Below are 72,089 nucleotides of genomic sequence, written 5' to 3'. Positions count from 1 at the left end.
AAATTTGTCAATTTGATCTTTGAATTCCTTAGAGTTTAGTTTGACAACTTTTTCATTTTCCTTTACAACTTGTTTTGAATTCTCTTTTTCAATTTTTGATTTTTCAACCCATTTTCTTTGTGGTTTTTGACGTTGAAACACGTATGAATTCTTTGTTAAGTTGTTTTCAACTGTGCGTTGATTTGCGAAAAAACCTTCATCAGTTGTTTTTGAATTATCCTCCTCAACTAACTTCTTTAATTCTAGTTTGATATTCTCAACATTTCCGGTAGTTACGAAAACTTGATTTGGAAAAATGACATCATCTGTACACTTGAAATTTGGATAAACCACAGTATTCGTTTCAAGGTAATGTTCACCTTTTTCAGTCATTACTTTTTCGAACTTTTGTGTATCACCATACACTTGATCAACCACTATTCGTGGAGTTTCTTCTTCCTTTGAAGATTTCTTTCCCTTCGAAATTTTCTCTTCATCTTCATCATCGCTATCATCAGTTTGACTGTCTTTGAGATCCACAAAGTTCATATCACAAACTTTCAAAGTTGAAGGTATATCAGTTTCTTTCTCAACCATCAAATCCTTAATTTTTTCTTTCCCTTTAAATGTTGATGCAACATTAACAACAGACAACTGGGAACAATCAACATCCTCAAGTTCACTAATTTCACTAATATTGTCAGAATTATCTTCAATATCAGTAAAATTAGATTGAGAATCGGATGTTGAATTCTCAGTCTTTTTCAAAATTTGAATTTGTTCAGATTTAGTCAAAGTATCATTCACTATGTTAACTAATTCATTCGCATCAAGACATTCATCAATTTTGACAATTCCATATTTATATCTATCATCAGGAACTTTGTCAAAATCAACTATTATTTGCTCACAATCATACGAAATATTATCTACCTTAGCTCTTTCGTATGCTAGAAAAGGTAGTAATTTTCTATGTTGATCTTTACTTATTTCACATGAATGATGTAAATCAGTTAATTTTCCATAAAGTCTTTTAGCAAAATTACAATAAATGTTTCTTTGTGCTAGCAAAAGTTTGACTTCACTTGATAAAGTATCCCTATCACACATAATATTTGTTATTTGTAATTCCAAACAATCAATTTTACTTATTTTCATGTCTAATCGCTTTTTGGTCTTTAACAACTCCATTGACAACTTGTTGGCCTTATTGCTAGCAGACACAACAATTGAATCAAAATAAGTAACCGTCTCATCAAAAGATATTAGTTCAGAATCATAAGCATGTGTAGGAATATTAAAAGATTCGAGAATTTTACGTACCTTTGTTGTCATTGGAGATTTGTCTGCTGTCTTGGATACGAAGCATCGTCCTTTCACTTTGAATTCCTTGTCATCTGAGTCCTCCTCCATTTTCGCATACATTTCTCCATGTGTTGGATTCCTCATTTCTTCATCGTCTGATCCGGATGACCAGATTTGATACGTTCCATCTTCATCCTCATGTTCACCTTTTGCAACCAATGACAAGTTTTTGGCTTTCGCACGAACCTCCTCAAGCCTCTCTGCACAATACGCCTCATCTTTAACTTTATTCTTCCTCTCATCCTTCTTCCGAAGCATACAATCATTCGCAAGATGATTAGCTCCATTGCAATAATGACAATCTATACCAGCATCACCTTTCAGCTTTTTCTCGATCTTTCCTTCAGACATTTTCGAATCTTTCTTCTCAATTTTCTTTTTCTCCTCAACAACAGTTTTACTCACCGCACTTCCTTTTACCTCAGCAAGCTTAGTCTTCGGATTGAACGACTTTTTGAAAAACTTCTTAACACGATTATTCGAGTAAAAAGCTATTGCCTCATCATCCGAATTCATGATGAATCCTTCTTCTTCCTCAGAATCACCATTTTCATCTTCTTTCTCAGATATCTTTGACACAAGTGCCAATGGACCTCCCAAATTTAGCTTCGTCTCCTCAGCAATTTCATTTACCTCAGTTTCGTGTGTCTTCAACTGATTGTACAAATCATTGAGAGTTGATGTATCAAAACTTTGCTGATTCTTCACCATCATACTTACGCTTCTCCATTCTTTTCGAAGACCCATCACAAAGATGAGATTAAATTCCATTGAAGTCCTGGTAATTCCATAGCGATTACAACGATAGATTAACTCATTCAATCGATCATAGTAGACTTCAATTGTTTCACCTTCTATTTGTCTGAAATCTTTCAGCTCAACCAAACACTGTTTGACTGAATTGATTTTCGTCTTCTCACTTCCTTGAAACTTATCTTTCAGATTGTTCCAAATCTCCTTTGCAGTTGTACAACTCCTTACATAATTGTACACAACTGGAGGTAAAGCTCCTCGCAATTCTCTCATACACCTCTTCTCCAGTTTCTTCAGACGATCAGTTTGATTATCAACACCAGAACTTGTAGAAGATGATCCAATTGCTTGAACATTCACTGGAACATTGACATTTCCAGTGATACATGACCATAATTCTTCATCAAGACCATTCAGATAATCTTGCATACGATCAGCCCACTGATCATAATAATCAGGGATTAGCATTGGAATTTTGGTTGATGATCCTAACATATGAGAAAACGAGGTCATCGAATTGAGATTGAAACTCGCCATTGTTGTACGGAAGCTGATTTTGAAAATTTTTAAGAAGATTTGGAAATTTGAAAACAAACTAGTTGAATCAAATCGGAATTGCAAGAAGAACACTCGATTCAACAATTCAAATGCAGAATCAAATTACAAACTAAAATCTAGACAAATTTTTTCACGATCAAAAAGTGCGGAAACTTTTGAACCAAAAATTTGATTCAAAAACTTTTGAATGGATGAAAATCAGATCACAGATGTGATTCCTGCTCTGATACCAATTGATGAATCATAGTAAAAATCACTTGAATTCTAGTGAAGAAAATCGAATTATGAGTAAAAACAATGATGAATTCGATTTCTAGAATCCAAAAACTCTCCAAATCACGAAGATCAAAGATCAAAAAATGAATCACCAAATCAAGATTGCCACCATGGATCAATTCTTGATGAAATCAAGAACACCCGCTCTGATACCAATTGATGAATCATAGAATCAAGTATAAAACGAATCAGAGTATGAAATCAATTAAGAATGCGAGATTGAACACCAGAAGTAAATATGATCTTGTTTCAGCTCTATTACGCTTTCGAATGTTTATAGAGTACAAAGACAGGTCTGTAAAAACTCTTATCTAACTCTAGTAAATATCCATATTTATAGGGAACAGAAAGCGTACAAAAAATATAATAAGGCATAGACACTTATGCTTCGAATAAAAGCGCCTTAGTAAAATAGATTACAAAACATTCGAAGAGTTCAAAATACATTTCGACTAATTACAACAATTCGACCCTTACACTCTTCCTCCTGCTGCTCCGGAAATCCCCCGGCTATAGACCCCACAAAACACTTAATCAGAGTCTGATATCTATTCTTAGGGTAAAATGACCATTTTACCCCTGACCAAGTCCAAGTCAAAGTCAAAGTCAAAGTCAACTTCCAGTTGACCTGACTCGCCGAGTTGGGTCGCCAACTCGTCGAGTCCCTATCTCTTCAACTGTCCACATTCACGTCTTTACTCGTCGAGTTTAGCAACGACTCGACGAGTTCTCCTTCTAACTCAACCCCAGATGATCCTTCATCCGAATCGCCGAGCGGTATGAACACTCTTCGAGTTCATCTTCATCCTATGAACACGTCCTGTCCTCGACTCGCCGAGTTGTATGAACAACTCGTCGAGTTCATCTTCAAGAGTTGGGAGATTGCCTTGGACTCGTCGAGTCAGCTCATGCACTCGCCGAGTCCTATGAACTCCAGGACTATGGATTTTCCCAAAACGTTTGGGTCACTCCCCTGGACCCTCTAAACCTTTCTACCACTCAACTGGGTCTCTTGAACCATAACATAAAAGGGAAGTCTAACCTCAGACTCGCCGAGTCCCAAGAACGACTCGCTGAGTCGATACATTCCCAAGTCTATTTCTTCGATTTCAGGTGTACAACTCTTGCCCAAATGATACATCTAGGCCCCTAAACTCGATCTAGCACGTAAAGTTACGAACTTTACGTGCATGCATGGGACTTTGAGCCAAAAAGGCTCTAAAAGAGGCTCTTAGGTTGCATGGGGGATTCCATGGGTGCAAAAGCAGCTCTTTTCTGCCTTGTAACTCCTCCATGGACCTAGATCCGAAGCCTCAACCCCCAACCATGCTTGCAATCGTGGTTGGCTACCAAGAATGGCTTATAAAAGCCCTAAATCTCCCCAAAAATGGATCTAGCAAATGAACAAGCAAGGTATCGACTTTATACCTTCTGGGAACTGCAAATGATGCACAACCTTGAACTCCCTTAGTCTTCTCTTGTTTCCTCAAGCTCTTCCCTTCCTTCTTGCCACCACAAACTACCAAGAATCACCAAAAAGGCCTTTAGATCTTCACAACATGACTAGGATTCTGTATGGAGTGTTCTAGGAGCATAAAGGGGCGATGGAGGCTGCATAAGGTTGTTTAAATAGGGTGCAACCCCTCAGATTAGGGTTTTGTCCAGTCAGAGTCTACTTGTCGAGTCTGGGAGCCGACTCGATGAGTCTGTCATTTAAATCCCGAATCAAATCCGCTTCTACTCGACGAGTTGGGCCTTCAACTCGCCGAGTCCTAGGCCAAAAATGCAAAATGCTTAGGTAGAAATACATACAAGGAACCAGGTGCTACAAATCTCCCCCACTTATTTTAGACTTCGTCCTCGAAGTTTGCTGCTCGTTCCTGGAAAAGCTCTGGGTAATGCTCCATCATCTCCTCCACCGGCTCCCAGGTCCATTCCGAGCCCTTCTGGTGCTGCCACTGCACCTTCACCAGCTCGACCCTCTTGTTCCTCAGATCCTTCGACTTCCGGTCGAGGATCGCTACAGGCCGCTCAATGTAATTCAGGCTGTCATCGACCTGAATATCCTCTAAAGGTACCACTGGCGAATCGTCCACCAAACATTTTCGTAACTGGGAGACGTGAAAAGTGCTATGGATCTGACTGAGTTCGGCCGGCAGGTCCAGCCTATACGCCACCTTGCCCACCCGGGCTATAACCCTGAAGGGTCCAATGTACCTGGGGCCCAAATTTCCCCGCTTCCTGAACCGGATGACGCCCTTCCAAGGCGACACTTTCAGGAGCACCATATCTTCGACCTGGAATTCCAGGTCTGATCTACGCTTGTCGGCATAACTCTTCTGCCGACCCTGAGCAGTCTGGAGCCTGCTCCGAACCTGCTGGATCCTCTCTGTAGTCTTGAGTACTACTGCGGTACTCCCCATGACCCTCTGGCCCACCTTACCCCAACATATCGGGGTCCTGCACTTCCTCCCGTACAACATCTCAAAATGAGGACGGTCGATGCTCGCATGATAGCTATTATTATACAAGAACTCCGCCAATGGAAGGTAGGTATCCCAACTACCTCTGAAATCTAAAACACATGTCCGCAGCATATCCTCTAGCGTCTGGATGGTCCGCTCGCTCTGACCATCCGTCTGCGGGTGAAAGGCGGTGCTAAAATGCAGACGAGTACCCAGCTCGTCATGAAACTTCTTCCAAAACCTGGAAGTGAACCGCACATCCCTGTCAAAAATCATTGAAACTGGCACTCCGTGCCGAGCTACTACTTGGATATAGATGTCGGCCAACTTCTAGACCGAGATGCTCTCCTAGATCGGTATGAAATGGGCACTTTTGGTCAACCGATCCACGATCACCCAAATCGAATCCACTCCCCGTGCAGTCCTGGGAAGCTTGGTGATGAAATCCATGGTAATATATTCCCATTTCCACATGGGAATATCCAACGGCTGCATCTTGCCGTGTGGCCTCTGGTGCTCGGCCTTGACCTTTCTGCAGGTCAAGCACCGCTCCACATACCATGCTACGTCCCGCTTCATGTAGGGCCACCAATAATCAAGACGAAGATCTCTATACATCTTCGTCACTCCGGGATGGATAGAAAATCTGGATTTGTGTGCCTCCTCCATCAGGATCTGGTGCACGCCTCCATGATAAGGGACCCACACCCTATGGTGAAGAGTCAATAATCCTCGGCTATCATAGTCGAAGGAGGAAACCTGACCCACTATACGCTCGCTCTTCCGATGTTCCTCCTTCATAGCCTCCTGCTGAGCCTCCCAGATCCGCTCCAACAGTGGAGTCACCACTGTCATCCTCAGACAGATGTCCCTGATCGACACTGCCTTGCGGCTAAGCGCATCGGCCACGACATTGGCCTTCCCCGGGTGGTAAAGGATCTCGCAATCATAATCCTTTACTACGTCCAACCACCGATGCTGCCTCATGTTCAGGATCGGCTGATCCATGAGGTACCTCAAACTCTTGTGGTCCGTGTAAATGGTACAACGAACACCATAGAGGTAATGACGCCAAATCTTGAGGGCAAAAACAACAGCCTCCAGCTCCAGATCATGCGTCGGGTAATTCACCTCGTGAGGCTTCAGCTGCCTCGAAGCGTAAGCTATAACATGCCCTCTCTGCATCAATACCGTGCCCAACCCTGAGATGGACGCATCACAGTATACCACAAAATCCTCCATGCCCTCTGGCAGGGCTAAGATTGGCGCTTCGCACAATCTCTGTCTCAAGGTCTCAAACGCCGTCTGCTGCTCAGGTCCCCAGCGAAAGACCATGAATCTCCGATAGTAGCCCACCAATCCTAGAAAGCTCCGAATCTCAGATGGAGACCTCGGAACCTCCCACCTCATCACGGCCTCAACCTTGGCCGGATCAACGGATATCCCATCCTGGTTGACAAGGTGCCCAAGAAACTGCACCTCACGCAACCAGAACTCACACTTGGAGAACTTAGCATACAAATTCTCCCTTCTCAAAGTACCCAAAACCTCTCGCAAGTGCTCCTCATGCTGCTCTTGCGTCTTGGAGTAGACCAAGATGTCATCGATGAAAACTATCACGGACCGATCCAACATCGGTCTGCACACGCGGTTCATGAGGTCCATGAACGTGGCAGGAGCATTGGTGAGCCGAAAGGCATCAGCACGAACTCATAGCGGCCATAACGCGTCCGAAACACAGTCTTCTGCACATCCTCCTCTCTGACCCTCATCTGATGGTACCCTGAACGCAAGTCAATCTTGGAGAACCAAAATGCTCCCTGCAGCTGGTCAAAGAGGTCATCAATCCTCGGGAGTGGGTAACGGTTCTTCACTGTTACCTTATTCAGCTCCCTATAATCTATACACATCCGATGCGACCCGTCCTTCTTCTTCACAAACAGAATCGGGGCTCCCCAGGGTGAACTGCTCGGTCTAATGAATCCCTTGTCTAACAGCTCCTGCAGCTGTGTAGACAACTCATGCATCTCAGGAGGAGCCAACCGATACGGTGCCTTGGCTATCGGAGCCGCACCAGGGACTAGTTCAATCCTAAACTCTACCTGTCTCTCCGGAGGTATCTCGGGCAACTCCTCGGGGAATACATCCGCAAATTCTCGTACCACGAGCACATCGCCCACCGTTGCCTTACCCATCTACCGGGTATCCATCACATAGGCAACAAATCCTACGCAACCCTGCTGAAGGTAATGCCTAGCTCTCGCTGCTGAACATAAAGTTGGTCCTCGCTGTGGCCTCTCGCCCTAAATCACCAGCTCTCCCCCACTTGGGGTCCTGATCCGCACCAACTACTGCGCACAGTCAATCACTGCCCCATTGGGGCTTAGCCAATTCATACCGATAATAACCTTGTTCCCCCGCAAATGTATGGGAACCAGATCTACCAGATAACGCTCCTCAAACAATCGCAGGACGCAATCTCGGTAGACTTCTGATGCTCTCACTGACCGGTCGTCCGCGATCTCGACCTCTAGAGGGCAATCCAACATGCCCGACGACTCAGGCAACTTCTTGCTAAGCGCAAGAGAGACAAATGATCGGGTAGCACCCGAATCAAATAATACCTAAACTGGGATACCGTTCACATGGAACGATCCTATACAGAGCACATACATCACATATCCAAATCACAGCGACATAAACAAAAGCATAAGAAAAGATCATACCCGTCACCACATCGGGTGAAGCGCGTGCCTCCTCGGCTGTCAACTGGAATGCTCGGCTCCGCACCACTGGAGCCTCTGACTTGGCCTTCCGGCCATCTGCAACCCACGTTGTCGCTGAAACCGGTGCCACTGCTGACGCTGCTATCAGTCTAGGGCAGTTGGCCTTCTTATGGCCCCTCTGATTGCAATGGAAGCAAATCAGGTCTGACATCTGCACTGTCGGGGCGGGGGCAGTACAATCTCTGCCAAAATGCCCAGTCTTGCCGCACTTATAGCAGCCTGAACCCGGCGCAGTGCGGCAAACCCCCTCATGTGACCGACCGCACTTTCCACAGCGGTCCCGGACCTGCTGGCCCTTCGACCTAGAGTCAAATCCCTTGGGTTTCTTCCCCGAAACCCCCGTGACCTGCACAGTCTCTGCCTTCCTCTTCCCGAGGTGCTCCAGATCGATCTCCCTCTCCCGCGCCCTGGCAATCATGGAGTCGAGGGTCGGACATGCCGAGAAGCTGACATGCTCCCTGATATCGGCTCTCAACATGTCGTGATAGCGGGTCCTCCTCATATCCTCATCTTCTGCATACTGGGGCACCAATAAAGCCCTCTCCTGGAACTTGGCGGTGATCTCTGCCACAGTCTCTGTAGTCTGTCTCATATCCAAAAACTCCCGTGCCAGCTGCTGGAGCTCCACAGCTGGTGCAAACTCGGCCCTGAATCGGGTCACGAAATCTGACCACGTCATAGCCTCGATGGCTGGGGCTCCCAATGTATCACCAATCAACTCCCACCAATCTCTGGCTCGATCTCTCAAACATCCTGCAGCAAAACGGACCTTCGACCCTTCCGGGCAGAAGCTCGTCAACTGCGCAGACTCGATGTCTGCGATCCATCTCCTAGCAGCAATGGGGTCCTTCACCCCGTGATAATCCGGCGCACCGCTCCCTCGGAAGTCCTTGAAGGACAGTGTGCGCGTACCCGTATGGCTAGATGCCATATCACTCCTGAATGCTCGGAGGCGATCCTCCATCAGCTCAACAATCCCTTCCTTGATCGACCCGAAAATGACCGGGGTCGACTCAAGGATGCTTCTCGTGATCTCTGACGCGATGAACTCGCGCAACTCGTCATCAACCTGCTCGGATCATGCACCCGAGCCTGATCCCGATCCTGATCCGGAACCTCCTGCTCCATGTCGCGTGGTCACCATACTGAAAACAAATACATAATTGTAAGGATCATACATACTCTCAGAAGGTCTATCACACTCTCCAAGTTTCTCGGTTCTGTCTCAACCTTCCTTGATTCGAGTACGGATCCTCTGCTTCCAGTAGTACGGGCCCATACTACCTTCCACATCTATCCGTACTTTCCTCAAGGACTGTCCCGACTTCACCAAGTCCCTTAACCAATATCCCTTTCCAACTAGTCTCATCCCAGGCTTTCCTAGGGCACTCTCCGACCTACTCTCCGCCGTCAGCTGCACTAGGAGTCCCTACTTCCCTTCCCTAAATAGCTTTCGAGTACTGCTACATATCCGCTCACTAGTTAGGTAAAGTGAGCCAGGACCCCCTAAGCGCAAAGCAAGCAGCATTCAGGCATTGAGTAACCAATTCAGGCGTAACCTCTACAGGCCATCCTACTGCTGACTAAACAGCCCTAGCATACAACTCATACTACAGGCACATAAGGGATCCTTCCTAGATCCTTAGCCCTAATCTAGCATGCAGTTCTCATCATATAACTTATCATAACAAGTATGGGTATCTTGGGGAAAACGTACTTGAGCTCGGCTGGTCGCACGCATCACACACGTTGTTTTTTTCTCAAAACCCTTTGACTCAGATTTTTAGAAAACCATTTTCTTTGTAAAAATCTTTTAAATCCCTCGGTTTGAGTCCAGACACCCCCGAGGGTGTGTCCGAATCCCTCAAACCAGGGCTCTGATACCAACTTGTAACATCCCAAATTCCAAGCCCAAATTTTTCATTTTTAATTAAGAAATTCCCAATATAGTTTACCAAAACATTTCCCATGCCATAACATTTGCAAACAAAAATATAACAAAGTGTCTGGAAATCATAATATCAAGTAAAAAAAATCAGAGTACAATCCCAGAAAATTCCATGCGGAAATCATGTGTGTGTGTGTGATGCGCTGCTACACCGCCGGCTCCTTCCCCTTAGATGAAGAGGTACCTGAAACCAAAACTAAAACTGTAAGCAGAAAGCTTAGTGAGTTCCCCCATCATACCACATACCATATAATATCGTCGATATCTTTCAACCGGTAGCTTGTCATTGGTATCTTCCAAGCGGTATCTGTCATCGGTATCTTTCAACCGGTAACTGTCATCGGTATCTTTCAACCGATATCTGTCATCGGTATCTTTCAACCAGTAACTGAGGACTATTTCACCCCTACTATTATCACATAGTAACATATCATAATCATACTGCTAGGCATGCATGGGTACTATCTACCCCTTCGGTGTCTTTCAACCGATAACTAGGGGTTGTATCACCCCAGCCATTACTAACACATATGTCATACCATCCTAGCACATAAAGCATATCAGATAACAGCACATCAGATAATTATCACAAAGACAATCATCTAACAAACAAATCCTACTAGTAGGTCGGCATTGTGGCCGTAGACCCACTCCTACTGGAAGGTAACTCACCTCGAACGAGTAGCTGCTGATAATCTGTGCGGGAAATCTCTTCCTGCTACTGCTCTGGAAATCCCTCGGCTATAGACCCCACAAAACACTTAATCAGAGTCTGATATCTATTCTTAGGGTAAAATGACCATTTTACCCCTGACCAAGTCCAAGTCAAAGTCAAAGTCAACTTCCAGTTGACCCGGCTCGCCGAGTTGGGTCGCCAACTCGTCGAGTCCCTATCTCTTCAACTGTCCTCATTCACGTCTTTACTCATCGAGTTTAGCAACGACTCGATGAGTTCTCCTTCTAACTCAACCCCGGATGAACCTTCATCCGACTCGCCGAGCGGTATGAACACTCGTCGAGTTCATCTTCATCCTATGAACACGTCCTGTCCTCGACTCACCGAGTTGTATGAACAACTCGTCGAGTTTATCTTCAAGAGTTGGGAGATTGCCTTGGACTCGCCGAGTCAGCTCATGCACTCGCCGAGTCCTATGAACTCCAGGACTATGGCTTTTCCCAAAACGTTTGGGTCACTCCCCTGGACCCTCTAAACCTTTCTACCACTCAACTGGGTCTCTTGAACCATAATAGAAAAGGGAAGTCTAACCTCGGACTCGCCGAGTCCCAAGAACGACTCGCCGAGTCGATACAGTCCCAAGTCTATTTCTTCGATTTCTGGTGTACAACCCTTGACCAAATGATAGATCTAGGCCCCTAAACTCGATCTAGCACATAAAGTTACAAACTTTACGTGCATGCATGGGACTTTGAGCCAAAAAGGCTCTAAAAGAGGCTCTTAGGTTGCATGGGGGCTTCCATGGGTACAAAAGCAACTCTTTTCTGCCTTGTAACTCCTCCATGGACCTAGATCCGAAGCCTCAACCCCCAACCATGCTTGCAATCATGGTTGGTTACCAAGAATGGCTTATAAAAGCCCTAAATCTCCCCAAAAAGGGATCTAGCAAATGAACAAGCAAGGTATCGGCTTTATACCTTCTGGGAACTACAAATGATGCACAACCTTGAACTCCCTTAGTCTTCTCTTGATTCCTCAAGCTCTTCCCTTCCTTCTTGCCACCACAAACTACCAAGAATCACCAAAAAGGCCTTTAGATCTTTACAACACGACTAAGGTTCTGTATGGAGTGTTCTAGGAGCATAAAGGGGCGATGGAGGCTGCATAAGGTTGTTTAAATAGGGTGCAACCCCTCAGATTAGGGTTTTTTCCAGTCAGAGTCTACTCGTCGAGTCTGGGAGCTGACTCGACGAGTTCGTCATTTAAATCCCGAATCAAATCCGCTTCTACTCGACGAGTTGGGCCTTCAACTCGCCGAGTCCCAGGCCAAAAATGCAAAATGCTTAGGTAGAAATACATACCAGGAACCAGGTGCTACAACTTTGCTCAAGAACGCTATCGGGGAAGGATATGAAAGAAGCAAAAGCAACCATTATTAAAATATTGGGCAAATTAGAAGTGATCTTTCCTCCTATGTTTTTTGACATTATGGTTCATTTAATTTCTCATTTACCTGATGAAGCTATTTGCGGAGGCCCAATATGTTTGAGATGGATGTATCCCTTCAAAAGGTATATCAAAAAACTAAAAAATTATGTTAGAAACAAGGCGAGGCCGGAAGGTTCTATAGCTGAGGGTTATGTTGCTGAAGAGGCATTATCAATTTGTTCGATGTACCTTGATGATTTCGAGACTCGATTCAATCGCCTCGAAAGAAACAAGCATGTTGTCTTAGAATAAACAGAGTTATGGGTGTTTCAGTCTAAGTGTCACCCGGCTAGGACAAAGAAAATGAAACATCTCAGTCTGGAGGAGAGAAAACGTCTACAATGGTTTGTGCTTGATAGTTGTGACGAAGTCAGAAAGTATATTGCGTAAGTGTTCTTATCTTTTAATTCATTGTCTGTTTTTAATTTCTCATTTTTACTAAATCTATATATATATATTTTTTCATAAATGTAGTGAATTCAAATAATTACATCCTGAAAGTGATGAAAAAACCGAATTCCTTAAATGGTTCCTTCACAAGGTCTATGATATGCAAAAACAAACATCTCCAGAGTTTAACAAGGATTTATCGACTCTTTCAGTTGGTGCGCATGCAGATGCCTTTACTTATACCGCTTGCATAGTGAATGGTGTTAGGTTTATGGTACTTATGCGTGACGCCCAACGATCAACACAAAACTCGGGGGTTCTAACCGAGGAAGAGAATAAGTAGAAATATTATGGTCAACTACAAGAGATTATTGAGTTGCATTATCCTCATAAATATTGCATTGTACTTTTTTGTTGCAAGTGGTTCGATACTGTAGGAGTTAAATCTGATAATATTTTCACCACTATCGACCCACAACGTGAATTGAGCAGCGAAGATCAACTCATATTTTCTACGCATGCCAAGCAAGTATTTTACATCCAAGAACCTTCTCTAAGTGACAAAAATGACAACCAACGGTGGGTTTTTGAAAATGTTAATCATAGAAGAATTTGGGATCTACCGATGAACGATGTCGACCATGATCCCATTGAAAATGTCGACATTGATTCGACCGATGTCATTTTTAGTAATGCTTCTTCTAATTTCATTCTTTCAATCAACTTTAGCCGGTACTTTCAAAATTCTCAATAAGTTGAAGATGATATTGAAGTTGGTCCTCCAACGGGTATCATCAATAATGCGTCTGATTGTGAGACTGATTATGATGAGGAGGATTCTGATTATGATAGTGATGTGCCAACAGACACTGAAGTGTCTGAGGGCGAGAATGATTAAAGAATCTTTACATTTGACTAGTAAAATAAGGTTTGTATTTGTTGTAATCATATCATATTATATGTATATATATATATATATATATATATATATATATATATATATATATATATATATATATATATATATATATATATATATATATATATATATATATATATTCATATTGTGTTATAATTTTTCAGGATGTCATTTTTTTTGGATTGCATTGCTCCATCTCATAGCTGTTGTGGTGGGCCATGGAGGTGACGGTGGTGATGAGGCACCACATCCGTTCAGTGGAGGTTTTGGTGATCACCAGATCGATAGTAATTAAGATTTATTGTAATTCATTGTATGTATATACAAAAGTATTTTGACTAATATTTTTTTATGCAGCATTGCCTCCAAAACGAAGAGGCATGGCAGTAAATAAAAAAATGTACATGTTATTTGCAGCAAACGGCAAACGGCCTCTGAAGATAGTATTTGGCATAAATACTCACATGCCAATTGGGGAAGTATATGAATGTTTCATTCAGGAGGTTGGGAGCTATATGTGGCATGACATCGGTTTCGATAATGACACATGGACAGACGTTTCTAAAGCCGAAAGGGTTGGCATGTTCCAATATCTTTCAGTAAATTATTTATAAAGTTATACATTTAATATGTTTAGTTTTGATTTATTTTAAATTTCTCTATTTTTTTTTGTATACATGGTTTGATTTTGGAGCGATTACAAATGATCCCATGGCTCCAGTTTATTGGGTGTCACTGAACAATCAGATATGTGCACGGTATAGAGGCCGCAAAAATATTGCAAAAACTCGTTTGACTAGTTTTGAAGGGGATGTGGAGGAGGCAAGGGCTCAAGCCCCTGCGGGTATGGATCTGCAGCGTTGGAATGCTGCTATTGACCACTACTTAATAGAAAAGTATCAAAAACGATCGGCTGGAAACAAAGAATGTCGGAAGAAGCAAGTAGTTAAAAATCGTTGAGGGACGTGCAACTACGGTAGTGCTTGTTTTAAGAACGTAAGTTACAATAATGGTTATTCAGTTATAACATATTTTTTAATGTTTATTCAAGTATAACATATTTTGTAATGTTAAATAGAATTTGAATAGACTTGAAGCATTTCATCGTGGGCATGTGAATAAAAAAGGGGAATTTGTTGATCCTTTGGTTGAAGACCAATATATAAGTTATTATTACTTAAAAATGAAGTAGATTGTTTTTTTTGTGTTAGGTTTAACGTATATTGACAATCTTTGAGAAATACGGAATGTATTAGTTGCTGAGGTTGCTATAAAGACTCATCACATAGCCGACTCTGGTGGTGATCCAGACACCATTCATTGGGTCGCAATATTTGAGAAGGTGCTGGGTACTCGAAGGGGGCATGTGAGAGGCATTGGGCCTAAGCCTTCTTCATCAGAAGTGCTCCATTCCAATGGCAGTCACATTCACAAGCACCGCAACCAACACAGGTACTTGTTAAATTCTTAAAGAATTTGGTAGCCTTGCTATATTGTTAAGAACTTAATGCATTTATAGTAATTTTTGGTAATTTGGTAGTTTGCTAAATTGTTAAAGACTTAATTGATTTGGTGGTTTAATAGTTTTCTAAATTGTTACCGACTTAATTCATTTGGTGGTTTGATGGTTTGATACTTTGTTAAATTGTTAATGACTTAATGTGCTTGTGACTTAATTGTAGTATGTTGATGTGAATGCTTTTCTTCAAAACCCGGCGTTTGTGACAGCCATTGGAGACATTATCCGTTCGTTTAAAAACCAAGTCAACAACGAGGAAAACAACAATGAGGAAGATGCAGACACATAGTATTTCTTGTTTTATGTTATGGATGATATATTAGATGTTTATTAGATAGTTTATTTGGGATTTATTAGATAGTTTATGTAATGTGGTATATTTGATGTTTTATGTAATGTGGTATGTATTTTTATTAAAGCTGCATTTTATAATATATACAAACTAATATCATAAATAAATTGCTTAAAAAAACATTGGCAGCGATACATTTAGGGACGACATTGACCAACATATATATAATTGAAATATATATGTCCGGGGTATGGGAAATGTCCGGGGGTGGAGGACTTCATGTATAGTATCATAACAACAATTGTAATAGTAATTCAAGCAAACACAACCAACATATATATAATTGAAAAAGTTACATCATTGTATGAATTACATGTTTACGAATCAATTACAATATGTTGACAAAATATGAAATAGTAGACGCCTTAGCGTCCCATCCTCAAAAGCACTTGATTACCTGTTTAATGATTTCCTGAGAATACAAGTTGTTTGAAAAAGTGTCAACACAAAGGTTGGTGAGTTCATAAGCTTTTGTTTGGTATTATTAAAAGCCTTTCGTTTGTAAAAGTGGTATTTGTTTTAGAAAAATCCAATATTTTCCTTAAAATGTATATGTAGTCTTAAATCCACAGACCGAAATGTACAAGTAAGTTTTCTTACTTATAATAAATAATGTAAGTTTAAATCGACGTAAACTCATTTAATTTTAATGAAGTTCCCGTAAATTCCAATATTCATTAATACTTTGTGTGAGTTTATTATAACCTTTTCTTGTAAAAGTAGTGTTCGTTCCAGAAAATCCAATATTTTCCTTAATGTGTAAATGTAGTCTTAAAACCCAAAGACCGAAATGTACAAGTAGTGTTCGTTCCTCATAGTAAAACAATGCAAGTTTAAATCGACATAAACTCGTTTGATTTTTGTGAAATCCCCGTAAATTCTATGTTTGTTAATACCACATGTGAGTTATTATAACCATGCTATGACCTAGTTGGCCTGAAACGACGTTCTTCAGGCGTCGGACATGTTATGACATTTGTCACCCCAGACCTATCGGTCTAACTGTTGCATGCGGTCTAACTGTTGCATGCAGTTTAGGTGTGGGTTTGTCAAACCCAATATAGATCTATACACAAGTATCACGCTCTCCCTCGAGGAGACTCTGGTTATAATACAGGACTTATTTGTAAATTGAATCGAATGTCTCAAAGAAGTCATTAACGAATTTACGTGTAGTGTAATGAAAACTTGGTACCGTATGGCCGTACCTTGCTTAATGAAAATCTTCTTTGTATAAATGTACCCTTTTTAAATGTATGTGTTATGTAATGTATCATAAACTATACCTATTATAGTTTATCAACCAAGGGTAGTACGTAGTAATGTATGCAAACTATATTCAAAATAGTTTATTAAATGTTTGAATATATCGGTTGTACTTTGATTATAATCACTTGTTATTCTTTATATTCAATATGTCCAAATCCATTTGTAAACTGATGTGTGTCTATATATTAAGACAAAATGACATATATTGCAATAACATATAATCACATAAAGATATACACCTTGCTCAACATGTTACAAGGTGAAATGAAATTGACAGCAGCTTTTTGTTGAATACAGTTTCTGTTGCTGTTTTAGAAAATTTATAGAAAAATCATCAAAGCTCCAAATCCAAATCCGCAAATTCTGAGAGTTTGGAATATGAGTCTAGTTTTTTTGTAAATTTTATCATGATTTTTAGTGATCTCTAACAGAGGTGAAAATGTTCATAATCACAGACTGGTCCGGGTTTGCCTCTGAAATGATAGGCGGTTTTGTAAAAATCACCATAAATTGTAGAAAAATCATATGGAGATGTGCAAGTAGTAATTTTAAAGCTACGAGTTTGAACTACTTGCACCTGGAACAGTTTTGAAAACTAAAATATTTAAGTTGACCAAAACAGTCCATGATCGAAGTCCATCTTTTCTGATGTAATCTGATAGAAAAAGTTTAATTGTGTTCTTGATGATTTTACTTGTATTCCCCCCTTAAAACTTAAGAAAACCATGTAAATGTAGGGGTATGAACTCACCCTATGTGGTTTCAGTAGATGAAAGTAAGAGAGAGGAAGTGTTCAACCCAAGAACACTAAGAAGATGTCTTGATGATTCGAGAATCTAACACCGAATAAGATGGAATTTGTGTAAGATATCAATGATTTGAGTAGAATGGAGTGTAATAATTATATGAATGATGAAGATACTTACTAATTGAAGAAAGAAATCCCTGGAGAAAGCCTTGAAGTTCTTGAAGTTGAGAGAAAAGATGAGAGAATTTTGGAGAGTGTTCTTTGGTTGCAAAGTGTAGAATGAAAGAAGTTAATGAGAATGAGGAGAGATGACCAATTCTCCAGCTCTTAGAACGTGGGAAGAGCTGGAGATTGGGTGTAAAGGTCCACTAAGGTGACAAGGGGTAGTGGGAAAGAGTGGCTAATCATAGAGTGAGGTGGTCGTGGTTTGCTTTTGCCATAAATTAAGGAAAAGCAAATATTCCCTCAATAATTAGTTCAACCACTAATTCTTTTAATATATTTTTATAAAAACCCTGGAGATTTATATATTTTGGGGCCTTAGTTTATAAAATAAAGTTTTGGGTGAAAATCCCACGTTAAAATAATGAAAAACGGAGTTAAAACGAAATCGTAGTCGAAAAACCGGTAAAAAGGGGCCGTCTGCGAGACCTCTCGCATGGAGGCCGGATTCGGACCCTCGCATGCGAGGCTGCTGTCTGATGGCTTCGGATTCGGTCTCCTGAGAGGCTTCAGCTACGGTCCTGATGAGAGGCTTCGGATCCGAGGCCTCGGATGAGAGGCTTCGGTCCTGAAGCTTCAGTTCCAGGTCCTTAAGGCTATTTTACCCGTTTTTACCCCGTTTCAAGCGATTTTTGACCCGATTAAGGGTCGATATGACCCAAATGATTACAAAAAGTTAAAGTAACTTTTGGGAGAGATTTGGGAGAGATTTCAAATAGAAAGAGATAGAGTGAAAACGATTTAGAGAGGTTTCATTTGTGATTAATTTGAGTGTCCGGCTTCACAACGCAAGGTTCGTAAACCCCGTTAAACCGTGTTTTAGTGTCGTACACACTCCCGATGAGTGTGCAATAATGTTTTATCGTTTTGGTTCAGTGTTTACTGCATTTGAGACTTAGGAAATTCAACACACGAACTTTCCAAATGATGATTTCTCATTAAAATAGCGAATTGTATAGTGATTACATAACGTAAACCCTAACATACAAGGGTTATTGGAGTTGACCGGTTTGACTTGTTGACTTTGTTTGACTTTGACTTGACTCAATTTTGACGGTTGTCACATCATCCCCCCGTTAGAAGGAATTTCGTCCCGAAATTTGCATTTGACTGGGACATCAAGAGTTTGGGAAAAGATGTGGGTATTTTTGTTTCATCTGATCCTCGCGTTCCCAGGTGAATTCGGGTCCTCGTTTAGCGTTCCAGCGGACCTTCACAATGGGAATACGACTTTGCTTTGTTCTTTTAATCTCTCGATCCATGATTTCTACCGGTTCTTCCACGAAGTGGAGACTCTCGTTGATTTCAATTTCGTCAAGAGGTATCACGAGGGTCTCGTCGGATAGATTCTGTCAATCATATTCTCGGGGTAAAAAGAAATAAAGTTTTATTAGTTACCTATAGCGACGACTTGTCGTCACCACAGGTTTAATCTATTACGATGACTTGTTGTCGCTATAGGTTTTTAACAAGAGCCAACGACATACCTATAACGACACACAAGTCATAATTTGCATGTGTGAAGACTTGGAGTACTTTCTAACTGGTTCATGTGTGAAGACTTGGAGTACTTTCTAACTGGTTCATGTGTGAAGACTTGGAGTACTTTCTAATGAAAACTGTGCTACTGGGGAAATTGGAAACTGGTACGTAGCTTCAAAGTCAAGAATATGCAGTAGGCATGTGATGCATTAAATGCATGAGGCACACAAGTCATAATTTGCAGCAACATATACGTATATGTGTGTGAATTGAAGAAGAAGGTTACGGCTCAAAGGATATATATATTCATTTTCTCTTCATTTGTTAGATACACAATAACCATAACATCATAGACTATATATATTCAATTTCATTTGTAATTTTCACTAGTTTATATTCCGCGAGTGTTACCGAAATCATTTATCAATTTTTCAGAAGTGCTTAACTTGTTTTGTTGCATTCCCAACAATTTGCTATTAATTACTTCTCCCTCACAAATGGATCCACCTGCAGATCATCAAAACCCCATAGATGACCTCGATTGGTTTCAGTACTTTGATCATCAAGATCTTTTCAGGTATATATAAACATCACTCATTACACCATCTTACGCACAGAAAAGTGATTTTGTCGACATTGATCAAAACATGGTTTGGATTTGTAGTGATCAAAAAGAGTCTTTCATCGTGTTGGATTTGATTATCTTGAGTTTTTGGATTTTTGCAGTGGTGACATGCTCAACCATCATGATTACGAGTTGTCGGAAAAATTGCATGAAGTGCTCGATCAGAACGTTTCCACAGTACTTAACAAAGATCAAAACATCATTTCTAGAAATGAGTTTCACGATCTTGATCCGCTTGAAGATATAAGCTTATGGGATTGTTGGGAGGATGGTAATTTACCATTGGTTAGTTTCAGTGAAGACTGTAAATCCGGTGGTGAGGCTACATGTAGTTCTAGTGTTGCCACCACTGATCACGGTGGCCGGAAGGTGGCAAAGAGATTGAGACCACTGCAGTTTGAAGAGATAGAGAAGTACTTTGAGATGCCGATAATCATGGCAGCAAAGTAACTAGGGATAAGTTTAACAGTGTTGAAGAAAAGATGCAGGGAGCTAAACATAAACAGATGGCCTCATAGAAAACTTAAGAGCCTTCAATCCCACATTGAAAATGCCAAGGTAAATTATGATAATAACCTTCTATACATTACCCATGCACTTGGTAACCAAAGTGCTTTTGGTATTTTCTAAAATTTTAATTGTTAGTTTCTTTATAACTAAACATAGGTCCTAGGCATATGCCACATCAAATCAATTGATTTACTAAGATCTCCTGATTTATATTTATATAAACTTAACTCATTGTAAATTTTGTGAACTCACATGAAAAATATATTGCATCTACCTTAAAAAAAATTAGGAGTTGGGATTAAAGGAGGAGATAGAGACGTTAGAAGGGCACAAGAAGATGATGGAGAAATTGCCAGGTATGGAATTGACAGAAAGAACAAAGAAGCTTAGGCAAGCTTGCTTCAAAGCTATTTATAAGAAGAGAGGACTTAACAATCCTTAGCCATTTTGTTATAATTAGTGGATTTTAATCTACATTGTATGTGTTTTTCTCTTGATAGTTTGATACCCTTTTTAGTTTCATTTTATGTATTTGTCTATTGAATTTTAATGCAGAAAATTTTGTATAATTTGGGTATTATAGTTTGTATTATGTATTTAGCCATATTCTAGATTGCCGACACGACTACGCCGACGACTCTATACCAGAGGTCTATATAAATAGACTTATGAATTTAGTAGGAATAACTTGATTATAATCTTGTGATTTGTTCCATGTCTGATCCACTCCTAAGATTCACTTGACATGCCCCCAGTTATGTGTAATTAAAATTTTATTAGACTGTTGATCCTAATGAGTCTACCCTAAGTCCACAACCAAACAAGGAACAGGTCCTAAGGCGGACTCACCATTTCTAGGTCAATCATTTCTTAATTACACATAACTTCGAGGTACATCTAAAGAATCTTAGAGTTACCAGTTGTAAATTGTTTGTAATACCAAGTAGTGAGATTCAATGAAATAAAATACATGCCTATTTCATTGATAAACCTTTTAGTAAATATCCTTTCCATTTATATACACATGTATAATTTCGCACTTTAGTGAACTATTCTTGGTGTTTCTGTTAACGTCTTGGAGACGGAGTTATGGTAGTGGGTAGAAGTAGGTTTTGTACGGGCGTTAAAATTTTACATATCATGTTGCTCGTGCAAGAATAGGGATAGAAGAGATAATTAATAGACGCCTAATCCTATAATTACTTATAGGGGTGATCCTTATTAATTACGTCTATAATCACATAGTGCATATCAGTTATACATAATTTGAGATATAATAGACTTTCGAATAAATGACTCTACTCTAAGTCCACAACCAAACAAGGAACAGGAAGTAGAGCAATAGTCATAGATTCTGAGTCTATAATATCTTTAATTATGTATAACCTTGGCGTATGCACTCAGTTATCATAGGCCTACTAATAGAGGTCTTTAGTTTTCACATAAGTTGGTTATAGTATCACCAAATACTCCTATAGTATTTTTAGGTGTTTAGATTCGATTCTTAAAGTATTCCCTGTAGGGTGTAGTTAGGTTGTTAGATTTGTTGCCCATTATGACTATCCCCCAGTATATGCAAGTCACTCCTCGGACAGATATAGTTGATCAGGCTATATCCTTCCCAGACTTGATTTACATATACCAAGGCATACCCATAATGTACAACTCCTCTTCTTTTACTTTATGTTCTTCTAGTTATGACACTATGTGAGCATGTATGCATGTATTTATACTTTTAATAAGAAACCATTCATTTTCTAAAAGTATATTTATTTGAAAAATGCACAAATCAGAGACTATTAGTCCCAATTGTGTTTATAGTTTGTATATCTTATGTGGTTTGATATACTTAATTCACTATAAACTGTGCTCTGATACCAATCTGTCACACCCCCAAACCAAGGATGGCGGAAATGTCCGGGGGTGGAGGACTTCATGTATAGTATCATAACAACAATTGTAATAGTAATTCAAGCAAACACAACCAACATATATATAATTGAAAAAGTTACATCATTGTATGAATTACATGTTTACGAATCAATTACAATATGTTGACAAAATATGAAATAGTAGACGCCTTAGCGTCCCATCCTCAAAAGCACTTGATTACCTGTTTAATGATTTCCTGAGAATACAAGTTGTTTGAAAAAGTGTCAACACAAAGGTTGGTGAGTTCATAAGCTTTTGTTTGGTATTATTAAAAGCCTTTCGTTTGTAAAAGTGGTATTTGTTTTAGAAAAATCCAATATTTTCCTTAAAATGTATATGTAGTCTTAAATCCACAGACCGAAATGTACAAGTAAGTTTTCTTACTTATAATAAATAATGTAAGTTTAAATCGACGTAAACTCATTTAATTTTAATGAAGTTCCCATAAATTCCAATATTCATTAATACTTTGTGTGAGTTTATTATAACCTTTTCTTGTAAAAGTAGTGTTCGTTCCAGAAAATCCAATATTTTCCTTAATGTGTAAATGTAGTCTTAAAACCCAAAGACCGAAATGTACAAGTAGTGTTCGTTCCTCATAGTAAAACAATGCAAGTTTAAATCGACATAAACTCGTTTGATTTTTGTGAAATCCCCGTAAATTCTATGTTTGTTAATACCACATGTGAGTTATTATAACCATGCTATGACCTAGTTGGCCTGAAACGACGTTCTTCAGGCGTCGGACATGTTATGACATTTGTCACCCCAGACCTATCGGTCTAACTGTTGCATGCGGTCTAACTGTTGCATGCAGTTTAGGTGTGGGTTTGTCAAACCCAATATAGATCTATACACAAGTATCACGCTCTCCCTCGAGGAGACTCTGGTTATAATACAGGACTTATTTGTAAATTGAATCGAATGTCTCAAAGAAGTCATTAACGAATTTACGTGTAGTGTAATGAAAACTTGGTACCGTATGGCCGTACCTTGCTTAATGAAAATCTTCTTTGTATAAATGTACCCTTTTTAAATGTATGTGTTATGTAATGTATCATAAACTATACCTATTATAGTTTATCAACCAAGGGTAGTACGTAGTAATGTATGCAAACTATATTCAAAATAGTTTATTAAATGTTTGAATATATCGGTTGTACTTTGATTATAATCACTTGTTATTCTTTATATTCAATATGTCCAAATCCATTTGTAAACTGATGTGTGTCTATATATTAAGACAAAATGACATATATTGCAATAACATATAATCACATAAAGATATACACCTTGCTCAACATGTTACAAGGTGAAATGAAATTGACAGCAGCTTTTTGTTGAATACAGTTTCTGTTGCTGTTTTAGAAAATTTATAGAAAAATCATCAAAGCTCCAAATCCAAATCCGCAAATTCTGAGAGTTTGGAATATGAGTCTAGTTTGTTTGTAAATTTTATCATGATTTTTAGTGATCTCTAACAGAGGTGAAAATGTTCATAATCACAGACTGGTCCGGGTTTGCCTCTGAAATGATAGGCAGTTTTGTAAAAATCACCATAAATTGTAGAAAAATCATATGGAGATGTGCAAGTAGTCATTTTAAAGCTACGAGTTTGAACTACTTGCACCTGGAACAGTTTTGAAAACTAAAATATTTAAGTTGACCAAAACAGTCCATGATCGAAGTCCATCTTTTCTGATGTAATCTGATAGAAAAAGTTTAATTGTGTTCTTGATGATTTTACTTGTATTCCCCCCTTAAAACTTAAGAAAACCATGTAAATGTAGGGGTATGAACTCACCCTATGTGGTTTCAGTAGATGAAAGTAAGAGAGAGGAAGTGTTCAACCCAAGAACACTAAGAAGATGTCTTGATGATTCGAGAATCTAACACCGAATAAGATGGAATTTGTGTAAGATATCAATGATTTGAGTAGAATGGAGTGTAATAATTATATGAATGATGAAGATACTTACTAATTGAAGAAAGAAATCCCTGGAGAAAGCCTTGAAGTTCTTGAAGTTGAGAGAAAAGATGAGAGAATTTTGGAGAGTGTTCTTTGGTTGCAAAGTGTAGAATGAAAGAAGTTAATGAGAATGAGGAGAGATGACCAATTCTCCAGCTCTTAGAACGTGGGAAGAGCTGGAGATTGGGTGTAAAGGTCCACTAAGGTGACAAGGGGTAGTGGGAAAGAGTGGCTAATCATAGAGTGAGGTGGTCGTGGTTTGCTTTTGCCATAAATTAAGGAAAAGCAAATATTCCCTCAATAATTAGTTCAACCACTAATTCTTTTAATATATTTTTATAAAAACCCTGGAGATTTATATATTTTGGGGCCTTAGTTTATAAAATAAAGTTTTGGGTGAAAATCCCACGTTAAAATAATGAAAAACGGAGTTAAAACGAAATCGTAGTCGAAAAACCGGTAAAAAGGGGCCGTCTGCGAGACCTCTCGCATGGAGGCCGGATTCGGACCCTCGCATGCGAGGCTGCTGTCTGATGGCTTCGGATTCGGTCTCCTGAGAGGCTTCAGCTACGGTCCTGATGAGAGGCTTCGGATCCGAGGCCTCGGATGAGAGGCTTCGGTCCTGAAGCTTCAGTTCCAGGTCCTTAAGGCTATTTTACCCGTTTTTACCCCGTTTCAAGCGATTTTTGACCCGATTAAGGGTCGATATGACCCAAATGATTACAAAAAGTTAAAGTAACTTTTGAGAGAGATTTGGGAGAGATTTGGGAGAGATTTCAAATAGAAAGAGATAGAGTGAAAACGATTTAGAGAGGTTTCGTTTGTGATTAATTTGAGTGTCCGGCTTCACAACGCAAGGTTCGTAAACCCCGTTAAACCGTGTTTTAGTGTCGTACACACTCCCGATGAGTGTGCAATAATGTTTTATCGTTTTGGTTCAGTGTTTACTGCATTTGAGACTTAGGAAATTCAACACACGAACTTTCCAAATGATGATTTCTCATTAAAATAGCGAATTGTATAGTGATTACATAACGTAAACCCTAACATACAAGGGTTATTGGAGTTGACCGGTTTGACTTGTTGCCTTTGTTTGACTTTGACTTGACTCAATTTTGACGGTTGTCACATGGCCGTAATTTTATCCCTTAATAAATATATGGCAATGGCGGTTTGGTGTCCGTACTTGTAAACCATTATTAGATTCTAGTGATAGTCTTGGTGGCTGTAGTATTATTGTTAGCGAACTACATGTCAATGGAAGACTTGGTGTCCGTAATGTTATATGTATCTTTCGTTACTGGAGAGCGGTGGTAGCCTTGATGTCCGTAATACAATCTCTTGAGATATACAAGGCAATATAATACTTTATATGTATAATGCTACAAATGTATATTGTTATTGGAGCATAGTAGTAGCTTTAGTGGTTGTGATATCATCAACTGAGAACTACAAGTCAATGGAAGACTTGGTGTCCTTATTGCTATACGTGTATGTTCTTATTGGAGAGCGATGACAGCCTTGGTGGCTGTAATATCATTTTTTTTAAGTGCAAGTCAATGGTAGCCTTGATGGCTATAATACCATACATGTACATGGTTTTTCGTACTGATAGAATTTGTAGCTATAACACCATGGTGAAGAAGTTATTGGAGTATACTAGTAGCTTGAGTGGTTGTAATATACTATAGGGAGTTAATGGTTGGAATACCATCTTAAATAGCTATATACCTGTTTATTGATGAAATTGTATAATAACACTCAATTCGGCTGTATACTAAGTTAATTGAAAGGCACTGTACAGATTGTATTTATTTATTGATGTGTTGATATATTTAGTTGTGTAACTATTTTGTATCTCGTTATTAAGGTTACACACTAAGCTCTTGTAGATTACTCATTATTTTTGTATGCCTCGTAGGTTCATATAGACATGGTAGAGAAGTACGAAGTTGGTAGCGTCCGAATTGGATCATATTATCATTTATCCATGTATGATCCTTTTAATAAACTCTTGTACTGATTGATTAATAAAAATATACATATGACTGATTTATGATTTAAAAACGAAATAATTTGGGTCTACTATATGTTAAAAAGTTTGGTGTTACAACAAATATGGGAAAAAAGTTTGATTATACAAGAATTTCATTTTCTTTTGAAATTCACCAGAATTTGTTGACATCTTCGCAAGGTCATCGCTGGATGAAACTTGATCCTGATTTAGAGAAAAAAAGTTTGATTGTACAAGAATTTCATTTTCTTTTGGATTTCAACAGGATTTGTTGACATCTTCGCATGGTCATCAAATGGGAAAATACGTAGAATATCATAGTTAGTAATTAGTGTTCTGTAATAAACATCAGACATGATTGATGTTTATAAGTGCTAGGGTTTTATGAAGATGTGTAATACTTGTATCTATCTAGTATAAGGCCTTACTTGTATCCGAGTTCTTTCACGTCTTGAACTGCAATCTGAGCTTCCTAAAATTTCCAAGCGTTTTAGTCTATCAACTACTGAATCCAAGTTTAATTGTGCATCGGTCTAACCATAATTAAACATAGGTGATGAGTCTACGTCTAGTTGTGGTTCGGCCCATGCATAATGAAACTTAGCTAAGGTATTTGACCTAAAACCTTTCGTCATATATGTTTGGGTTGTATATATGTCTTCTCATTGCGGGTCAGAGTCTTATATATAACTCTATATCTTGTGGTTCCTATATTCTCGAGTATTATTAATTTATTGTTTCATACCTTAATGTTAGCTGATAAGGCTCTGGCCAGTCAGGATAGTCAGTGGCCAGGACTATTTTGGCGTATGGTCGTTCTAAAATCAAGCAACCCATGTTACGTGTCTATTCTGTCACCGTTCCCATAAGTAGCCTATCGATAGGTTAATTAATACTGTAATGCTTATGATTTGTAGGTTTATAGGAATAAACCTGAGTATAAAGTGTCATAGGTCTAAAGAATAAACCTAATCATAGAGCGTCGTAGGTTTATAGGAATAAATCTATTTGTAGAGCTTAAGTCCAAGACTATAGTCGTCCTTTGATATGAAAATACTATTTCTCTATAGCCAATAGCTCTGATACCAATCTGTCACACCCACAGCCAGCGGCAAAGACATCAGGCGATGAGACAACATCATGGATTACAATCATTTGCATTCAAAGCACACAAAATAACATAACAACAAAAATATAATTATTGAAAATGTTTTTATATTGCTTCATGTTTAAAGTTACATCAACCAAAATACATAAGTAGGCCTCCAACGGTAGGCAAGTGAAACTAATCTATAGAATACTATGACTCCATGACTTCATTTCATAGTTGAAATCTTCATGCTCTTATTTCCCTGAGAATGCATGCGCTTTGAAATAGTGTCAACGTAATGTTGATGAGTTCACAGGTTTGTGTTTTTTGTATCAAATGTACTTTAATACTAAAAGTATGTCTATGGAAAGTCTATTTTTATACAAAAAGTATGTTTACTGAAAGTGTACTTTTCTACCAAAAGTGTGTTTACTGAACGTGTACTTTTATACCAAAAAGTATGTTTAGTGAACGTGTACTTTATATACAAAAAGTATGTTTACTAGAACGTGTATTTTATATACATAAAGTATGTTTACTTAACATGTACTTTATATACAAAATGTATGTTTACTGATCGAGAATCGAACCCATGTATGTACCATGGTAAGGTAGCATTCTACCCCTAGACCACTGATTCTTTACTTAATCGAAATGTACTTTCTCACTAAAGTATGATTGTTATAGAGTTGATAAGTACTTTTTGAGACCGGAAAGTATTATTTGGATGTATATAGGTAGTTTACTAGCCTACATAATGTATTTTATTATCCTGAGTTCTTATAACTGAGTTCTTAATAAAAAGATATTCCTTGTATGTATATAGGTATTTCAAGTTTCCTATACATATTTTATATTCACTTTGAAGTCCTATAACCGAGCTATAAATGACTGATATGCCTCTCCGGACACTTTATCAAGACATCTAAATAGTAAAGACAATTATTACCCAGTGTGACTCGACCGTCATGGTTGTAGCTAGAAACCGCAGGTGGGGGTGTCAACCCGTATAAATCTATACATAATTCTCTACTCCTTTCGAATTAACGGTTATAAGCTATAGGTCTTTCTAAATTTTTCATACTTAGTTGATGAGAAAAGGCTCTCATGAATTTCTTGATATTGAAGCAATTTGCTGGCCCTAACTAAGTTCAAGGGCAAAGTATTTACAGTATTACACTATTGTCTCATTTTATGATTAGAGGTTCTACACAAAACCCCACTTTATTTGATTGGTGAATAGAGGTTTTACACATAACCCTATTGTATTTGATTTGGTGAATAGAGGTTCTACACATAAAACCACTGCATTTAATTGGAGATTCTACGGTACATTTCTACTATATTTGGTGTTTGGATATAGTTTCTATAGTATAATTCTACTCTATTCATTGTCTAAACTGAGTTTCGATATAATTTTAATAGCATTTATATAAACCTAATACAAATAAAACAGTTTAATAAATGTATTCTCCCCCGAAAATAGTAAAAGATTTAAAATGAGGTCGTGACACTCACATGGTTGTAGCATAATTGAGAAACCAAAGATATTAGAAACATCTTAAAATAGTAGTTTCAAAGTCCAGTGAACAGTGTCTTGTGAATAGTGTTTTGCTAGTGAATAGTGCTCTGCGGTAATTCTGATCGGAAACTGATCAAAATCGTCCAGAAAAAGGATTATGGGGGTGGTGACCGACGACGGTGAGCGGCGGCGCGGCTAGGCGATGGTCGTTGGCGATTGTGATGGTGGACGAGAAAGGGAGATATCTGGTGGGAGGGAGAGAGATGGGAGAGAAAAGGTGCAAGAAAAAAAATGAAAGGAGGACCCCTTTATTTATAGTGATCACATTTCTGATCCAACAGTCTAAAACGAATATGATCCAATGACTTAGATCAAAGCTAGATACTTTGTTCTTATCTAGCCTAGACGACAGGCATTTCGTGAAAAATAAAGTGACAATGTTTTTTTTTAAATCAAATATCAGACGATATCATAATTGAAACAGTTCGATTACTAGTCATTAAGAAATAGCATGACTATCCTAACGAAGCATTTGGAAGTTATTTTTGCGCAATAATTGTTTACAGTTAGCCCCTGAATCAAATACTACATCAAAACCTGATTAGTAATATATAACTAAATTTTCGTTACGAAACCCAGAAATGACCATACAAATCATCCGAAGTTTACTTGGTTAAGAAAACGAACATTGACAGTTTAATCTTATCCACAACAACTCAGGCTATTTTTTAGGCAGAAAAAGTTTGGAATGTGATAAATTCCTAAATTGAATGAGGTTCATAGGAAAATTGTCCGGGGATAAAAATTCATTTCCTAAGATGTCTCGTAATTCATTTGAAGTTCATGTTTTGACACCTAACAGGTGGTGAGCTGTTACCTAGTTGTTCTTTTCTTAAAACGCTCGTATCGTTTGCATACAAACATTGTTTTCGACGTTCTTTACATCCACATTTTCATATTTTCGTGAACTAGGTGATGAGCCTACTAATAATACATAATAATGTCTAATACACATATCTATTTCAATCATATGTACTAACACATTACTTATGTACACTGGAACTGTTCGTTTATCAGGGATTCATATCAATCCAAGATTTAATTGATGTTTTGGATGTATTTCAAAGTATAAAACCCTATAAACATTAAAATGATTTGATTATTTCTCATTAAGTCTATTACAACAGTGATTAGACTAATGATATTTCCGTATTTATACATAATTCTAGGCATTATTTTAATACATTTTAAGCTATAATTTGGTATTATGCATAGATATCTGATACTTATTAAGTTAAACTACATTTTGCAGCCAAAAATGGAAATTCTCGAAGAAAAGGACTGAATCCGAAAAAAGTTGGATACTTGGAGGACTGAAGCTGAAAAAGATACAAAAAGGATGCTGTTGATGGACAACTTGACCCCTCTTTAGTATATTGGCCATATCTCATGACTCATAATTCCGATTGATGATAATCAAAAATTTGCGGAAACTAGATGAAATTTCGGACGACTTTCGTTTTTATATCAAATGTGAATCCTAGTTCTCACGATGTGAGACCTCTTACCTCACGACGTGAGAATAAAAGAATCTCCGAAAACTCCCCGTTTCAGTCTACGAGTTCGTGTGCGACAAGGAATCCCATCCCCACAGCGTGGCATCTATTCCCTATTTCGTGGCAGCCGTAATTTCAGGCAACTATATATATTCGGACATGTAATCGATTTCAGAGGTTGGAGGCCTGAGGGCTGCGATAATTGACGAAGGAAAACCCTTCCAAGAACCCTTGGAAGGTGGAATTCGATTAGAGAACAAAGGATAAAGAGATTGGAGCAAGGATTCTCACATATATATTCGGTTTGCTTAGTTTAATCATGTTTAGCGTAGTTTTCCATTTGTTTATGTGTTTTTCAGCTGTGATTATGGGCTAATAACCCTTGCTTTCGTTTAGATTAGATAAACTCCTAAATACCATGCGTTAATTTCTTATTTTATGGATTTATGAAGTTAGTTTTGCTTTAAATATTGTTTGATAAATCTAAAACTAGCTTGTTAAATTTTCTATCTTTATTACATTACCTCAAGATTGTGTAGTTAAACTATAGTTAATTGAATAAACTTGATTTACCTAGTAAACTATTAATTGCTAGAGCTAGAGATTAGCCATATCCTAGTATAGGTGATAAGTTAATTGCTTAACTATGCTAGAGAGCAATATTTGATCATAATATTTGCTTGATTACTAGACTTAACCAAAGAATAGTAGTTTGTAGATTCTATCATTTAGAGTCCAAATTTATCTATAGAATCAATTTAGTGACCTTAATTCACATGATCATTGGCGGTTAAAGTTAATAAATTGACTTATGCTAGTTAGTCGGATCAAGATGACTAGTAACTTTTAGTTGGCAACTAATGAAGTTAATTCATTGTATTGAAATCAACAATAGGAAAAAGGTGGGATTTGAAGCTAAACGAAAGTATCTTTTATTCTTGAATTAAAATCGTCTTTCTAGGCTTTTACTTTAGTAATTAATTCAGTATTTTAATTAAGTTAATCTAAACTTGCAAAATCAGATAAAACCCCATATTTTAGTTGTTTTTGTTAGTTGCAATTTTAGTAATTGTTTTATTAATTAAATATCGTTCCCTGTGATCGACACCCGACTTACTTTACTATTCTATAATCCGACTAGGTACACTGCCTATAAGTTCATAGTTAGTTAAGTTTTGTTAGGTTATGAATTTAAAACCGGTAGGTATATCTGTGCACATCAAATTTTTGGCGCCGTTATTTTAGTTGAAAATAATTGCTTCTAGTTAATCGATTCTTTTTGTGGGAGAAAAACTCAAAAAGTTATTTTTCTACACTTTTCTTATTTACTGTCCAGGCATCCCACACAATGTGGCAATATCTTACCACGACGTGGGCACTGACAGTTTTATTTTTATTTTTAGTTTTTTAGTTTATTTGATTTTATTTCTTTTTGTTCGTTTTATGCGTGTTTTCTAGTTTTGTTTTAGCAGAGAAAAATGGGGGATATCACGACGATGACAATGGAAGAATACAATCGGCATATGAGGAACGACAACAGATGGGGTCTTGATCCACCAAAAATCCCAACCATGACAAAGTATGAACTTCCATGGCACATTCTTGGCATGCTAAAGGAACTACCTTTTTGGGAAGGAGCACGAGGACACTTATGAGCATAAGAGGAATTGGAGCATATGGGGGTCCTTGATTCAATAGATCAGTAGTCCAATCAGTCAATCGAAGGAAAAGCGAAGGAAGAAAAGAGTTGTGACTATGCCCAATCTCCATGACATGGAGGCAATATTGCCACGTCGTGGGTGATAAAAGAAGACTATGATTTTTCTTTCATTTAGTCGTATCGACCACTTGTCCCTTACCCATCTCGTGCCAATGAAAAATCTGGTGAGGTAAGAACACACAATGATCCTTGAGCGTGATGAATTTGGAGACGCTAAGGAAGAAGACTAGGAGGAATGGGAGGAGCCTTTATCCAAAGTGCAATCGGAAAAAGAAGTAAATCATTCGAAACCTCCGTTTTCAACGCCTATGATTTTTGAGGTGTTTGCTTTTACAAGACATCTAGATCAAATATCGAAGCCAATTGAAGGAAAAGAAGAAGAGAGTGATGAGTCTCATTTTGACAAGAAAAACCCACAAAGGGACAAGGGGAAAGCTAAAGACACGAGAATGAAAAAAGAATCCAAGCGGAAGCATAATGAAGATGTCAACCTGAAAATTCCAGAAAGCTTGAAAAAGGCATTCAACAGAAAGGTTGCCTACAAACGAGCAAGGTTAAAGATGATGGAGAATGGGGAGGTTACACTTCTACTTGATGCAACGTAGAAGGGAAGGAGTCCGATTCAAGACTCCGCAAAAACAAGCGCTTATCAGGAGGCAACCCAATTTGAGTTTGCATTTTCTTTTTATTTTTAGTTCTAATCTCATTTTGTAGTGAAAAAAGTAGTAGATGAGCTAAAGCGAATGATGATACCTTTTTTTCTAGTTCTAATCTCATTTTGTAGTGAAAGAAGCAGTAGATGAGCTAAAGCGAGAAGTCTGGGAGCATTTCACGAAAATCGAGAACCACAACTTTTGATAAGTGTGGGTTGGCTATCGGGTGATGAGAGGAGTTTGAAAGGATTTTACAAAGCAAAAGAAGGATGGGAATGTATCATATGCCAAGGATAAGGATTTCTGTACATTGTGATTAGCTCGGAAAACAACATGTACACCCAGTTTCCACAATGTGGCCATCAACCTCCACGTCGTGGCAAAACTAGAAATCGTGATCTGCATTTTCTTCATACTCACCTCCACGACGTTAGAATATATATCCACATGGTGGTAAACGTCATTGCACTTTTTGAAGATTTTTTATCATACCACCTTTTTGAAGTGGAAGTTTTTCGTCACTTTTATCCGGCATATTTGTGAGCAGCAACATGAGTCCAAGTTTCTAGCCAACGAGTTCAAGATGTTCAAACTTTCCTACCACAATCAGTTTCGATCTTGCCACTACTACCTGAGGGGAGTCTGTTCCTTTTTCTTCCTTTTATTGATTTGTATGTGTATTAATTGTTCTATGCATACAATGAGGGCATCGTATGGAATAAATGTGGGGTAGGGGTCAAAAAAGGATTTTCAAGCATAAACGTAATTAGAAAAATGCTAGAAATTAAAAACTTAATAGGCTTGCAAATATAGTCTAATAAATCTAGTCATTTTTAAAATTTTGATATTATTGCATTTGGTCTAGTTTTCTAGTGTTATGTGGAATGATTCGATGCAAACACTAAGATTTAGTTGAGCCAATATTTTATAGTGTATTTTTGGCTTCCCAGCCTTAGTGAAATCGTGGGACAAAAACACAATCCTATTTAGTTTGAGTGACATAATATGTTTAGCATCGTGTACGAGAAATGTATCCAGGAGAGCTAATGTAGTCATTGCACTTTAAACTAAGACCTTTAACCAATAAAGGTTGAAGTTAAGTTCCTTGCTTAAGCATATGTTTGTTTTTTAGGATTTTTAGTTTTGAGTGAAAGAAAGTGAGTTATGAAAAAGAAAAAAAATAAAAAAAAAATAGAAAAGAATAAAGAGTTGCACAAAGTTTGAGTGAATAAGAGTCTACAAAGCTATGAAGATCAAGAAATATTATGATGAAAAGTTCAAAAAGTTCTAATCATTAAAGACTCAAGATGAAGAAACTCAAGAATAAGGTAAATTGTCAAGTTATTATTGTAATTTTTATTTCTAGGTTATTTTTGCATATGTATGCTTGGGAGCTTAAGCAAAAATATCTTGAGGTTAAGAAAGCTTTTTGGGGGATGGATTCGGAGGGATGCATATAATGAATGTTGCTAAAATATATGAGAAGTGTTTATGAGGATCGTGAGTATTTAGGGTTTGGGAGGTAATTAGGATTTAGACACAAATACATGCATCGAGGTAAGGCAAAATGAGTGGGTTCAATTAGGTTTTTCTTGTGTGTTATTGGTGGGAAAAGTTCTATGTGATGTATTAAAATACAAAGTTTTGCTTGAGGGCAAGCAAAAGACAAGTGTGGGGTATTTTGATATTGTCATATTTATATATATATATATATATATATATATATATATATATATATATTTCTAGGCATTATTTTAATACATTTTATATTATAATTTGGTTAAATGCATAGATATTTGATACTTATTAAGTTAAATTACATTTTGCAGCCAAAAATGGACATTCTCGAAGAAATGAAATGAAAACGAGAAAAGCTGGATACTTGGAGGACCAGAGGTGAAAAAGATACAAAAAGGATGTTGTTGTTGGGCAGCTTTACCTCTCGTCAGTATTTTGGCCATATCTAATTACTCGTAACTCCGATTGACGAGAATTAAAGAGTTTTGGAAACTAGACGAAATTTCAGATGACTTTCGTTTTTGTACCAAAAGCGAATTCCTTGTTCTCACGACATGAGACCTTCGATTTCATGACGTGAGAATAACCAAATCTCCGAAAACTCCCTGTGCCAATCTACGAGTTAATGTGCGACAAGGAATCCCATCCCCACAACGTGGCATCTATTCCCCACGTCGTGGCAGCCATTATTTTAGGCAACAATATATATATATATATATATATATATATATATATATATATATATATATATATATATATATATATATATATATATATATATATATATATATATATATATATATATATATATATATATATATATATATATATATCTGTGTGTGTGTGTGTATGTATTCAAACTTTTAATCGATTTCAGAGGTTGGAGGCATGGGGGTTGCGATATTTGACGAAGGAAAACCCTTCCAAGAAGCCTTCGAAGGTGGAATTCGATTAAAGAGCAAAGGATAAAGAGACTAGAGGAATGATTTACACATATTCATTCATTTTGCTTAGTTTAATCATGTATAGTGTAGTTTCCATTTTTTATGTGTTTTTCAGCTGTGATTACAAGATAATAAACTTGCTTTCGTTTAGATTAGATGAACTCCTAAATACTATGCGTTGATTTTTTATTTTATGGATTTATGAAGTTAGTTTTTCTTTAAATATTGTTTGATAAATCAAAACCTAGTTTTTTAAAGTTTCTATCTTTATTGCCTTACCTACAGATTTTGTAGTTAAACTGCATTTAATTCCATGAACTTGATTTACCTAGTTATTTATGATCATTAAATTTCTATAGCTAGAGATTAGCCATATCCTTGTATAGGTGATAAGTTAGTTCTTAACTATGTTAGAGAGCAATATTTGATCAAACTATTTACTTGATTACTAGACTTGACCGTAGAATAGTAGTCTGTAGATTCTATCATTCAAAGTCCAAATTATCTCTAAAATCAATTTAGTGAATTTAACTCACGTGGTCATTGGCAGTTAAAGTTAATAAACTGACCTATGCTAGTTAGTCGGATCAAGATGACTAGTAACTTTTATTTGGTAACTAATGGTTAATCCATTGTCTTGAAATCAACCATAGGAAAAGGAGGGATTCGAAGCTAAACGAAAGTATCTTTTATTCTTGAATTAGAATAGTCTTTCTAGTTGTTTACTTTAGTAATTAATTGAGTATTTTAATTATGGTAATTTGCACTACTAGAAAAACAGCCTTTTACGACGCGCAATGCGTGTCGTAAAACGCTCAGACGACGCGCAAATGCACGTCAAGGAAGGCCCTGTCATAACGAGAGACGACACGCTTTTGTGCGTCGTCTATAGACGACACGCATTTACGACGCGCATTTATGACACGCATTGCGTATCATTCAAACCCCTGTCAAGAAAGGCCATGTCATAAATGAAGATGACACACATTTTTGCGTATCGTAAATTTAAATGTTTAAAAAAAATATATTTATATATTTATTAATTTTTAAATTAAATTTGCATTTAATGTCTCATAATAGAAATAAAATATCATATCCAAAAAATACAATTCATTGCATAAAATTTAATGTCATACAATTCTATTTCTTACAATATATAAATTTGCATTCATCTAATCTACTGAGTTTCATACAAAAAATCTATTTCATGAGGTTTCTTCCATTTCCTTTATTAGAGGTGAATCCAGGCAGTAAATGCAAATCAGAACCACTTTCTGCTTCTGCTGCAAGCAGTAATATGGAGCATGACCTAAGACACATGAGGCAGTCATCTGCTCGAAAGCTGAATACATATGTTCTCCCAACACTAACATCACAAAAAAACAAATAATAATGACAATAATTTGTGGCATTCATCACCTTTAGTATCCAGCCACAACTCAGGACCAATTCATCCATCAAACACACAATCAGCACTCAGCAAACCCACTCCACTACCCTCTCCAACAGCAAGTCAAATTAAGCATCATCCAAGTGTTAGTGCCAAAAAAATCAAAACATTCATCAATTTTAACGTGTTGGGAGGAGATCAATTAAGTAAAAGGATTGAGAAATTCATACCCACGCTTATCTTAGCAATCTTGGTTTGGAACACCTGCACAATAAAATATAAATCGTCAAAAGACTAAATGACTATCTTACCCTTACATTGAAAAGTCAAAGTGTGGATAGATAGGTTTGTTGGTGGTACCTAAGAAAAGTGCAGAAGGTTTTCCCGGCCGAGACTTGAACTCGGGATGAAACTGGACGCCCACAAAATACGGATGATCACCAAGTTCAACAATCTTTGCAGATTAAAATAAAAAAAATTAACTTAAAACTATTAAAATGCTAGAGTAAATCACTCTTTTAAAACTAACTATATACCTGATTAACTGGAATTCCCTCTTTCTCCTCAATCATTTCCATCATATAACAAATACTGTTCGAGCTTTCCACCTCCAGGCTGATGGTTTTCCATGTCAAAATCTTAACAAAAATCCGCATGTTACCTTCAAAGTCACATCATCTTTCAGGTTCTTTCCAGCATTTTACCCCATTTTACCCCTTACATATTTCATTCAATTTCTACAGGTTATAAAACATCCTCAGCTTAAAAGAAGAAGATCTAGAAGCCAACCACCACCTACATTTGTTGTAGAACCTTCTACACAATCAAATTCATTTGTTGGGACTGAAGAATACATTGCTCCGGTATGAAAAGTACTCAAAGGGCATTTACGTAATTTCACTTATTTATGGAATTTATTTTACCCTTTGAAATTATAATGATATTTCAGGAAATCATAACAGGAGCTGGCCACTCCAGTGCTATTGATTGGTGGGCAGTGGGTAAGCTTATTAATTTTCATGCATTAAAATTTTTCTTTAAAATATACACAGTTTATTTGAATTACCTTCTTTTACCCATTTCAATACTTTAATTAATTTTTTATTATATTCTTTTTATTATTTCAGGTATTTTATTATATGAGATGTTGTATGGTCGTACACCATTTAGAGGAAAGAATAGGCAGAAGACATTTGATGATGCAGTGGAATCCCCTCTATGTCCCGAATCTTTGACTTCACAGTATCAATGTTCTCTGAGCTCTCCACCTCCAGCTTTATGGTCTTCCCTGTCAAAGTCTTAACAAAAACTGGCATAGTATCTCCTCCCACACTCATAACCAGCTCCAATCTAGATCCATTTCGGATGTGATGATCCGCCAAAGTTTTACCATCCTCGAGGATCTTTCCATCAATGATCAAAATCTGTTGATGCCATGGAATCCCCTCTTTCTTCTGAATCTTTGCCTTCACATCACAAATGAAAGGTCATATATGATTCAACAACTGACAATTAGCTATAATCTGTTAAAAAGGGTTAGGTCATATGTGTCTAAATTCCAAATTTTATCCCTGAACCATATTTGTTAGATGAGATAATATGAGATTAAGCTATTAAGATCATATGGGCAACATGGGGAATCAACAACCATGAATAACAAAAGCAGCAACAACCAAAAGGTCACAAACATTTGGAAGAAGAAACTTGAGGTGTGGATTCCTGAATGGTGGCTTCTGATAATAGCAATTAACTCGAATTTAGATACAGTAAGTGTTAAGTCAGAATGACATTGTGAGATTTTGCTGTCAACAACTCAACATCAATGGACAACATGCAGAGACAACAACCATGAATAACAAGGTAACACAGTAGTTAAGAATGAGGTGGCAGCTTCTGATAACGGTAGCTAAGCACAAAGAAGGAGCCACATCAACAACATATGCGATTACAGGCAGTGAGATAAAATGATAGGAACCTACTGAACCTTGAATTAAACAAAAGAAGGAGCCACATCAGCAATAGATGCAATTAAGGCTTACATGATCATACACATATACCATGAACTTGTATTTATCTCTTAAAACAAAGAATTATTGATTAATAAGACATAATAAGAAAAAGAGTAAATTGAAATACACAAGTACCTCTGGTGGAAGACCATTCCAGCTACTAATCCTACTCCCAGGAACATTTGACATAAGATTTGAAGATGCCATGGGACTTGGACTTCATGACGCTGTCTATCAAGCTCATTAAACCCTTGATTTGGCAGCATACTTGAAACCCTCACAATCTCTGAAAAAATAAAAGGATTTGAAGCAATTAGTTAAAAAGTGGTAACATGAAATGATTTAAGTTTCATCTGATTCATACATGAATGAAAATACTTCTTCAATTCAACTTCAATGATGAGGATGAAGAGGGTGACTTGTTCCAGATCTCGTGTAAAAGACATGATTGCCCTTGGGTTTAAGGCAGGAGCAGTTTCAGGGAAGGCAGTAGCTGCCTTTGCCTTTGGGTTGAAGGCAGAGGATGAAGGGTGACTTGTTCCAGATCCAAGCAAGAGAGACTCTACAGTTGCCATATAGCTCGCTTCTACAACTCATACACATAAAATCGTTGTCATATACGAATCCAATCGTTGGGTGATTGAAGGCGACGAGGCTGTGTTTGCTTCTTAGAGAGAGGGAGGGCGAGAAAGTAAACACAAACCTCACAAATTAGAGAGGTTATCGAAGCCAGTAAGGGGAACACCAATGAAAAATCCTAGGGATTATTGAGAGAAAAACTGAGTTTTGTTTGTTTAAAAGCTATCGAAGTATCAAGGAATTTCCAATCCAGGAGAATTCAGAAAGCAGAGAGATAGGTACCTGATTTGACTGGAGAAATTATTGGGAACAAAGGGAAGTCAGTGCATATACGGAGGTGACGACGATAAATCGATTAACTGATAATTTGAGAGAGCAAGAAAAGACCCACTTGCTAGCGATTTGGATGAACGGGTGGCTTAGACGAAGGTATTTGAGGCGGTCGATCAGTTTTAGGAGAGAGACTGTGATTGATATCTATGGTATAGAAGAAGAAGAAGAAGACGACGACTTGACTTTCTTGTTCACAAGATCCTGAAATTAAGTTTTACCTGGTATTTGTTGGAGAGAATCGCTTGAATATGGGGTGAAAGAATCATGAAGGCGAACCTTGGGAGAAGATGGAGGAGTGTAGGAGAATGGGGGAGTGACGAAGCATCGAATGGCTGAAAACCATAGTAAAACTTATAATTCTTAGGGCACGCTATTAGGGAAATAAAGATGACTCAGGGGCAGAAAATGGTGGAGAAAAGAGGATAGCTGCCGTCGTTGACCTCCGTATGGCTGTAGAGCTCCAAAAAGGGAGAAAGATCGACAGCCACACAAGCCTTTTACGGTTTCTTTGGAAGATTATTTTACAAAATACAAAGAAGAAGGAGGAGAGTATCAGGCGGGGTTTTCAATTTTTTTGGGATTTCATTCCCCCACTTGGCAATTAAAAAAATGGAAGAACGCGCGTCCGTGAAAAAAAATTATAAAGCGACAGTTTTACACGACACGCGTTTTTATGATAGGTGCCCTCCGTGTTTTTAATTTTTTTTGTTGGACACTAATTTTAGGGCACGCATAAATGCGTGTCCTCTATCCTTCAAAATTTGGAAAACTGACATTATTTTTTAGGGCACGCACAAATGCGTGTCCTCTATCAGCGCGTGTCATTGTTTACGCGTCGTTAAAGGGCTGTTTTCTAGTAGTGTTGAACTTGAAAAATCATATAAAACCCCCTATTTTAGTTGTTTTTCTTAGTTTAACTTTTAGTAATTGTTTTATTAATTAAATGTTGTTCCCTGTAATCAACAATCAACTTACTTTATTATTCTATAATCCGACTAGGTATACTGCCTATAAGTGCATTAGTTAAGTTTTGTGAGGATATAAATTTAAAAATGGTAGGTATATCTGTACACATCAACTAACATTGTTCGTTTAACGATGACCTAATTTCTATAGTTGTCACATTTAAGTGGCAGGATCAATTTTTGCCAATGTACCTTTGCCAGAAGTATAAGACTTTCCTAAATCTTGTTTTAGAGGAGGAGGAAAAGGAATGTTAACAAGAAAAGTTAGAGATGAATGAGGACGAAGAGAAATTTTGTCATTCACAAATTGCGAGCCCGCGTCTCCCCCTTGGTACGCAAGCAAAGGATTCATAACTCCACTTTGAAGCTTAAAGAAAAACTTATTGGAGATTGTGAGGCTAGTTGCATGTCAGTCAGTTTTGAATTAGTGAGGGAAGTAGTGGTCTTGAGAGAATAAAAGAAAATGAATTCGATTTACTTAGGACTGACTTTTTCAACATAAGTTTGGAGGATCTCAAAATGAGGTTTCATATTTCAGTCTATGTTGAGTGATCCTATTCCCTAAGTTTTGATTCTTCAAGAGATTTTTCAAAAGATAAAAGAGCAGTCATGTGCTCTTCTTGGATGGTTTTAAACGACATATCAAAATTTCCTTTGAGTGTAGTGATAGAAGAAATGACCGTTTTCCTAATTAAGTACAAGTTATTAATATTGATCATCATAAATTGGTCTAGATGATTCTTGTGCTCAAGTCTAAGCCTGGATGTGATAGATGATTCAAACTTCGTAATTTCCGCATTAATATGTTTTTCGACTTTAGTTAGATCAACCTCGAATTTGTTTGCAATAGTTTTTGGAATTTTTGTTATGATAAGATTTTAGAGTCGATGAACCTTATAAGGATAGAACTTTGTGGCAAGGTCTCCAATTAGATCATCATACTCATCATCTTCTGAAGAGTTAACCTCAGCAAATTCTTCAGTGATTGATGGTTCAAGAATGGGAATGTCAATGGAAACAACAAGTAACGTCCCGATTTTCAAAATAAAATATTTATTTTTAAAATAGAATAACCTCCCATTTTCAATAAGTTACATCAAAGTCAAATCCAGTTATTCATACACCATAATTCAAAATCATACTTAAATGGAAAAGAAACACGGAATCACAAATCATAAAACTGATGATGCGTGTGTACAGTCTTACCTTCATAATCTCATGAACTAATAAGGTAACTCAAAAATATTTAACCCACAACTTTAAGCACAAAGAATAGTGAGTTCCCTAAAATACTGTATACAATAATATACATACCACGCATACAAACATGGCCTTCCGCACAAAGCAGGTCGGTCCCATTGGTCTTAAGCACACAGTCGGTTCGCCCTGGTCTTCATCACATAGTTGGTCTGCCCCTTTGGCCTTGAACATAAAGTTGGTATGCCTGGCCTTCAACACAAAGTTGGCCCCCCCTCCCCCCCCCCCCCCCCCCCCGAGTATCTTTTCCTACAACACATAGTTGTACGATCCTCAACTTAACACATATATGTCAACATATATATCAAAAAACTACATAGACAATCTAACACCACATGAAACTAACTAACTAGTCCACCTGCCTAACAATATACCATAGCATAAACACATCCTATCCCACAGAGGATAAATACTCTAATATAAAGTATATTGAGAAAACTAACCTGAGCTAAATAGCCGAAGCTTATCAGCAACCTCAGCTATAGAACAGGTAACACTAGCTAACTAAAGCCAAACTGAGACTAATCCTAAGTCAAATGCTCAATTCAACCCAATTTTGACTAAAAGTCAAATCGGTCAAAGGTAATCCATCCACCAACCATCGCGCTGTGGCCAAACCATTTGACCGCGTTGGGCTCACAAAAGGACAAAACATTTGGGTATCCCTCACTTAAACATGTGCCCATTAGAGAACTGAAAAATTGTGTTGCGTCACCAAAATAACCGTGTCGCATCCCCTCTAATTTAGAAATTCCAAGACGACTTAATCCATTAAATCCAAGATTCCAAATTTTAGATATGAATCCAAATGATGTCCTATTGGATAAAGTTTCCAACTTTATCCATTTCAACATTCCGAACTCACTAGATCTAAAACCCTAGATCCTACGATAAACGATTTGGCAAGCGTATCCTCTAAATGCCCAAATTAGGAAATTAGGTGTTACAATTCTTCCACACTTAAATTCGATTTCGACCTCGATATCTGCCTCGACTAGAATTGTAGAAATAATTCTTACGCACTCCTTCTGAACCCTATGAACCACTCAAAATCAATGATTTCACAAAATGGTTTACGAGACCTCTCAAAACTTAACCAACGTCACCAACACGAACCCAAGCACTTGAAATCACTCAACTACTACCACTACCTTTCTCACCACCAACGGTATGACCAAACTCCAATGAATCCACTCAAAAAAACCGGATACTCCCAATGTTGCAAACACAAACCAAGGCTAACGGTAAACTTCCTAAGACCGAAAATCCATCAGTCTAAAACCCTAGAAGTCTTACACTAAGATTGATGGTCAATCTCCTGATATACCTATCCCCTAGTCCTTATGACCAAAAACATCGCAATACCACGCTGAAACAAGCACTGAAAATCTTCTGACCATAGCGACAAATCTAATCTCCATTTTGGAAGTTTGTCACTATAAAAAACATCAGATAAACACCTGATTATCCGAAAAATAATCATAAACACACTACTCCCACGAGCATAACAATGGATGAACCAAAATCCTCTGCCATCCAAACTTCATCCCAACTCAGGTGCGCAACCACCTGATGGATCATCCAAGAGACCCACTTCAAACTTCATCACTTATACAGAATGATTCTCTTAAAACATACATGGATCCATTGAGAAGAAACTCAACAAGGAGATACTGATAAATAACCATGACTTTTCCAACAAGTCAACATCCTACCAATGCATGACCCAAGCCTGTTGGCTACCGAGCTGCCAATAGAATTCCATACCACTCAAACAACTAACTATGCCAAAATCCTATGGACCAAGACCCAAAGGTTTCATGTACGTAAGTCATATCCATACTGGTTCATGATACATTCTGAAACCTTCTAATCATTGGAATGAAAAGCTCACAATACTACATCATTCAACCACGGGCCTAAAGACTCACAACTAGCACCTCTGTTCGGTCTATAGGCACATGACCATCATCCCACTGACCTGCAAGAACCCATTCAACATCCCCCATCACTTTCCAAACACAACATGAGCCATACAATTGTAAAACACGCAGAGACCTCAACAGTCTAGGTTTCTACCGACATAATGCCATACAAAAACATGGTTGCATGTAGTCAGAAACCCAACTAGATAGTCGAACGCTTGTTCCAACTCGAAAGAAATATATCATATGGGAACCATGCCGTAAGTCCAGACCAAGTGTTCTCAGTCTATCTAGTTCATTCCACATGCAACCTCGACAAAATCTATGAAGAACTACCAAGACTACACACCCCCACGGAGAACATGCAACCAACCACACACCTACTGCATTCCTTCCTCGGTACAACCTTACCCAAAGGGGTAAAGCCCCAACGGATCCAACAACTTGAAAAACCTCAACCGATAACATAAACATTCACCTTAACAAATAGAACAAGATCCTAAACTTTAAAAAGAGCTGAATAGATATTCCTCAATATGTAAATAACCCGATAAAGCTCCCAAATTCGAAGGGAGATTCTAAAATTACCCAGAAATGCTGTCAGAAACTTTATCGGATCGAACCAAAATACCAATCCTACCGACTTGACATCCTAAAACTGGACTCTGCGCAGACCCAAGGTCACATTTGGAAAACTGAACAATGTCACTAATACATTCGAACTTTCTATGTCCAAGGATAGTTGCCCAACCCGAGTCTGCTAGAAACAACAATTCCAAAACCATGAAACGAATGGTGCACACACCAAGGAACCTAATTATATAAGTAACAGAACTTGATGAAAGATTGACACACCAACTGCACCTTCACTGATACAACTTTGTAACCCTTGAACAACCTTAGTAGTTGACAATGAAAGTAGTGATCAAACGATCAAAAATGAACCAAAAAACTACACCAAAGGATCCTACATACTGTTGAACAAGGTACACCGCCCAAGAGGCCCAAACGCTTCCTATCATAATACTTTGCATTACCGAAAGGAACTACTGGCCACAACGAGTTCCTTGACCAACAGATTCCTGCTACAAGGACAGCCCATGTACTCCTTGAGAAGTAAACCTAATGGCAACTCGCTCTGCACCTATGATTTGACAATTTCTTGAACTGTTCCAAAACGATGAAGAATTTCGACAGATCCTTGAGTAACGTGACAAGAAAACTTCCCAACCATGGGCACTATGATGGTAGCCTACTTTCCTTCCCTTATGCAACCATAATCCTAAACCAAAACCTGTTATACTTGAATCGCGTATTCCCCTAACCCATTGTACTGAAACCACAAAATGGAACAATCCGTTGGTCCTCCAATCATAATACTTAGTTCTCCCCCACTTAGGGTTCGAACTACCACCGGTTGACATCTACAAAACAACCAAAACTTCAGATCGGCTCAACTATATACATACCAACCCTGACTCTGGGAGTGCATAACATATAATAAGATGATTCTTCGGATAGTAATCAACCAACCTCACGAAAACTCTGAATCTCATATGGAGCCGTGGAACCTCCCATAGCATCATCGCCCCAAACTTAGAAAAGTCGATCAGGATACCATTTGATTGATAAGGTACCCTATGAACTAAACCTCTCACAATCAAAACTTGCATTTGAAGAAATCACCCACAGCCTCACCATCCTATGAAACTTCAAGAATCCCTTGCAAATGCTCTAACTATATCTCCGACCAACCCAACATAAAAATAGAACTCACTTATCTGTCAACGGTGCCTGGCCATGCACCAGCTCCCTCTTCCTTCATCGGAGTTCTAGTCTAGCCTTTGGAATCTAGTTCTTGATTTAGATCGGAGACACTTGATCTTCACAAAAATGGGTTGGAGATTTCGACTCGAGATGTAGTCTCCACCTCGGCCACCGAACCGAAAGAAAAATCAAATCCCAAACAAGATGGGATGATTCACAATTAACTAAACCTTACTTGCTTGCGATAGAATTTGATACAAAAAATGTCATCCATTTCTTTTATCAATAGGCTGATACGAATCTGATCTATTCTCCCCCAAACACGGGAGGCTTGAAGAATATAAGCCTATCGTAATTATCAATGTCCCAAGCCATTGGTCAGCCACCCAACCAAAGACTGCAATCCTCGAATCGATCATCACAATCACTTCCTACTTGAGTCTTGCAACTCAAACTAGAACAACTTCGAACAACGCCCTCGAGACCCTCGAATCAACCAACAAGAACAGGTCCACACCATTCATATCCAATCTACCATGGTCACTTAGGCCTGAATAACTAACAAACTTTTCCTTTTTCAAAGAAATCATAACAGAAAGATCAATAAAGATAGAAACAAGCACAACTAACCATAGTGCTATACCACATTATCTACCATCAACTAGCTCCTTAGTGACCTTCTTGACTCTTAATGATCCCCGTGCTGATCATGTGCTTCTGGTGGTACGGTACCATACTACCTTCCACACTTATCTGTGTCTCAAAGTTCTAAATTGATACACTCAACCATTGTTAGTTGTAATAACACACACTTATAAGCTCATAAGACCCCCAAACTAACTTCCTAGATTCACGTCCTAGGATTTCCCTTGGCCATGTTCCCGCATCGCCATAAGTCTCTACTAAGTCCACAACCAAAGAAAAAATAATTCTAAGGCTATAGAATCATAGTTATGTACAACTCTAAAGAATACACTAAGCATCTAACAATATCAGTATAAACTTCAAGTAACACATAACAATCAATCCCCTAGGATACAAGGCATCATAAAGATCGGGAAATTCTAGCATGCAATTCCTGAAAAGATCCTTAGCCTATCATCAAGAGATATAAAAAATATGGATATTTTAAGAACCACTTTCTTGTTCAAGCTCCAGCTGCGTGTACACACCGCAACTCTTGTTTTATAGAAAATTTAATTCAAAATGTTTTTGAAAAGTTCTCAGATCCTTAGTTTTAGTTTGGAATCCCACGAGTGTTCATCCAAATCCCTCAAACAATGGATATGATACCAACTTGTTACATCCCAATTTTCAAAATGAAATTTTCATTTATAAATAGAATAAACTCACATTTTCAATAAGATTTTGTTAAGAGCATGTCGCAACGCCTAAAAAATAACTAATATAAATAAGAATACTACTCAAGTCTACTAGCGGTTCGTACAGGAAAGTAGGGTCGAATCCACAGGGACACGTCTCAAGGTCATTGCCTCTCTTGTGTAAGGCACACACTAATTTAATAGAAATTAAAAGGGGGGGGGGGGGGGGGGGGATTTTGTTTATTATTAAAACTAATTTCGATAAAAAATTTATAAGAGAAAACTATTAAAATACTTGAGAAAAATTCAAAAGGTAAAAATAATTTTAGTTTCGCGGTGACTCTCCTAGTCATGCAAATAACTTTCAACACAATTATTGAATTGTGTACTGTTTAAACTAGTATTGAAACTTATTAATAAGTTATAACAATTTTCTTTTACTAAAAAGTTTAATCAAAACAAGCTCTTTGAATTAAACCTTACTTTTTACTGAATTAACCAAATAAGCTATTAATTAATTTAGAAAAGTAGTATTAGACACAGTGTAAAATTCCCAGTAAAGTCCAATACTTCTTACATGCTCGAAAGCGTAAAGACTTGTTTGATCGATTTATATTAGAGTTAAATCCAAACAGAACAAATCTAACATTTTTTACTTTTACTATACGGATCTAAATAATCAGATAAATGGAATGATTCAATAAGAATTAAAGTGGCCAACAGAAACAGAATCAAAACCAAATCTTCAATTAAGCATAAAGCTAATCGAACTTTACACCGAACATAATCAAAAGTCGTGCCTAATGATTACTTGCAGAAAAAGTCGAGTCGTTTGTGAAACTGAAATCTAGGCTTTTAGCCTAACATGGCTAAAAACAAAATACAAGAGATGAAAATAAGATCCATCTGATAAATTTTACAAAACTAATAATACAAATCAAATCATGATTAGCCTCTACTGAAGGGTTATGGGGCTCATTTATAGGCTTATCCGGAATACGAAACATTCTATGATTGCATATCTGGAAAATATGATCACATTTTTTTTATGAAAACGCATCTTAAACCACTTTAATGAATTACAATGCCAAATCTGAACTTTTTGAAACTTCAATGGTAAAATGCAATCGCTGAATTAATAAATGTGATCACATTTTTTGTCTTCATTCTTCTGATTGATTTTTTTGGCAAGTAAAACCTCGAAGCACAAATGCAATCACAGAAACGGGAAATGTGATCACTTTTTTCCTTTTTGTCGTAGTTCGGTCGTAATTCTTCCTTTTAAGCCTTTCCATGACATTGCTCAGCATCCTTCTTCATTCCCAACTCTAATTTGGCTCCAATGCACCATCCAACACGTCCATAAAGTGGCGTATTCTCGTTATGCTCCAATTTTCCTGAAAATCAATATAAAAGTTAGTGCAGGCATTCTAGGAAAATATTGTGAAGTACACAATTTATATAAATATAAGGGAGATAGTTTGGAATTTATAAGAAAATACTGACAAAATCACGCTAAAAGATGCATATAAAATGCGTCTAACAAACCTCCCCAAGCTTAAACCTTATTAGTCCTCGAGTAAGGGAAGGACAGGCATCTGAAACGAATGTGAGGGAAAAGGGTAGTGAGGGAATAACCTAGACGAAACTAACAATCTAAAAGGAAAATCTAACTAACAAGATCAATAGAAGAATAAGAAATAAAACATGCATGAAAAATATAACAAAATGTAAAATAAACCACGATAAGGGGAAAAAATAAACAAGCACTCTATTTTTTTCTCTCTTTTGATTTTTTACGACAAGACTCTACATAGAGGAAGCTCCAATGGAATCATTACCTAGATGACCATCTTGATACCTTCCATGTATCACAGACTCCCAAAGTCAGGAAGACTCGTGACGGTGTAACCCAATAAACTGACCATAACTCTTATTTAAAATTTATACCTTAATTAGCCTTGTGAGTGAAAATAACACAATTTACAATCTCATGTCCTCAAGACTAGATAGGTAAAAACTAGAATCGACGCATCCTTAAGAACCCGGCACAGCCAAATCAACTTTTGCTGAAGCAGTCAACCCTCCCGTACGGGTCAGAGCTCTATGCATCCACTTATTCTGAGAGCGAAAAATATAATATCACACGGTTCTTCTCATGCTAGATTTATCTTCATTGTGGCTCTTGACTTGATTGAACTTGAAATTTGTATCGTTGTCTTCAGCTTGATTTCTTCAATCAAATTTTGCACAATTTTTTTGTGCTAGATAATCACTCGGCTATCGAATTTGACAGTTTGTACCCACGACGAGCTTGGATGTGATGATTTTGCTCACTTATTTAATTCTTAACTGTGTGGATCTGATATAAGGCTCTCTGTTTCCATGAGGGAAATGTGTGTCCATCAAATAGGGTCATTATATGTGGGTTCAGACTTGTCGATCAAGATTCTTTTTAAACATTCATAAGCAAATCATTATGAAGCTATTATTACCGCCCACACAATGCTACAATACGACATTTTTTATTTTATACAACCAAGGTCTCAGATCATGGTGTTTTATGTCCTCTAGTTATGGTAGCTGCTTCTACACTTCCATTATTGATCCTGTCACTTCAGACTTTCATTTTCGACCTCCGCAGAGCTATCAAATGTAAAGGGTATCCTCATAACGTTTTTTTCAAACAAAACAAAGCTAAAAATCTTTTTGGTTTTTGTTTTCTTTATATATGCAGATGCAAACATGCAGAAAAGAAGACAATATATATATATATATATATATATATATATATATATATATATATATATACATACACACAGACACACACACACACTATAAAGGAAACTAAGCAAACAAAATGAAATTTTTTTTGCGTTTTTGATTTTTTTTTCATTTAAAAAAAGATAAGACAAAAAATGAAAAATATTTTTGGGAAGGAGAAGGAAAGGTCTACTAAGGAGGAGGTGGAGGTGGGAATCGGCAGAACATCTCCTCACGAAAGCTGCAAAACTCATCTCGATAAACGGTGAGGGTAGAATCGACACGCTGAACATCGAGACGAAGGCTAGTCGTGTTCTTTTGAATGCCAACGATATTCTGGTGAAGGCTAAGCTAATGATGGTAGGTGAGAGGGGTGTTGGGGCAATGTGAGGTTGTGGGTGTGCGTAGGGCGTGTCCTGAAAATCAGTCTGAAAGTCAGTGTGAATCGGGTCAGGATGATCGTAGTAGTCGTCGTGGACGGCTCGGAGAGGTGTTGCATCTGCATAATTCGGATGAACAGTAGAAGACGACGGGGCATCAAGGTTACGGGAGGAAGAGGGGCAAGTAGACTGGTTTCGCGAGATATTCGACTGCTGAGGTTTAGGTTCATAATAATCTGCCGACAGGTTAGATTCAAGTACCCAACTGGCAGACCAGATGGGATCAACCAGGGCGATAGCGGAAAGATTCGGTGACCCAAAGGTAGCGAGCATGTCCACGCATCCAGACATGCCCACCCGGGGCTGATCGACACATGTGCATATACTCAAGGATGTGTAAAGTAAGCTGCGATGTGTCACCCTCAAAGAACGGGTACTCTGGGGGAACACGATTAGAATCAACATCAGCGATTAAAGTAATTAAACCGCCATAGAAAATTTTACCAGACCCGGACCGCAGACGAAGAACTTTGTGTAATCGCTTCACAATCAAGTGGTTGAAATGCGGGTGGTACGCACTGATCACCATACTACAAAGTATTTCCAGTTCAACTTTCTTAGCCTTTGTGGTTTCGGCTTGTGCAAAAAGGATTTTACAGATGATTTTCAGACAGGGTGAATGATACTGGTCTGGTAAGATGTAGAAGTATCATAGGTGTCTAGACCAGTAATTAACTTCCAAAAAGCTATTGCAGTAAAACCTACTGGACAATGAAAATGGTTCGTGAAAGGCACATTGAAGAGGCCGCAGAGTTGGTCTACACGAAGTTGGTGAGTGTTGCCGAAACAATGGAATGTGAAGTTACCCTCACGGTTAACTTCAATAAGGGTAGATAGGAACTCTCTGGTTAACAGAGGTGATGTAGGAAAATCAAGGTTCAAAAGACCCTCCCAACCAATACTGGCTAAGAGGGCGGGAATTCCATCATAAATGTTCATGCCCTCAAGAACAGTGGCACTGGGAGCCCAAGTCTGAGAACTGACTTCTCTGGGAAGAAGCTGATAGTACTGTTCTAACGCAGCCTATGAGTTCAGATTGACCACAACTTCACCCTCTTGAATTGCATAGGGCTGGTATGGAATGTCAAGATTTGGCACCGACGCTAAGTTCTGGGGGGATGGTTCAGGCTAAAGACAAGGGACCGGCTCGACACGAATTGTCAGATAGAAACAGAAAATATAGATAGATAAATTTAACTACTCCCAAGCAGACACACAAGCCCGCACAGATATATCTCATAGAAAATAAAAACGAATATACCTGACTGCGCGTTGAGCAGCAGTGTATTTTTCATGTGCGAAATTTATTTATTTTTGAATTTTTGCTCCGGTGAACCTCTTCTGTTTGGCAAGTACAACAAACGCCCCAAGTATCAGCTCCTGATCTGCTCTAACGAAGTGTTGATCTGAAAAAGAAACTTAAGAAAAGTTCAAACATTCAAAATGAACACAAAAATTCTGGAAAATTTCCGCCGTGTGATCGTGTTTCCAGTGGTGTCGGAGTCTAGGAGAAGTAAAAAAGCAAGAGTTTGATACCTTATGCGCTTGATTGTGAAAAAAAAATGAAGTTTTAGTGAAGATTTGAGTGGTTTTTAGTGAATTTTAGAGTTCAGAGAGAAATGAGAGATTTTTGAAGTGTGGAGTGAAGAAATAGGGCAGAACTCGTATTTTATAGCATAAAATGGAGACAACTGCGATCATATCTACGATCGAAATTTTTATATGCGATAGCATTTTTTATGTTTTTCAATTTTCTTCTATCAAATCTTAGAAATGTATATGCGAAAGAATTTTCTTAAAAACTTCGATCACATTTTTTTTATATGATCGCATTTTTTTTATTTCTCATTTTTCTGCAATCAAATCTTTAAAATACAAACGTGAAAATTAAAAAAATAAAAAAAAACTTCGATCACATTTTTGTTTCTGCGATCGCAGATTTTATTTTTTCGATCACAATTTTTTATTTTTCAAGTTTTCAGTATTTAAAAACCTTGAACTATAAATGCAATCGTAGATATGGAAAATGCGATCACATTTTTGTTGATTTTTTGCCCAAATTTTGTATTTTTAAAACACAAACTCCTTCGGTCTTCCGTGTTTGGTAAAACACATTTCGATTTTAAAAACAAACTAATTAAATCCTAAAATCACACAAAGGAACAAAAAACAAAAAAAGTCTTTTAAAAACACCCGGATTGCCTCCCGGTTAGCTGCCCGTGTTTAGTGCCGTTGACTCGACATTGTTACCAGGTTTCATTAGTGGTGGTATGTTGGGACCTCAACAACTTCCACTTCCTCGTTTGTAACCCAGAAACCTTCATAAAAAGGTTTGAGTTGGTGACCATTAACTTTGAAGATCTTTCCTGTTTGTTCACTTTTGATCTCTATAACACCATGATCAAACACATTAGTAACAACGAAGGTCCCACACAACAAGACCTTAATTTACCGGAAATAAGTGTAAAGTGAGAATGATACAATAGTACCTTTTGACTGGTAGTAAATACCTTTCGTGAGATCATCTTGTCGTGAAAAGCTTTCGTCTTCTCCTTGTAAAACGCTACGTTCTCGTAAGCATCGTTTCGGGTTTCTTCGAACTCTTGGATATCCAACCTTCTTTTCTTCCCAGACTCATCTATATTCATATTAAACTTCTTGACAACTCAGTATGCTCGATGCTCCAATTCCACTGGAAGTCGACACAGTTTTCGAAAAACTATTCGATATGGTGACATGTCGATTGAAGTTTTGTATATTTTCCAGTTGGCCCATAATGCATCATCCAATCGAATACTCTAGTTGGCCCATATATTTGCAATTGACACCCAATGTGTAACACCACATTTCTTGAGAACTTCCTCAAGGGTGCGGTTGCAGAAATACATGCCATGTTCACTGATGATGGACTTTGGTGTTCCAAACCTAGCAAATATATTAGTATTGTGTAATCAACCACCACTTTTGCATCATATGTTAGTGTAGCTTTCACATCTCCCCACTTTGATACGTAGTCAACAACCAATAAAATATAAACAAACCCGAAAGATGGTGGAAATGGACCCATGCAATCTATACCCCAAACATCAAAGATTTCACACACTAAGATCGGGGTATGTGGCATCTGATTCCGGGTAGTCAAATATCCAGTCATCTGGTAGCGGTTACAGGTTTTGCAGAACAAGAAGGCATCGTGAAAAATATGAGGCCAGTAAAGGCCGCTGTCCAAAACCTTGCGTGCAGTTCATTGTGGACCATAATGCCCTCCTCAAGCTTCAGTGTGACATAAGTTCATAGTTGATTTCACTTCATCTTGTGGAACACATCGTCTCATAACCTGATCAACATAGTATTTTTCATAAGTAGGGATCGTCCCAAACATATTGTATCGCTTCGTTCTTTATTTCGTCTTTCAGAGCTAGGAATATATGTATAGATCTATACGGGGATTGACATCCCCACCAGCGATTGCTAGCTACAATCACGACAAGGTAACTTTCTTATTAATCACTACTCGGTGTCCGATGAAGCGTCGTGGTAGGGTAATCATTAGTCAAACAACATCGATTATGGGGGCTCATGGTAATACATTACAACCACCGTACAGATCCGACTACCATTAGGGACACCTTAGAATGATAGATAAAATACGTTAGGATTAGTTAAATATCCTACACAGATAGTAAATTAGGATTAATAAAATATCCTAAAAGATAATAAATATAGGATCATTAGATATACTGTAAAGATAGTAAACTAGGATTAATAAAGCATCCTATAGAGATAATAAGATAGAATTAGCAGAATGTCCTAAAAAGATAATAATCTTGGAGGTGATATAATAAAAAATAGGAAACTAGAAATTTAAGAATCATAAAATTTCTAGAACGCTTTCAAAAGAGTTTATTATGCTTTTACTTCAAAACTTGTGAACTCGCGAACATCAAGTTGACGTTTCAATAATCGATCACATGTGTTCCTACGATGGAGTAAAGAACAAGACAAGAATGGATTATTATATCGAAGACATATAAGTTTCATTTACTAGTTATGATTTGTTCTCTATGATTTGGGTAATCTATGTATCGTCAGCACTTGGTATTTCCGCCATCGTCCGGGTAGAGGTGTGACCGAATGGTATTACAACTAGTTTCTATAGCGAATTAGTATTTCTTTAGGAATTACGACTATAGCTTAGGACATATACTCCAATTAGGTTTGCCCTCAAACCTATAAATAAAAATATTACTGTTAATTACCCTAGTGATAGACTACATAATGGAGAGGTGACTAGTTTGAACGGTCACTTGGGTTGCTGGATTTGAGAACGGTTATATGCTAAAATGGTCCTGACCTCCGACACTTCTCATATGGCCAATCCCTAATTTGTTAGTCTAGAAAGTACAAAACAATAATAGCCGCCAATCACAAATAAAATATACAAATAAAAAACGCAATATATAAGCGGGTTCAGTATGTAAAGGTTGAGTCACTCCTAGACATAGCCTGATCAACTATGTATAGTCTTGGCTAAACCAATACATTGGTTGAATTAAATAAACGATAAAATATAAACCATATATAAAAAGACAAATAGAAACATACATAAAGTGCATCAAATACATCCCACAAAATGAGTATCAAAATACAAAGCATCAACCAAAACCTATCAACCTACTCATCGTTGCTCTCATACTCACCCTCCTCGCCCTCCGCGTCCTCATAATCATCAACAGTATCCCCATGATGTGTGACAGAAGGTCCAGCACCATCATGACATGGCTGAGTTGGTGGTGGAATAGCAGGACCCGCCTGAGGAAAAGGTGGATGGTCCATCCCCATATGCCGCATCACCCCAGCAATCGAAGCCATAACGAGTCTGAAAAGCTGTCTTCTACACATCCTCATCCCTGACCCACATCAGATGATAACCAGATCACAAATCAATCTTGGAGAACCAAGATACACCCTGAAGCTGGTCGAAAAGATCATCAATCCTCGGGAGTGGATAACGGTTATTCACCATTACCTTATTCGACTAAAACAATATTCCAAAAACATTATCCGTACAACCAAACGAAAATAAGTATATCAAACATCATATAAGTCAGAGTAATATCTCAAAACCAGAATCCATATGGTGTGTGCGATGCAGTCAACCCGAGCTCTTCCCCTTGGAACCAGAAGTACCTGAAACATAAACTGAAAACCATAAGCACAAAGCTTAGTGAGTTCCCGAAACTACCCATACCATACATAATAAATCACATATTGGCCCCCGCCCTACATCAGACCCCGCCCTCCATCGGGCTCCGCCCGACATCGAGCCCCATTCGTTATACAGATATGTTATTCTTAGGCCCCACCTAACATAGGGCCCCACCCACTATACACATACAACACACACAAACACACACATACACACATACACACACACATATATATATATATATATATATATATATATATATATAGCACATAATCATGCTAACACATATAATGATCATAAAACAATAACACATGTATCAGTCATCGGGCCTCGTCCGGCATCAAGTGTGACATCCCCATTTTCACAGTCAGAAAATACCGATTTGTTTATGCATCATTTTTAAAATTAGAGTATACTTTTAAAGTAAAGTGTTGCAGAATTGTGTTCCCATAAAAACATGATAAGTATGTTATCATAGCATTTCCGAAGAAATGTATTTTATTCATTTTAAAACTTTGGCATGTCAACGTCAATACGGAAACATAAGCATAAACAGAACTTACATTCATTTACATTAGCGATCTACACCTCTTTAATCTATCAGTGTAGTGTAGCTTTATATCAAAACCTGTGATACAAATAAACTGAGTGGGTCAGGTTGGTAAACCTGGTGAGTACATAGGGTTTAACCCACAATAATATAGCTATTATGTTTAAACATCAAACATTCAACCCAATTACCCATCCCTATTATCTTATTTACTCTTATGGATCTACCCTAAGAATCATCTATCATTCACTTTTTCATTCCTAAGGTTTCTCCTAAGGAATAGGCACGAAGTCCATCTTTGCCTATGGTGCAGCTGCAAATCCTATCTATTAGGCGCATCTGCCAATATTATCATTTAGGTGCAGCTGGCAGGATTATGACGTTCTCTATTAGGCGCAACTGTCGATATTATCCTTTTGCGGAACTGCTAGGATGTTTAGAGTACATCGTAGTTCAAAAAATCTACAGATTGTGGTGCAGCTACCAATATTCATATATATCATCTTTCATACCTCATAATTTATCTACCCATGTTCTACCCAACATATTTGTAGATATAAAATACATCTATAGTTTTACATCTGAAGAAAAGGTTCAGAGATGAAAACAAAATACATCTACAGTCTAGATCTGAAGGAAAAGGTTCAGATCTGAAAGCAAAATACATCTACAGTACAGATCTGAAGAATATGTTCAGATCTGAAAACAAAATACATATACGGTTTAGATCTGAAAAACAAAGAAGTTTAAATCTTTCATCTAGCACAGATCTCAAGTAAATATGCACACATAGCACATAATTTATATAAAATACTTCATATCTATGTGTAAGATGAAAGTAACTATGCACTCACTTGATTAGGTGGTGATTTGGACAACACTTCGCTTCTTAAAATAATCTTTTTTGATGAAACCGGGAGGTTTTCTTAAAAACCGGGCTCTGCGGGGGCAGAGTTTCAAACCGAAAAAAACTTTTTCTTGGAGCCTTCAGGCGCTCCGGCGCTTTCTTCTAGTGCTAGGGAGGTACACAAGGATTTGGGGGGTTTGGGGAAGTTTGAGAGAGTGTAGATAGTGAAAGAAAGAGGGAATTTGCAAAGAAATCTGAGCAGCCTGGCATCTATTTATAGGGAAACTGGCCTGGTCTACGCAGCGTGTTCCTCGGAGGAATGCAACGCGTTCCAGTGGGTACATGTCTAAAGTCTACTGGGGCGACGTGGAGCTTCCAAGGCCAAGAACGAGAACACGGGGCGTAATCTTCTGCGCGAGGCGTTCCTTCGGATAAGCTTCAGAATGTGTGCCTCGAAGTTCAAAAATTCATAACTTTCGCATACGAGCTCGGTTTTTGACGTTCTTTATATCCACGCGTAGGTAATACCGTGCTCTACAACTTTAGTTTAGACTCTATCGGCTAACTTTGATTTATAAATTACCGTGTTCAACAACTTTATATCCACGCGAGGCGCAACTGCCGATATTATCCTTTTGCGCAGCTGCTAGGATGTTTAGAGTACATCGTAGTTCAAAACATCTACAGGTTGTGGTGCAGCTACCAATATTGATCTATATCATCTTTCATACCTCATAATTTATCTACCCATGTTCCACCCAACATATTTGTAGATATAAAATACATCGATAGTTTTAGATCTGAAGAAAAGGTTCAGATCTGAAAACAAAATACATCTATAGTCTAGATCTGAAGGAAAAGGTTCAGATCTGAAAGCAAAATACATCTACAATATAGATCTACAGAAAATGTTCAGATCTGAAAAAAAAATACATATACGGTTTTGGATCTGAAAAACAAAGAAGTTTAAATCTTTCATCTAGCACATATCTCAAATAAATATGCACACATAGCACGTAATTTATATAAAATACTTCGTATCTATGTGTAAGATGAAAGTAACTATTCACTCACTTGATAAGGTGGTGATTCAGACAACACTTCGCTTCTTAAAATAATATTCTTTGATGAAACCGAGAGGTTTTCTTAAAAACCTGGCTCTACGGGGGCAAAGTTTCAAACCGAAAAACTCTTTTTCTTGGAGCCTTCTGGCGCTCCGGGGCTTTCTTCTTGTGCTAGGGAGGAGCCCTAGGCTTTGGGGGTTTGAGGAAGTTTGAGAGATTGTAGAGAGTGAAAGAAAGAGGGAATTTGCAAAGAAGTTCTGGCAGCCTCGCATCTATTTAAAGGGAAACTGGCATGGTCTACGCAGCGCGTTCCTCGGAGGAACGCAAGGCGTTCATGCGAACGCAATGCGTTCTGGTGGGTACGTGTCCGAAGTCTACTGGGGCGACGTGGACTTTTCGAGGCCAAGCACGCGAACGCAGGGCGTAATCTTCTGTGCCGGGCGTTCCTTCGGATAAGCTTCGGAATGTGTGCCTCAAACTTCAAAAATTCATAACTTTCGTATACGAGCTCTGTTTTCGACGTTCTTTATATCCACACGTAGGTAATACAGTGCCCTACAACTTTCATTTAGACTCTGTCGGCTAACTTTGAATTTATTTTTAACATGACGGGACAGAAAAAGTCCGTTAAAAATCCATAACTTCTTCATACGACATCCGTTTTTGTCTGTCTTTTTACCGTTGAACTAGTATTGATGAGATCTTTGATTTTCCTTTAGGTTGTGTCGGCTAAAAATCGCTCGATCTATAATTCGAATTTCGGGCTGCATACTGCTATGTCAAATCTTAGAAAATTCATAACTTCCTCATACGAAGTCATATTTGGACGTTCTTTTTATGCACCCTCTCGGTTTAACGAACACTACGACTTTCGTTTAGATCGCTAAAACTAAAAATCACTTTATCGTAAATTCACTTTTTACGTCACACAGTTTCGTGTCGGTTCTGTCGCGAAACTTCGACAGGCCATAACTTCTTCGTTATAACTCGGATTTCGGCGTTCTTTATATCTCCAGAATCCTTGTTACCACCACTACAACTTTCTTCATAGATATCGGGTTTATCTAACATTTTATTTTTGATGCTTATTTCATTCTTAATTTATTATATTATCATAATTAAGTATAAAGCACATAAATTCACATAATACTCAAATAATTCATCTTTATTACTTCAAAAAGAGTTACAATGGTTCCCAATCCTCTGAAGAAATTTAAACGGTCCTATTAAACTCAGACTTAACTTTCCCCTTTTACCAAATCTTATAAGTCTCTTCCATGGCGAGACTTTAAGTAAAACCGAATCCCCAACTTCGAATGTCGTCGGTCGTCTTTTCTTGTCAGCATAGCTCTTTTGACGATCCTGAGCTGCTAACATCCTTTCCCTAATCACTTTCATCTTTTCAGCAGCATGATGGACTATATCGGGGCCCATGAACTGCTTTTCTCCGGCTTCAAGCCAACATGATGGCGTACGACACTTCTGTCTATACAAAGCTTGATAAGGTGTCATCTTGATGCTCAAATGGAAACCATTATTGTAGGAAAATTCTACCAGAGGTAAATGTTCATCCCAGTTACCTTGGAATTCCAGGGTACATGCTCTTAACATATCCTCCAACGTTTGAATCGTTCTTTCGCTCTGACCATCTGTCTGCGGATGGTAAGCTGTACTTAAACACAACTTTGTACCCAATTCCTCTTGTAGACTCCTCCAAAACCTTGACGTGAAATGACTATCACGATTTGATACAATCATTAAAGGAACACCGTGAAGTCTGACTCCCTCCTTCACGTAAGCATTTGCAAGCTTATCCATAGACCATCTTTCATTAGCTCCTATGAAGTGTGCACTTTTAGTGAACCGATCAAGAACCACCCAAATCATGTCGTGACAACTCTTCGTCCTGGGAAGTTTAGTCACAAAATCCATAGTGATGTCTTCCCATTTACCCATGGGTACAGATAAAGGTTCTAAACTCCCATATGGTTTCTGATGTTGTGCCTTAACTCTTGCACATGTTACGCATTCGGTCACATACTTTGCAACATCGAGCTTCATCGTCAGCCATCAGTAGTAGGGTTTCAGATCCCTGTACATCTTAGTGCTGCCAGGATGAATCGAGTACATGGTCTTGTGAGCTTCTTCCATCAGAAGATCTCTACTTCGCACATCTTGGGCGCCCAAATCTTATCTTGGAATATCTTCAATCCTTGATTATTCGTACTGAATGCCAACGTTTTGCCTAAACGTTCTTCATTTCGGTCATTCTTCTCTAAAGCTTCCTCCTGAGCTTTCTTGTTGCCTTAGACAACTTCTATTGATTGCTTTGATTATCTTGCACTTCAATCTTTTGGCTTAAGTCAGATGCTACATCGAACTTGGTTCTCTGAACCACGTAACATACTCATCCTAGTCGGACTCAATTTGATATGGTCACTAGGGTCGGAACAACAATCATCTTCTTAGTCATTAACGAAATGATGGTAACGACGGACATGAAAAAAACGGAATCACTTACTGGCTTCTTGGTAACCTTGTGACCTTCCCTGATCCAAGTGTGAGTCCTATGCTTCCGGTAGTATAGGCCTCTACTACCATTCACACCTATTCATACTCGTCCCAAGTATTATCTTGCAGTTCTCCAATTCACCATTCAAGAATTTCACACAATCATTTAACACATCAGATGACAAAATCAAGGTTTTAGATTATCTGTTGAAACGATTACATAGATGTTCAAGTTCACCCTAGACTATGCCTCCTATATTAGGCTACATCACATGATCCTAATTATACGGATACTCTATAGATCCTTACTCTTAATTCCTTGGATCGTCACATGCTTCATCAAGGATCATCTGGAGTGCTCTTGCATTTGGCTTTGGCGGTGCATTTGGCTTTGTAGCTACTTCCCTCTTTGGGCAGTCTTGCTTGTATTGCCCTTCTTCATTACATCCATAACACACCCTTTTGTTGAATGTATACACATTGGTGTAACGCCCATACTTCCCATACTTTAAACATGTCACCTCCTCGCCACATTTTCCAAAGTGTTTCTTCTTGCACTTATTGCACCATCTTACTTCACCTTTTTGTCCTTCGAACCAGACTTCGAGAATATTCTCTTCTCGTTGGACCTTGAGGATCCATCGAACTTCCTTTTCTAGGCAACTTCAGTTCCCTCCAGACCCCTTTCTCTTAATTGGGTCTCAACATTCTTGGTTGCTCTAACGGCTGCCTTCAACGTGCCTGCCATTTTGACTGTTGGGCCAAATTCTGATGGCAATCCGTTAGCAAATTTCTCTATCTTGGAGAGTTCAGTTGACATAAGGTATGCAAATAACTTCATCTTCTCAGTGAATGCAATAGCATAGTCATCAATGCTCATTCTCCCCTTCTTTAAGTTCTGGAATTCATTGTTTAGATCTATCAGATGTATTTCGGAGCAGTACTGCATTTTCAACTGCTCGATGAAAGCTTCCCAAGACATCTTCAGAGCTTCTCCTTGTGGCATCGTATCTGCTAATAACTTCCACCAGCTTAAAACTCCGGTCTTCAGTTGTCTGACTGCAAAGACGGTTTTCTGCTTGTCGTTACAGTTGCAGCTTTGAAATACCATCTCCATTTCGGAGATCCAGTCCCTAATCTCTACTAGCTTTGGGCTTCCGGAAAGACTTGGTGGTTTGGCGCCCAAGAAAATCTTATACATACGTCCATCTCTGTTGATTCCGCTCTCTGGGTCATTCCTTTCTGCCACTGGGGGTTCCGCTTGAGTGACAGTGCGGCTGTAATTTCCTTCCTCTGACTGTCTGTCATTTAGTTCATCTTCTTCAACAGGAATTGAAGGTTCATCCCTGTTATTCAGCAATAGTTGTCTCATTTCTTCCCTTTGTTCAGCCATCATTGCCCGAATCATGGCTTGTACTCCGGCCATAGTGACTGGCTCTGGTGCAGCTTCTACTATCGGCACCAGGTCAATCACTTGGGGTTGAGGTCGCTGATTCCTATTTTCATTTGCGTTTCCAGCTCCACTTCGGGTTCATGCCATTTTGATCTATACACCAAATTAGGCGAATTTAGATCTTTATTCACGATAGACGTTTAAATTCTCCTTATCACTCCCAAACGTTACATGCTAGTTCTAATATTGTAGTCGTACACTTAGAATCCTGAACACATAAGGTTTCCAGATCCGGTCGGCAATAGAACATAGATCCGAACAAATAATAGCATATACGACAAACATATGGCATTTAACACATAAAAGCATTTTAGACATCTTTCCTAAAATAAACCAGTGCTCGTGTCTAAAATATGGAAGACACTCATCTCACGATCATCGCTTAGCATTCTAAGTTTAAGTCTAGAAATCCTACAAATTCCTAATTCGATTAAACTAATGCTCTGATACCAACTGTGACATCCCCATTTTCACGGCCAGAAAACCGATTTGTTTATGCTTCATTTTTAAAATCAGAGTATACTTTTAAAGAAAAGTGTTGCAGAATTTTGTTCCCAGAAAAACATGATAAGTATGTTATCGAAGCATTTCCGAAGAGATGTATTTTATTCATTTTAAAACTTTGGGATGTCAACGTCAATACAAAAACATAAGCATAAACAAAACTTACATTCATTTATACTAGTGATCTACATCACTTCAGTCTCTCAGTGTAGTGTAGCCTTATATCGACACCTGTGATACAAATAAACTGAGTGGGTCAGGTTGGGAAACCTGGTGAGTACATAGGGTTTTCAACCCACATTAATATAGCTATTATGTTTAAACATCAAACATTCAACCCAATTACCCATCCCCATTATATTCTTTACTCTTAAGGATCTACCCTAAGAATCTTCTATCATTCACTTTTTCATTCCTAAGGATTCTCCTAAGGAATATTATCATTTAGACGTAGCTGCGAATGTTATCTATTAGACGCAGCTGCCAATATTATCATTTAGGCACAGCTGCCAGGATTATGAAGTTCTCTATTAGGCGCAGTTGCCAATATTATCCTTTTGCACAGCCGCTACGATGTTTAGAGTACATCGTAGTTCAAAAACATCTACAGGTTGTGGTGCAGCTACAAATATTCATATATATCATCTTTCATACCTCATAATTTATCTACCCATGTTCTACCCAACATATTTGTAGATATAAAATACATCTATAGTTTTAGATCTGAAGAAAAGGTTCAGATCTGAAAACAAAATACATCTACAATCTAGATCTGAAGGAAATGGTTCAAATCTGAAAGCAAAATACATCTATAGTCTAAATCTGAAGAAAATGTTCAGATCTGAAAACAAAATACATATACGGTTTAGATTTGAAAAACAAAGAAGTTTAAATCTTTCATCTAGCACATATTTCAAGTAAATATGCACACATATCACGTAATTTATATAAAATACTTCATATCTATGTGTAAGATGAAAGTAACTATGCACTCACTTGATTAGGTGGTGATTCGGACAACACTTCGCTTCTTAAAATAATCTTCTTTGATGAAAACAGGAGGTTTTCTTAAAAACCGGGCTCTGCGGGGGTAGAATTTCAAACCGAAAAACTCTTTTTCTTGCCTTCAGGCGCACCGGGGCTTTCTTCTAGTGCTACGGAGGTACCCTAGGCTTTGGGGGGTTTGGGGAGGTTTAAGAGAGTGTAGATAGTGAAAGAAAGAGGGAATTTGCAAAGAAATTCGGGCAGCCTCACATCTATTTATAGGGAAACTGGCCTGGTCTACGCAGCGTGTTCCTCGGAGGAACGCAATGCATTCCCCGACGCAGCGCGTTCCGGTGAGTACGTGTACGAAGTCTACTGGGGTGACGTGGAGCTTCCGAGGCCAAGCACGAGAACGCGGGGCGTAATCTTCTGCGCGAGGCGTTCCTTCGGATAAGCTTCGGAATGTGTGCCTCGAACTTCAAAAATTCATAACTTTCGCATACGAGCTCTGTTTTCGACGTTCTTTATATCCACGCGTAGGTTATACCGTGCCCTACAACTTTCGTTTAGACTTCGTCGGCTAACTTTGAATTTATTTTTAAAGTTATATTTTTAACAGTACGGGACAGGAAAAGTCCGTTAAAAATCCATAACTTCTTCATACAACATCCGTTTTTGTCTGTCTATTTACCGTTGAACTACTATTAATGAGATCTTTGACTCTCATTTAGGTTGTGTCGGCTAAAAATCGTTCGATCTATAATTCGGATTCCGGGCTGCACACTGTTATGCCAAATCTTAGAAAATTCATAACTTCCTCATACGAAGTCATATTTGGACGTTCTTTTTATGCACACTCTTGGTTTAACGAACACTACGACTTTCTTTTAGATCGCTAAGGCAAAAAAGCACTTTATCGTAAATTCACTTTTTACGTCACACATCGTCGTGTCGGTTCTATCGCGAAACTTCGACATGCCATAACTTCTTCATTATAACTCGGATTTCGGCGTTCTTTATATCTCTGGAATCCTTGTCACGACCACTACAACCTTCTTCATAGATATCGGGTTTATCTAACATTTTATTTTTGACGCTTATTTTCATTCTTAATTTATTATATTATCATAATTAAGTATAAAGCACATAAATTCACATAATACTCAAATAATTCATCTTTATTACTTCAAAAAAAGTTACAATGGTTGACCTAGATAACGCAGAATCCTAGCATCGTAACATAAACAATAAGGGTCGGCATTGCTGCCTTAGACCTGCTATACCCAGTGAAGAAACTCACCTCGACTGCTGAATCTCACTAAAAAATCCAGATAGTGCTATATCATCTCATCCTAGGGCTCCCAAGTCCACTCCGATCCCTTGCGGTGCTGCCACTACACCTTCACCAAATCGACTACCTTGTTCCTCAAGGTTTTCGTCTTCCGATCCAAAAGCACCATCGGTCTCTCAATATAATTCAGGCGATGATCCACCTGAATAACCTCCAATAGTACCATTGCGGAATCATACACTAAACACTTCCGCAGCTGAGAGACATGAAACGCGCTGTGAATCTGACTGAGCTCATGTGGAAGATACAAGCTATAAGCAACCCTGCCCACCCAAGCCAAAACCCTAAAAGGACTAAAATACCTAGGGCCTAGCTTGCCCCGCTTCCTGAATCGGATAACACCTTTCCAAGGTGAAACCTTCAGGAGAACCCTATCTCCCACCTGGAGCTCTAAGTCTGACCGACACCTGTCGGCATAACTCTTCTGCCGCCTCTGAGCTGTCTGGAGCCTACTCTGAACCTGCTGAATCAGATCAGTGGTCTTGAGCACCACCTCGGTACTCCCCACAACCCGCTGACCAACCTCGCCCCAACAAATCGGATCTTGCATTTCCTCCAGTAGAGCATCTCAAAAGGAGGTTGATCAATGCTGGTGTGATAACTATTGTTATAAGAAAATTCCACTAACGGAAGATACGTATCCCAACTCCCTCCAAAGTCCAACACACACGCACACAACATATGCTAAAGAGTCTGAATAGTCCGCTCACTCATACCATCGGTCTGCTGATGAAATGTTGTACTGAAATGAAGACGAGTGTCCAACTCGTCATGAAACCTCTTCCAAAATTTGGAAGTAAAACGAACATCCCTATTAGAAACCACTGATACCGGCACCCCATGACGTGCCACCACTTCCCTGATATAAACCTCGGCCAACTTCTCTACTGAAATACTCTCCTGAACCGGAATGAAATGCGCGCTCTTGGTCAAACGATCCACGATACCCCAAATTGAATCCACTCCGCGCGCAGTCCTGGGAAGCTTCGAGATAAACTCCATGGTGATTTCTTCCCATTTCCATACAGGAATCTCCAATGGCTGCATCTTGCCATGAGATCGTTGATGCTTGACCTTGACTTTCCTATAAGTCAAGCACCGCTCCACATACCAAGCCACATCCCGCTTCATGTAGGGCCACCAATAAACAGGATGAAGATCCCTATACATTTTCTTCGCCCCTGGATGAATGGAGAACCTCGACTTGTGAGCCTCCTCGATCAGAATCTGTCGCACACCTCCCCAATACGAAACCCAAACTTGCTGATGCAAAGTCAACAAGCCACGACTATCATAATCAACGGAAGCCACCTGACCCACAATGCGCTCGCTCTTTCGGTGCTTCTCCTTCATAGCCTCAACTTGAGCCTCGTGAATCATCTCTACCAATAGAGTAATCATGGTCATCCTCAAACATATGTCTCTGATTGGAGCCGCGACCGCATTGCGCCTGAGAGCATAGGCCACCGCATTGGCCTTCCCCGGGTGGTAAAGGATCTCGCAATCATAATCCTTCACCACATCCAACCATCAACGTTGTTTCATATTCAGATTCGGCTGATCCATCAAATACCTCAAGCTCTTGTGATCCGTGTAAAGAGTACAATGGACCCCATAGAGGTAATGTCGCCAAATCTTGAGGGCGAAGACCACGACCCCCAACTCCAAATCATGTGTCGGATAATTTGCCTCATAAGGCTTCAGCTACCTCGAAGAGTAAGCAATCATGCGACACCTCTGCATCAGCACTGCCCCCAAACCTGTGATCGAAGCATCACAATAAACCATGAAATCATCAACACCCTCTGGCAGGTTCAGAATCGATGCCTCACACCACCTCTGTCTCAGAGTCTCGAAAGCTGCCTGCTGCTCAGGCCCCTATCGAGATGTAACTGTCTTCTTGGTCAATCGCTTCAAAGGAACAGCTATCTTGGAGAATTCCTGGATGAATCTCTAATCGTAACCGGCCAAACCAAGAAAACTCTGAATCTCAGATGGAGACCTCAGAACCTCCCACTACATCATGGCCTCGACCTTGGCTGGATCGACCAGAATACCCTTTTGGTTGACACGTGCCCCGAAAACTATACCTCGTGCAACCAGAACTCACACTTGGAGAACTTCGTAAAAAGTCTCTCCCTCCTCAATCTCTCCACAACTTCCCGCCCGGCATCGAGCCCCGCTCGGTATACAGATCTGTTATTCTTAGCCCTCTCCTGACAAAGGGCCCCGCCCACTATACATATACAACACTTATATATATATATATATATATATATATATATATATATATATATATATCACATAATCATGCTAACACATATAATGATAATAAAACAACAACACATGTTTCAGTCATCAGGCCTCGCCCGGTATACATAGCAGCACATAACACACGCAAGGGTCACGTAGACTCCTATAATACTAACATAAACAACAAGGGCCAACATTGGTGCCTTAGACCCGTATACCCAGTGAGGAAACTCACCTCGACTGCTGAATCTCACTGAAAAATCCATGACTGCTGGTCCAACGAATCCCTGAGCTAATCAATACCAAAACAACACCCAATCAAAATTTTGGTTCCAATCCATACTTGGGGTAAAAGACCATTTTACCCCTCACCTAGTTTAGCCCAAGGCTAAGGCCCAAACTCAAAATCTAAAAGGCCCAAAATCAATTAATCAACTAAGGCCCAGTTATGGCCTAATTTTCCAAATTGGGCCCAAACCCCTTCATGGGCCTTACCCTAAAGCCTAACAACTTTTCCTAGTCCAAAATACTTGTACTCAGATGGCCCAACTAGAACCCAAGCATCCAAGCCCAATAAAATGGTCCAAACTTGAAACCGAAAACGGTAAGCCCAATAGACTGAGTATGCGGGGCCAACTCAGATGTACGCTAAGCGTACTTGCTAAAAGCTTGTACGCCGTGCGTACAGACTTGTACGCCCAGTGTACTCACCTAATAAGCCAAATTACACATTAAGCACTTAATGCTTAAGACCAGAAGCCCCAACCACATACCCAAGTCCTAATAAGCATCTATAACCATAAAGTCACTGATTTGGTGACTTTGCATGCCCCATAAAGACCCAACTTCAAAATATAACACCCTGCTTTCATCAAATGGACATAAAATCATGCATGGATGGATCTAAACCCTAAAGGTGCCAACTTTATGAATCTAGAACCTCAAAAACACCAAGAGTGGCAACTCATAGCTCCTGGAATGGTGTCAAACCACTAGATCACATCCTTGGGGCCAAAAGGGTCCAAAACTCATATATAATAGATCTATGCCATAAATGAACAAGCTCAAAGCTTTATACCTCAGACAAGATGGAAATGAAGCAACCAGTCAAGATCCACAAGCTTTTCCATGATCCACCACCTTGCACCAAACTTCTACTTCTTGAATATGGACTAAATAACACCAAACTGGACACAATGAGCTCAAAACACAAGGAGAGGCTTAGGATTTCGAATATGAGGCTTAAGGGTCAGAGGAAGCTGAGAAATAAGGGTTTCATAAGCCATAAGGATGAATATATAGTGTCCATTCTTGAAAATTGAGGTTTTCATTAAGCACACGTACGCCCTGCGTACGTGTCCGGAACCCCGTATAATTCTCGCATGAGTACGCTAAGTGTATCATGTGGGACGCCCCCCGTACTCTCTTTGCAGCTTGTACGCCAAGCGTACCATGCGGTATGCCCCACATACAACATAAGGACCACAATGCAACTATCAAAAAAAACAAAGGGCCATACTGGACATACCACGATTCCAAGTGTTACAGTTCTCCCCCACTTGAATCAGACTTCGTCCTCGAAGTCTGCTGCCTCACATAACTCCGGATAGTGCTCTTTCATCTCATCCTCGGGCTCCCAAGACCACTTTGGTCCCTTGTGGTGCTGCCACAACACCTTCACCAGCTCGACTGCCTTGTTTCTCAAGGTTTGCGTCTTCCGATCCAAAATCGCAACCGGTCTCTCAATATAATTCAAGCGGTCGTCCACCTGAATATTCTTCAATGGTACCACTCCGTAATCATCCACTAAGCACTTCCGCATCTGAGAGACATGAAACATGATATAAATCTAAATGAGCTCATCTGGAAGATCCAAGCGATAAGCAACCCGGCCCACCCGAGCCAAAACCCTGAAACGACCAATATACTTGGGGCCCAGCTTGCTCCGCTTCCTGAATCGGATGACACCTTTCCAAGGTGACACCTTCAGAAGAACCATATCTCCCACTTCGAACTCTAAGTTTGACCATAATTTCATAGTTAAAACAAATTTAAAAGTAATAAATAGAAGAAATCAAAGCAATTCTTGTTTAAATGCTACAACAACAATTCGTGTTTCCTAACATATAGTGCAAACTCATAGGTAAAAACAAACGAACTTAAATTATTTTATAACGATACACAATTTGAATTATTTAATAACATAAATGTACGATAAAACCAAAAAAAGACCAATAAAGATGTTATTTGAATAGATAAAAGCAACTAGAAAATCGTAGATAAATGCTTAAATTTAAATTAACAAACAAACCATAGAAAAAATCATGGAAAAATGAAATAGCATTAAATGAGAACAACAACAGTGAAGAGTAGGAACAAAATTTGGTCATGATGATGGATACAATGCACCTCAAAAAAAGTCGAGAAAGAGAAAATGGGAAAACAAGTTACCTTAATTTAAGCTTCCATGGCATCGATTTGTCATTAGTCTCAATCTTTAGGATAAATTGTCTTCAACAGGCCCTTACCTTTCACCCTTTTCAACATCAATTATGAAGCAACAAAACCCTAGAGAGAAAATAGGAACTGAGGCATATTGAGTAGTTGTAGAAGCATTAAGGGAAAAGGATGTGAGAATGAAGCAAAACGATTGAGAGGGAAACAACAACAAAGAAATTCTAGCAATGGGGAAATAATAAAGAAAAAATCCTAAAAACAAAATTAATAACAAACATATGAAATTATACAACTTTCAATGGAGAATAAACATGGAGTCGGTGTAAAAAGGAGGTGAATGGGTGACTCAGCCACAATCAAGGGGAGATGGCGATAAAAGGTGATCCAAGAGTGGCAATTAACTTTGGGGAAAACGCCACCGCTAAGAAGGAAAACCCATTGCCAAGTTTTTCGGAAGAAAGTAGACAGACACGAGCGGCCAAACAGCAACGTTTTTGGAACCCAATGTGTAGGGCTGAGAGGAGTTTAAGAAAAAAAGCAGGTAGCTAACCTCAGGATGACGGATTAAGCAGGTAACCAGATAAAGGAGGTGTGAGAGTGGTCGGTGGGGAAACATAGACAGTCTAATCTTTTAGAAGTAGGTCTTGCGTATAGGTATATGTTAGTCTCAATCTTTAGGATAACTTGTGTCTTCAACATGCCCTTGACTTTCGTCATTTTCAACATCAATTGTGAACCAACAAAACCCTAGAGAGAAAAAAAGGAACTGATGTATATTAAGTGGTTATAGAAACATTACGGGAAGAAGGAGGTGAGAATGCAACAAAACGATTAAGAGGGAAACAACAATAGATCAATTCTAGAAATGGTGAAAGAAGAAAGACAAAATACTAAAAAGACAAAATTAACAACAAAAGTATGAAATTATACGACTTTAAATAGAGAATAAACATGGAGTCTGTGACAATTGGGAAATTCCCGTCACCAATCGTCACTAGATATTAGTATCAACCAATGATGATAATAGAAATGTTCATATTTAAGGAAAAATATGATCAATAGGTAATAATGAAAAGGGTAAAAAATAATTGACCAAAAAGTTACATCACTTTTTATGATGATTAGTGTATTTGGAAAGTACACAAAAAAGTGATCCCAAGGATTTAAGCATTGCAAAAATCTGACTCCGGTTAGAGGAGTTATGATTTTATAAAAGATAAAAATCAACCACGTTAATAACACTATTAACGTCAAAATGGCACAAAGAAATCGGTTGAGTTTTGGCTAACGTCACAAAAAGGAAAATCGTAGTAACCTGAGAGATAAGGACTTTGAAAGGAAAAAGTTCAAAAAAGGAGTTCGTGTGATGAAGATATGATTTTTAGAAAAATATAAAATACAGGTTAAAGTGAGAGTTAAAATTTGGCAACGCAAGCTTACGGAAAGCTGTAGTACTAGTACAAAGCTACACAAATATATAAAGAGTATAAGAAACAAGATTCATATAATATATGAATTTTGTTAGAAAATTTAGAGGTGCATGCCAAGAGCGTGTCATGCTCATTGTGCATGCCTCAAACCCAGATTCGTTGAGATGAGGAAGACGTTGACCATCAGAAATGTGACACGTGGCAAGCTCTGGGTGGAGCCATGAAACAAGTGCATGTCGCGAACGAAGTACACCGTACGCACAATCACTATAAATAGAGGTGCTCACTTTCTGATTTTCTCACATCCCAAAACACTCTATCTATATCTCTCAAGTTTTTTCAAAAGTCCTCTTAATGGCGTAAAGCTTCAGATGCAATAGCTTGGATGCTTAAGATTACACTACTAGAGTGAGCTCATGGCCCCTATTTCACTATTTTATATGTTTTACGAGGGGCGGGGGGTGGGGGGGGGGAATACATGCTTATCAAATTGCTTAATCCAAATATATTTATATCCATAAATGGCAATTGTTTTATAAAACTTAAAGCCTTAGGATAATGTAGCTATATATACTATGCCTAGAAGTTATGATATTATACCTAAGAGTTATGATTCCCGATAGTCTAGGAAGAGATAATACCGAGATGTTATAATGGCCAAATACCTAGGATAACATAGTACGTAGAAGCTATACTGGTCAAATATAGGGATATGCATTGTACTGAATCGTTACTTGTAACATCCTGTTTCGGATTGTTTTGCGATTCAAGCCTCGTGGGCCGTAATCCGAGTATGAGAAGGTTTTTAGGCTTTGAAGGAGAAAGGTTTAGGCCCTTTTTGGATAGGGATAAGGTAGGTTGTGTGATGAAAGGGTTCAGGTTGTGCTTTAGAGCCCAAGAGTATCGGTGAAGGCGTTGGCTCGATCTTTTATGAATTTTGGGTTTTATTCGTGGAGTTTTGAGGCCGTGATGAGTTGCTCGAAGCGTAGGGCTTCTCGCCACCTTTCCGTAGATATATGGTTAGTCGGAAAAGGACTTATAACGAAGAAGTTATGATAGTTTGAAGTTTTGGCAAGTTTGGTCCTTATTCACAAATGGGTGGCAATTGAGTACACGTGGCATACACTTGTGTACACGCAACGTACTCATGTGCGTAGCATGAATGAGGAGGCCACCTAGTACGCCGGGCGTACCAAAGTGTACGCTGGGCGTACTAGACTTAGAGTGTAAACCCTAATATTTTGAGGTGACCCTATTTAAGGAACATGATGGCCTCATTTTCAGCCACCATTTTCCAGTCTCCACGCCCTCTCAAACCCTAATTGTAACGTCCGTCACTTGAGGTTATAATTATTTAATATTTCTTATTATTTGTTGTTGGGGTATGAATATGATAAGTGGATTATTTGAGTGGACCATCAGTGAGTGGGTCGAATAGATGGGTTGCTCAGAAGACGTATGTTGGGCATAGCCTTGGC

The 72,089-nt window shown here is 38.4% G+C and overlaps 2 long non-coding RNA genes across 2 annotated transcripts; one reads left to right on the top strand and one right to left on the bottom strand.

The window, feature by feature from the left end:
- The first annotated feature begins 37,378 nt into the window (after nt 1-37,378).
- On the top strand, nt 37,379-37,834 carry LOC145129130 (uncharacterized). Its single transcript, XR_013717316.1, has 3 exons — nt 37,379-37,501; nt 37,588-37,639; nt 37,766-37,834. It is a non-coding gene; the product is annotated as an uncharacterized LOC145129130 (long non-coding RNA).
- A 9,688-nt stretch (nt 37,835-47,522) lies between these two features.
- LOC145133969 (uncharacterized) lies at nt 47,523-51,757 on the bottom strand. The gene is made up of 3 exons (XR_013718848.1): nt 51,535-51,757; nt 51,260-51,404; nt 47,523-48,192 (listed from the first exon to the last, which is right to left on the bottom strand). It is a non-coding gene; the product is annotated as an uncharacterized LOC145133969 (long non-coding RNA).
- Nucleotides 51,758-72,089: the final 20,332 nt, after the last annotated feature.

Source organism: Lactuca virosa, chromosome 8, assembly GCF_052849685.1.
Source record: "Lactuca virosa cultivar CGN04683 chromosome 8, Lactuca_virosa_CGN04683_v6, whole genome shotgun sequence".
In the NCBI taxonomy this organism is placed as follows: domain Eukaryota; kingdom Viridiplantae; phylum Streptophyta; class Magnoliopsida; order Asterales; family Asteraceae; genus Lactuca; species Lactuca virosa.
This window is presented reverse-complemented; position numbering and strand designations above follow the sequence as displayed.